General features: G+C 40.5%; 8 protein-coding genes, 1 long non-coding RNA gene and 2 pseudogenes across 10 annotated transcripts; 3 read left to right on the forward strand and 8 right to left on the reverse strand.

The window, feature by feature from the left end:
* Positions 1-1,852: 1,852 nt before the first annotated feature.
* LOC133729706 (internal alternative NAD(P)H-ubiquinone oxidoreductase A2, mitochondrial-like) lies at positions 1,853-6,100 on the reverse strand. Of its 2 annotated transcripts, none has more exons than XM_062157268.1 (9): positions 5,831-6,100; positions 4,478-5,156; positions 3,745-3,958; positions 3,470-3,630; positions 3,307-3,372; positions 3,061-3,224; positions 2,840-2,954; positions 2,344-2,520; positions 1,853-2,244 (listed from the first exon to the last, which is right to left on the reverse strand). In XM_062157268.1, exons 2-9 carry the CDS (start codon positions 5,072-5,074, stop codon positions 2,089-2,091), a joined length of 1,650 nt encoding a protein of 549 aa, XP_062013252.1. In that variant the 5' UTR covers positions 5,075-5,156; positions 5,831-6,100; the 3' UTR covers positions 1,853-2,088. The 2 variants fall into 2 exon arrangements, with proteins under 2 accessions (XP_062013252.1, XP_062013251.1); XM_062157267.1 differs by having other exon boundaries at positions 5,913-6,099.
* Positions 6,101-9,409: 3,309 nt separating this feature from the next.
* Positions 9,410-11,764, reverse strand: LOC133729708 (endonuclease 1). The gene is made up of 9 exons (XM_062157269.1): positions 11,617-11,764; positions 11,229-11,409; positions 11,036-11,143; positions 10,835-10,890; positions 10,643-10,726; positions 10,376-10,471; positions 10,196-10,260; positions 9,974-10,047; positions 9,410-9,860 (listed from the first exon to the last, which is right to left on the reverse strand). Exons 1-9 carry the CDS (start codon positions 11,755-11,757, stop codon positions 9,703-9,705), a joined length of 963 nt encoding a protein of 320 aa, XP_062013253.1. The 5' UTR covers positions 11,758-11,764; the 3' UTR covers positions 9,410-9,702.
* Positions 11,759-15,122, reverse strand: LOC133729709 (endonuclease 4-like). Its single transcript, XM_062157270.1, has 9 exons — positions 14,890-15,122; positions 14,319-14,493; positions 13,980-14,087; positions 13,830-13,885; positions 13,575-13,658; positions 13,257-13,349; positions 13,066-13,136; positions 12,534-12,607; positions 11,759-12,252 (listed from the first exon to the last, which is right to left on the reverse strand). Exons 1-9 carry the CDS (start codon positions 15,001-15,003, stop codon positions 12,134-12,136), a joined length of 894 nt encoding a protein of 297 aa, XP_062013254.1. The 5' UTR covers positions 15,004-15,122; the 3' UTR covers positions 11,759-12,133.
* Positions 15,123-15,902: 780 nt separating this feature from the next.
* Positions 15,903-17,222, forward strand: LOC133731390 (uncharacterized; annotated as a pseudogene).
* Positions 17,223-18,119: 897 nt separating this feature from the next.
* On the forward strand, positions 18,120-20,537 carry LOC133729710 (uncharacterized). The gene is made up of 6 exons (XM_062157271.1): positions 18,120-18,437; positions 18,609-18,788; positions 19,137-19,218; positions 19,345-19,452; positions 19,568-19,726; positions 20,207-20,537. Exons 1-6 carry the CDS (start codon positions 18,186-18,188, stop codon positions 20,401-20,403), a joined length of 978 nt encoding a protein of 325 aa, XP_062013255.1. The 5' UTR covers positions 18,120-18,185; the 3' UTR covers positions 20,404-20,537.
* A 136-nt stretch (positions 20,538-20,673) lies between these two features.
* Positions 20,674-25,451, reverse strand: LOC133731391 (snRNA-activating protein complex subunit-like; annotated as a pseudogene).
* On the reverse strand, positions 22,305-24,981 carry LOC133729711 (uncharacterized). Its single transcript, XM_062157273.1, has 3 exons — positions 24,875-24,981; positions 22,856-23,027; positions 22,305-22,696 (listed from the first exon to the last, which is right to left on the reverse strand). Exons 2-3 carry the CDS (start codon positions 23,024-23,026, stop codon positions 22,628-22,630), a joined length of 240 nt encoding a protein of 79 aa, XP_062013257.1. The 5' UTR covers position 23,027; positions 24,875-24,981; the 3' UTR covers positions 22,305-22,627.
* Positions 25,452-25,537: 86 nt separating the features above from the next.
* Positions 25,538-27,712, forward strand: LOC133729713 (uncharacterized). The gene is made up of 6 exons (XM_062157275.1): positions 25,538-25,968; positions 26,254-26,433; positions 26,572-26,653; positions 26,728-26,835; positions 26,952-27,110; positions 27,315-27,712. Exons 1-6 carry the CDS (start codon positions 25,717-25,719, stop codon positions 27,509-27,511), a joined length of 978 nt encoding a protein of 325 aa, XP_062013259.1. The 5' UTR covers positions 25,538-25,716; the 3' UTR covers positions 27,512-27,712.
* A 64-nt stretch (positions 27,713-27,776) lies between these two features.
* LOC133729712 (beta-galactosidase 8-like) lies at positions 27,777-32,855 on the reverse strand. Its single transcript, XM_062157274.1, has 19 exons — positions 32,578-32,855; positions 32,348-32,443; positions 32,124-32,236; positions 31,932-31,998; positions 31,723-31,815; positions 31,478-31,621; positions 31,218-31,306; positions 30,990-31,095; positions 30,807-30,894; positions 30,611-30,729; positions 30,302-30,466; positions 29,940-30,121; positions 29,750-29,856; positions 29,491-29,600; positions 29,209-29,316; positions 28,967-29,077; positions 28,675-28,892; positions 28,231-28,561; positions 27,777-28,114 (listed from the first exon to the last, which is right to left on the reverse strand). Exons 1-19 carry the CDS (start codon positions 32,752-32,754, stop codon positions 28,004-28,006), a joined length of 2,535 nt encoding a protein of 844 aa, XP_062013258.1. The 5' UTR covers positions 32,755-32,855; the 3' UTR covers positions 27,777-28,003.
* Positions 32,856-41,873: 9,018 nt separating this feature from the next.
* LOC133733422 (uncharacterized) lies at positions 41,874-43,291 on the reverse strand. The gene is made up of 5 exons (XR_009857711.1): positions 43,144-43,291; positions 42,556-42,628; positions 42,419-42,465; positions 42,210-42,288; positions 41,874-42,017 (listed from the first exon to the last, which is right to left on the reverse strand). It is a non-coding gene; the product is annotated as an uncharacterized LOC133733422 (long non-coding RNA).
* Positions 43,292-46,255: 2,964 nt separating this feature from the next.
* On the reverse strand, positions 46,256-47,465 carry LOC133731392 (putative disease resistance protein At1g63350). The gene is made up of 3 exons (XM_062158772.1): positions 47,328-47,465; positions 46,719-47,106; positions 46,256-46,602 (listed from the first exon to the last, which is right to left on the reverse strand). The coding sequence occupies exons 1-3, from the start codon at positions 47,463-47,465 to the stop codon at positions 46,256-46,258; spliced, it is 873 nt and encodes a 290-aa protein (XP_062014756.1).
* Between the last annotated feature and the right edge of the window lie 21,279 nt (positions 47,466-68,744).

A 68,744-nucleotide genomic window follows, 5' to 3' on the forward strand; every position in this document is an offset into this window, starting at 1 on the left:
TGCAATCTTACACTTTCCTATGCAACTTATGGAAGCTGCAAATATCATGCTTCTATAAGCTGGGCTTTTAAAAGTTGATTGACTTTGGTCATTTTATACACTCCCATCACTTGTATTAAAGTTTACCAAACACTTAAACACTACTTTTTGTACTCATAGCATTTTTAAAAACATATTTTGTCAAACACTCAGCCACTTAATTTGTAAGTCGATTATTTTCTCAACACAGCTAAAGTTGATTGTTTAAAAAGTACAGTTACCAAACTAGGCCTTAGTCTATGGTTTGTAGATAGAATACCACTGCATCACTATATTTGGGAGTTGGTCTCTAGTCCCTATCATATCAACTTGGGCATAAAGAAAGAAGGAGATAAAGAAGGTTTGGTAGAATGGACTGGGTCCCCTAATATTCTGGTCCATGTGGACAAGGGCCCGGATCCTTTGGCTCTTCGAAAAAAGATGAGCTAGTGCTCATTGAGCTAGTAAAATAGACTAATCTTTGTGATTTATCAGAACCAATTGACCACGTGCTTAATTTTTTAAACTAATCCCACTAAGAATTTTCATGATTCAGAGTAGTTGCGGTTCTTGTTTGATGTAGAGGCATCAACCAAGAAGCTTTCTCTTAAGACCCAAACTCCACCTTACCTCAAAGACTTTGTGTCCAAGTACTTCATTTGGTATTGCTGCATTTGCTGCTATTGAAGTGCAACACAATTACCTTGCTGATTATTGCTGAATAAGTGCATTTAGTTTTTATTGCCCTTTTAATTCAATGTAATCTGTGCTTTAATTCCTTTCTTTCCTTAAGGTTCGTAGGATTAAGAGGCTATTTAAGCCTAACTTTGTAACCCTTTCAGCATCTTATTTTTGAGAAATATATATTCAGAAAATGTAGCAACTTTTGCTGCCAAAGTGAGTTATTGAGTTGTTTGATTTCTGGTGTTTTGTTGCTAGTGAATATAGACCTGTGTCCGGATTGGTTTCCCACCATTGTCGAGAGGAGAGTGACTTTTCAAGGTCAAGTCGCCGTGAACATAAGCTTTTCCGGTTGTGAATACAAGGTGAAAGTTTTGGCTTTTTATAAAAGAAAACACGACAAGAAACGCGGTGGTGTTCACATTGAACATGACCAACTCGGGAAAGTCAAGATTGTCTTTGTCAAAAAAAATTGCAGTCAAATTCTACAAGCAACGTTGACGTTAGAAAAATGAAAGCACACTGATGAGGTGGCCTACAGGGTCTTTGAGCACTATATAAAGCACAAGCAAGTAGACCCAGAATCACAAACTCAAAACACAGCTTCAAAGTTTCAAGCTTCTCTTCTTATATATCTTTCTCAGTTTCAGTGACCCTTTTGGATTTTACAGCAAACCCAGAAGCAAAAACTAGATGGAAGGTGCAAGGAGTGCTATGATCAACGGTGGGAACTTGAATCAGAGGATTACTGCTCGTCTGATCCCAAAGAGGGGTCAGGTGAAGATGGCCATAGTGGGGTTTCTGCTTCACTCTGTTTCTTCTATGTTCTCTCACCGCTGTGGTGGTGCTGATGTTCATCATTTCTCTTATTAGCTGATTGGTCTGTGTTGGATTTTTTTTTTTTTTTTTGTGAGAGATTTAGATGAGTGGTTGGAAAGCTTGAGCTTTTGTTTTGTGCATCAAAGGTTGTACAAATTTTTGTCGCTCACAGATTAGTGAATTGTATTTGGTTTATCTTGGTTTTGATCTGGTATTTCGATCATGAATCTCGATTGTCTTCATGTAACTTCCAAAATCAAAGAGTAAACTTTTGGACTGAAATTCATGGGGGTTTTACTCTTTAGTGTCTGAATGAATGGAATCAACTCAAGGCTTATAGAAACTGAGATGCAGCAATTCAGTATAGTTGAGTGCTTCATTTGTTGCACAAGAAGCATTTAACTGGCAGTGTCTAACAAAATCGCACCCAATTACACATAGGGAGAACAAAGTTGAAGAAAAGCGAAAAGCCTAAATCTAACTCAAGGACTTGGCCTTCTAACATGTATAAAAAGTATAAGCTATAGTAGATTAGTAGGGAAAGTTACTATGATTCTGTTGCTTCAAAGTTCAACCTATTCTTGAGTTATCTCTGCCAAACACCAGCGTGGTAGCCCAGTTGACAGCAACATAGAACCTGTTCCTCCAACTTACAACTCGGGTAAGATAAGCAGAGCGCCAGATGAACCAGCTAACAAATCCAGCATGCGTTATGCCCTTTGCATCCTGCAACAAAATTATACTCACAAGTTTAGTCAATGCCTAGTTTTTGCTTTTGAAGCACATTCATCATCATCCAGAGTAAAAGTTTTGATGAAAACTAACCTTGGATTGGCGCAGATCAACAAGTGCCTTGTAACCTCCAACGGATGCCATACTTCCGAGGTGTTGGTAGACGAAAGGCTCCCCCAGATAGATATTTTTTGCACTCATGGCCTTACCTGCCTCCTTCCCAATCCTGTTAAACAACGCCACCAGAAATTTTCCTTCCCTTTCTGCCACCTATTTCAGGCAATGTGAAATGAATTGTTATTAGATGAGTTCGAAAATCTAGGACTAATATACAGTCTTGAACTTGATGAGCACTTTGCTGAAGAAATGCCATAGCAATGACAATGTTACCATGCAATTAGATTTGTTTTTCCATATTGTTAGGGAACAAGGCTAAGTTAGAACTTCTCAGTCAGATATAGAAATCTAAGGTGGTTTTACAATTACCTCCATCTGTTTTATCAGCCTTTAAAAGTAGCAAGATTGATATAACAGACATAACAATCTTGAGAGCAATGTACATTCTGTAGAGCACAAAACCGGTTCTAACCTGAGCTAAAGCTGGAAGCACTGGCTTCCCTGTCTCTTCAAGAAAACCTGCGCAATCTCCAAGTGCAAACACATCTTCCACAGCAGGAACTCTCAACCACCCATCAACACCAATCCTGTATCACTCAATAGCACTCATTTTAGATGCTTAATACATTCAATAGAAGTAAACAGTCCACCAAGAAAAGACGAGATAGCAGAGAGAAATTCTGGTGCATATACCTTCCACCAGGGGACTTGGGAAGATCAAGTGATTTCACAAACTGTGAGGGACCAACGCCTGTAGACCAGACCAATAGGCCATATGGAACATCAGTGCCATTGTTAAGAACTATCTTCTTTGCATGCACCTCTTTCACAACACCTCGCATAAGGCTAACACCACACTGATGCAAAAGTTCAACTTTCAAATTAGTTAGCCGAACTACAAGAATATCCCTCAGAAAACAAAAATCAAAATCTGCTAACCTTGGTCAGGTGATTGGTTGCATACTGCCTTAATCCAACGTCGAAGGATGACAGAATCTCATTAGCCTATTCCAGGAAAATACATGAGAGAAAATCAATTTTCTTGGCAAAAAGTGAAATGTATATATGACTATACGTATAGGAGTGAATAAGAAATAAGTACCTCAATGAGGGTGACTTTGATGTAGTCCTTAACATGAGTATACCTTTCACGGACATCTTTCATAATGAAATCACTCAATTCACCACTGAACTCCACCCCGGTAGGGCCACCTCCGATAACAACACAATGCAAGAGGCGTTTCCTTTCTTCCTCTGATATGCCTGTAAATGAATATGCATAAGATGATTGCGAGAGGAAACCAATGTTTGGCAATATTCTTTTTTCAATCACCCTTCAGAGAGAAGAACAGCCATCCTCTAAGAGATAACACTCACCTGGGTTGTCCGAGAGCATCAAGTTCAAGAGAAGCTTCTTTCTAATCTCTTGGGCATGATTCACTTCTCGGAGGAAAAATGCATTTTCTGTCACACCTTTGATCCCAAATGTCAAGGGCTCGGATCCAGCTGCTATGACAAGCTTGTCATAGGCAACTTTGAATCTGTAAGGTTCATTAGGCAAACCACCGTTGCTTACTGTCTCGCAGTACACCTATATGAGAGAAGAGGATTAAACTTTTTTGCTTGCTGACTGTATTCTTCTTCCTTGTTAATGTTCAGTATGTTAATGATCAATGGGGGAAAATGTTTGATCAATGGGCAAAAAAAGTATACATTTTCCCCATTTGGAAAAAATCAGGTTCTGATTTCAGATCAAGCTATAACTTATGAACATCCATTCTCGTGTCAAGTTAAGTCTAGTATGCATTACTTCACAAACAATCATAACTTTGAGAGATTTTTAATATCAGAACTATATGTTGTATTTCAACTTCTTTTTGAGACCCAATAATTGAAGAACACTGTCAACACATATAAAAGCCATAAAACAAGCATATTGACATCATTTTTCATTGTGTTACGGAATTGCATGCAAAGGAGGAACATGCTGTATGAATGCATCTAGTGAGAAACCTATATGTATTAGATGCTATATATGTCACCGACCTTATACACCTTAAACCAAATTAAGTAAATGAACAGGAGAACTGGTTAAAGAGACTTTGAGTACCTCATGTTTGTTTGTGTCAATGCCAAAGCAGGAAGCCAGATAGAAGTATGAGTTGGGATTTGTTGCCAGTGCAGATTGTATACGACTGACAGGTTCAACAACTGAACGGAATTCCAAGGTACCAACACAAGTTGAAGCAAGCAAAGGAGTGAAGACCATGTGATTCCTTGGTGATATGCAAACAACATCATAAATCTTTGTGTCTAATCCCTTAAGGAATCGACAGGCAGCCCAGCCAGTACCAAGAACAACCACTCGTGGCTTTTCACCTGGCTTAGTTGCCTCTAGACCCGGATACTTGGGATCATTACACTCCAAATCAGACTCCTCAACAATCCTTTCTGCAGATGGAAATTGATAACTTGGGGTTGTCCTTATTCCCCTGCTCCAAAAGCTACTGTGATTCACCTTTGGACTGCTGGAAAGGTACGAAAAATTGCTATTTCTGGTGTCACGTTCAAGTGAAGGTAAGGAACAATATTTGCGCGTGGATGCTCCCTCAGAGAACATATCCTTTTCACTTTTGTGACCACCAAAGGCACCTCCTGACCTTCTGCAGCTACTCCTAGCAGTCCTAGCAATCCTTTCTAAAGCCATTTCGAAAGTATGAGTCCCTCAATTAAGACTAATAAGTACCCTTTAAACCCTCTAAACGGAATCAAATGATCACTTGCTCAACCTGTGGAATTGAATCACAGATGAAAAAGTGTGAGCTGTGCAAATTGCAAACAGCTATAGAAGTAACATTTGAAGGCACACATATTTATAAGTAGCTGTATATACCACTCCAAAAAATGTGGAGAGGTAATGACAGCAGGCAGGACAAATAAAGATCTACTCCAAATTAAACAAAGTAAATTTATTAAGTCGGACAACGATCGATTCCAAGACTACATGACAGCAAAACAAAAACCAACATTGCTTTGGTCATCAGTTGATGGCAGAAACAAAGAGAAAGCTCTTGTAAATTTAGCGGCTAATAAAAAGCTAAAAAGACAGTAGCTTTTTACTTGTACATTGCTAAAACACATAATAATCGACAAACCCAACTCATCAGTCTTTCTACTATGGTGATTAATATGTCAAATTTAGAATCTCAGCCATCACATTCTCTAATGTAAACAAAAGCTCTCTGTTTTATATGAAAAATCAACATGAAAGGCAGAAAAATGTTAAACCCAGAACAACAAAACAAGAACTTTCAAGCTTAAAAACCAATCTCCAGTACAAAACACCCAGATCTTATACACACCAAATACAAAGATACAGAAAATGCATACAAACTGGGGAAACAGAAACACTAAAGATAAGAAGAGCCTAAGAAGATTGAACAGAAACACAGAGAATACAAACCATTGATAAGCATTGAAACATGAACAGAGAAAACCAATAAAAATGTCATCTTTATGAAGCAGAAGGGTTTAAGACGATTTACTGTGGTTCTTGTTTAGACAGAGCTGCGTGATCTCCAAGATCATGGGAGTTGAAAAGGAGCCGACTTGGAGCGCAAGCAAGTTGGTTTGTTGAGATTTGAGAAGTGCTTTTGATTAAGTAGTGGTCAAAAAAAGCTGGTGATATTAAAAAAATGGAAGAGAAACTACAAATGGTTTTGGTTGTGTTAGTGTGGGAAGGAAGCAGAAGCATATGCCTTGGTTGGTATTTTGGCCAATCAGAGCTGTCTGAAAAGAAAATACAGAGCAAGTTTGGCGATTGCAGAACGTGAAGCGGTGTCGTTTTGCGTGGTTGAATCAGTAAAAGAGGTTCTTGAAATGGCTCCAGCTGTGTGTATAGACTAAATAGGATGTGTTTGGTTGCCTAAAACCTAAAGGCGACCTAAAACCCTCCTAAAACCCTAGTCAGTGGTGAAGAGACAAAGACTGGATATTTAGTAGGCGGCTGTCATATCATTTCAATGTGATTTAATTTTGATTATTAATTATTTTCTTGTGGACTGATTGAGTTTGGAAAATTTACCTAACAGACATGGGCCTAATTGTCTGATCCAGGTCAAAGTCACATCCAAATGACTTCATCAGGTCCGTTGGTTTGTTTTACTTGACTTGTCAAATTACATATGAGAAACTCAAACAGGCTTTTGCTTTTGCATTGCTTGTTTGATCGGGTAAGGCAATTCATTCTCTTGTTATTTTAAGGATTACGTGAGACGAACGCGCCGTATTTGAAAACTACACCGTACAAATATTTACATCTCATATGATATGAATTTTTCTTACAAAAACGTGCACAAAAGTTACATATCGTGCTTTGATACTCATAATTGTTTGCATAGCTAGGCTTTCAATTTGTTGGCTATGTTATGTAGCTTTTGGATTGCTAATTAGCCAATAAGAGCTACGTCATTACATGGTTACTAATTGCCACGTACAAAGTGATTTTTGTATGAAAATTACTGTTATTGATGGTAAACAATATCACAGTGTAGCCAGAACCTTCTAGAACAACAGGCCAATTAGCATTCAAGTGATTATATTAGCATATATAATCTGGAGAAACAGGCCAATTAGTCTATTTCGCATGTATGGAGTTAATTTGCAGCAGTTGAATTTTTTGTTAGTTTTCACTTTTATATAAGAGACTTTTGAATTTTAAATGGGGTAAGTGAGAATAAAAATTTATTGGTGGTGTAAGTGGGAATACCTTGACCCAATTTTGTGCATTGGGTCAAGAACCCTTATAAAAACAACTCCAACAACATTAATTTTTTCTTAATTTGTACGACTAAGCAAAATTAATAAAGTAACTTCGAAGGGCAAAATTACATATGATCGAAAATTCAAAAGTCTCTTATATAAAAGTGAAAACTAACAAAAAATTCAACTGCTGCAAATTAACTCCATATATGCGAAATAGACTAATTGGCCTGTTTCTCCAGATTATATATGCTAATATAATTACTTGAATCACTTGAATGCTCATCATTTCTTTCAGCTGTTGGGTACTCGCCATCAGTCAACATGCAAAGGGTGGGTGGCCGGATCAAAGTAGAAGATTCAGGCAGCTCATCATGGGGCCGGAGACTCAGCCCACCCCGATCATCTCCTCCAACAGATATGAGTTTTATGACTTTAATTGCTGATAATAGCATGAAACATATGATAGTTTCCTTCAAAACCAGATAACAATCATATTCAAGCCGTTTCCTTCATAAATCCCATAAGAAACACTGCCAAAAATTCAGTCATAAGTTCTAGCAAAAACTCATCGCAAAGCTCCATCCACCTAATCCAACTCGGAGCGTGCATCTCTGTTTCTGATCCTGCATAATACCATCCAACCGATGCATGCACAGAGTTGAACTCGCCGCAATTAGTTAGGACGTAAAACTCTACCAAAAATATAAAGTAAATATCTTTCCACTATCCCAACTAACTAGAGCTTCTGTCTGCACAGCATCCCAACTGAGAGCATCTCCGTTTATATATTACTTTCACTTTAATCAAGCACAGCAGAATCCAAATTAACGATCGATGCTTAAATAGATAAACCCCTTATATTCATTATGGACGAAGTGCAATCCTAAACACGTAAACAATGTCATCGTATGTGATATCTGGGGGTAAGTTAGCATGTTCATACTTCATCGACGCCTCTGGTGGCTGCTGCTGTTATCCTTGTGAAGGAAATTTCGAATTGTTTTGATTTTTTTAAAATAGAGGTCATTAGTTCTAAGTTTATCTGTTTGAAAACTATTATTAAATTGAGGTAAAAATCTCTTCCGTTATTGATGTACAACTTCAATGGAAATTTTACACCTACATGTTTAGGGGACGTCTTCCAAAAATCACCAACTCCCTGGAGTTCTCTGTATACCATATATTATAAGCTAACAATCACTAACTCCCTAGAGTTCACTATATTTGTGTCCAATCTTTAATACTTTTGGCGGCAAATCGGACAACTGGTGAAGGCTAGGTCGCAAACCACTTGTGGAGGCATGCATGGTGAAAAGTGTGGCGGCATTTATCTAGCATTGCACACTTGTCTTTTCTCTCGTACTTTTCCAAGCAAATAGCACACTCGCTGCTGAAAAATCCCGATCCCTTTTCCATTGGATATTTGAAAGTTGTGTAACCTTCGGTCCTATTGGCACTGGCATTGCCTTGCAGTAGACCGACGATGGCTTTTAAACACGCAAGTACATGGTAGTATAACCACATGACACAAATGAGTTCATACAAGGCGACTTTGTTATCAAGGGAAGATTGATGTTAGTCAATTGAAAGTCTGGAGTTCTATAATATCTAGCAACGCTAACGACACGAAGGGGAGGCAGATTTTCGCGCTACGTACTTATAATTTCTCTGGGTCTATGTCTGGAGGCAGCCATGATCATCCTATGTCCGAAATGAGCTAGGAGTCCGAAGACTGTGACAGAGCAGTAACGCTAACGACACGATCGAAGGGGAGGCAGATTTTCGGGCTACGTACTTATAATTTCTCTCGGTCTATGTCTGGAGGCAACCATGATCATCCTATGTCCGAAATGAGCTAGGAGTCCGAAGACTGTGACAGAGCAGTACGTATCAGTGGCACATAATAACAGTAGCTCCCAAGTTGATAATATTTGCATATTAGATCAACCGCTGAAGCCATGACCAGTTATGGTAGGTACTATTAGTCGGTGGCGGATTTAGAACCTGAAACTTGCATGCAACTGAAACAATAATACAAATAGATACTTAAAATCTGCGAGAATAGACTAATGCTTATTGCGTGCAAACAACTTCAGAAGAAGAGGGCAAAGATTGCAAAGAACTGAAAAATATACGGCTTGAAATTGGAACATAATCCGACCATCGAAGAGAATATAGTTTCAATTGCGTCATGGATGGATGTAGATTTATATACACACGTCACAATAGAATCCATGAAGAATGACAAGAACAAGGAATGGGCCTCCAAGTTGGGCTGGGCTCAAACCAATCCCTCTGCCGCCATGCATTTTCATCATTTCATGGGATACATTAGGAAATGGGAATAAAATGATATCTAAATTCTCTAAAATACAATTACCATTCTAGATTTAGACAAGAGGAGGAAGAATAAATAACAATTAGGAAGGAATTAGAACTATAAGCTAGTGTTCAAGCAGCTTTGAACGATCTCTCTAGCTTGCTATATACATTCCATCTCTAACTTCATGCTTGAACAATGGAACTAGTTTGATCAGCAGCTCCTTGTCTAGTTGTAGACTGTTTGTAAATCTAAGTGGGTGAATGTGATGCTCTTTTGTTTTTGTGATGATCAGCAGGTTGTGCTTCAGATTCAGAGGAGAAGGCACGATTGAGGATAGCAGCCAACCGGACTCCACCTTGGGCAATCCTCTTCTCCACAATAGGTAGCCGAGGGAGGAAGTAATCCTCTACAATAATTCACACCATTACAACAAAACCATAAGTTCTCATTCAATCATATTATGCAGAATTAACAAAGAATTGATTACAAACTGTGTGCATATACAAATGCAGTATATACCTGTTAGAGTAGCACCGGACTCAACGCCCTTGTAACCCCATTTGCAAGCTATGTTTATACTTTCTGTAGCATACCTACATTGACATTAACAAGGTATTAGCATTGAGCATGTAAATATCGATGAAAAGTACTAACCAACAATAATAGAATATGAAAATGCGGATACAACACTATAAATGATCACAAAAATCTGAAATGATTGGATACATAGAGAGAGCTTACTTGTTTATACAAGAACTGATATCATCACAATGTCCCCATGATGTAACATCATCAGACCAGACTCCCTGTTTACGAAGAAATCAACAATATAACTAATGCCTCTACTCTTTTAAGAACTAGCACAATTTGTTAAACTAGTAATTAATTGATAACTATATATTGTTATCATCCGGCACTTACATCTGTGATGTTTCCCTGTATGTCTTGCAGGAGGAGTTCCATGTCCTTGTCATAATAATCATGCAGAGCTTGAAGTAAAATCTCTCGATCCCATACCTGCATGCAATTTGAATTCTTATCATCATTTCTAATTTATTTTAATCAATAAGAAAATATTAGTAAGAGCTAGCTAAAATGATGATCTACTATCTGATTTTTTTTTGGTCTGAAAACTACTATCTGATTGTTCCTCTCATAATTAAGCTGCGACAACAAGTGCATGCTTACATGGTGGAGATTGGATTTGTGCCTGTACCACCGCAAGTCTATTGTGTTTCCTCCTCTATCTGTCGTGAATCCAATATGCATTGGCTGCGAAAAATAAGAAGATGGTCGTGATGAACATTACAACTTAAATTAAAGAAATCCTTCTCTGTACTCCAAACAGCTACAAATCCATTCACGTATGTGTATATATACCTGATGGAGATCACCCATAAAGTGTGACAAGAAAAGCAAGGCCTCGGTCATATTATCTGCAAACAAAAAGTCAATGACAAAGAGACCATGTTAATTGAGTGATGTTGTGGTACAATACAAGAAAGCTAGCTATTGACAAAACTTCAAGCAATATCATCAATATATAAAAATGATATTAATTTGGTCCATTAGCTTCCTTACATCGACGGTCAGATGTTCCTTCTGTGTAGTGTGAAAGCTGCGATGTGAAATTCTGGACTGCACCAGCAACACACATGTCCTTGGAACCATGTTCATCATGGCAATCTCCTGTTAATGCATATACCAAATGAATTTAATTACTGCATTAACTTTGTGATAATTCTCGATAATAAGCAATTCTAATTAGGCTTACTTGAGTATTCAAAGTTGCAAGCATTATCAGGTGTGTCAATGAAGTGAAGAGGGCTAGTCCACCGGTATCTGTACCAGTGCCTGATCTGGTCAGGCCACACACACAGAGCCGACAGATCGCCATTGACATCATGAGGTAGTAAATTTTTAACAGCTTCTGCAGCTTCAGGCTCTAGGAGTGCCTGCATGCAGTTGTCGTTTATCAATAATTAGTCAGTATATTCTCCAACCTAATGGGTTTCAAGTTTGTGTTCTGTTTTGGTTACGCAATATGATGCTCTATAGGGACTATTTTACGCGTTTTTACCAACTAGTTGGGCAATAGGTTTGAAATTCTTTGTTCCATACAAGACAAGACCAAATTCGGAGAAGAATGGAATTGACATTACCTGTGCAATCCGGCAAGTCATAGTGTGACCCTCTTTGCTCCATCCCTGAGCTCTCGGGACTAAAATGCAAACAAATGCAAGCAACAAAACAAATTCACGAAAATAATTGGCAAATCTTCCAAAGCCTCTGTAACTACCCATCTGGAAGAAATTTCTCTGGTTAATTGACCAAATGTTATGTTCCTCACAAGGACACCATACAGATTATTTATAGGCCTTTGGCAGGACTTAGTTACGTAAATTTACAAGTCACCAAAGGTTGTCAATGAGTACAAGTTTGATATTCCCACTATTATAAGTGTACCCCAAAAGTTGACCTTTAACAGAAGCAAGGTGGGTTTATGGGGTATATTCTGGCATAAAGGGATCATCACCAACATATGAGGAATATATTAAGCAGACGACTCGCGTATGAGGAACTTCAAGGTCTTCAATCTTAATAGCTTATAAGCAATAAATGCTGGGCCCAATTATGTTCTTCTGGAGATGCATCACCATCCCTATCCTTTCTTTATCTTCATGCTTCAGCAATTTTTGGTTCAGAAGAGAAGATATGGTTGAGGGTAGCAGCCAAGCGAACCCCACTTTGAGCTAGCCGCTTCTCCACGACAGGTAGCCGAGAAAGAAAGTAATCATCTGTAAACATAATCACATGATTAGAAACGAAAACACTGTAATTAGAATATACAGAGCATCAAAAGAAAATGCTGTGTGTCCATGTGATGTGATCATGTAAATATGTCTAGAATATGCAGTGTTAGGTTGTTGCTGATGCAAAAGTCAACCAGAGCAAACCAGTAGAGAAGCTAGAGTTCAACATTATTGAGATTTTTCCATTTTAAGAAAGTGATTATTGAGTTAGGGTTCGATATCATCTTATTCTATAATTCGGTTAGAAAGAAGAAAAAGGAAAATACCATTCAGAGTGCTTCCTGGAGTGGCATTCCTGTAAGCAAATTTGCATGCTAAACGAATGCTTTCAGAAGCATACCTGCAAGACCAAAAGCAAGTTAAATATTTTCATACTAGATTTAACATGTTAATTTCTTTTCTACCAGGCAATAATGTAACTAATAGAATGCATTGATGTCTAAGAGCCGCATTAGTATTCACTCTTTCAGCCATGATAAGACATTCGAATCATTGGCGCCAAATTGAATATGCATGTTTTCAGGACCAATCAATTGCTAGAATCTATTTGAATCCTCCAGACTCATCACAACTTTCAACAGCTTTGAACTATCAACTTGGTGCTCAGGAGACTAAAATCAAGTAAAAATATACGATGCCATCTACTTCACAGTTCACACATATGTAAACTAGAACTTGGGAAGTAAAAAGACCAAGTATCAGGTATATAAGCATATCAAGCACCTCATGCTATTAGGCATCATGTTACACACAAAGCGGTACTGAGCAATAAATGAACTAAAAGGAACATGTACATACTCATTTGGGCATACAATTGTCCGATTATTTGCACAAATCTGCAATGATGACATATCATTGAACCAAGCATCCTATGGATAGTAAAAATTAAAAAACGTAAGTATTACGTTGCTGCACAGGTATATAAACCTCTTGTCAGGGCAAAAGATCAAGTAAACAAACAAAACAACAATAAGAGATGAACTTCACACCGTAATATTCCTCTGAATGGCTTCTATCATGAGTTCAAGATCCTCACTGTACATTGTCTTTACAGCAGATTCAATGATCATATTATCCCACACCTGGAACAAAAACATTCTTTTAGAGAACCTAACTTCATTCTGCTTATAAATAACATAAACAGTATGTAAGCCAAACCTATAATATCTGGTCGTTGCTTTGCACAATCATTCACATAAAAAATAAAACCACAAAGAAAGACTAGGGAACTAAAGTGAGAGTATAGGGAAAGAGCATAAGCGTGTATTGAAGTCCCTATACTGGCAATTAGGGAAAGTATGACTTACATGGTGAAGATTTGTCTTCCTGCGATACCAACGGACTATTATTGTGTTCCCCCCTAGATCTCCAGTGAAACCAACATGAAGGGGCTGTCAACACCATACATGACGTTCAGGAAAAATGAAAATCACTTCCTCTCTTCTAAAATAAGCCAAAATTTATAAGCTTCCAAACACACAGATAGTATGTGATTGACTCATTGCACGGTTTGCTTTTCTTATAGGTGTTTACGTTTTGAGGAACAAGTATGAAGAGCAAACCTGATGGACATCCCCAATAAAGTGAGACAAGAAAAGAAGTGCCTCTGTTAAGTTGTCTGTGATAAAATACAAAAAGATGAAGGATTTTGATATTCAGGAATATTAATATTTCGGAATGGCAAAGTGAATCCAATAAATATGTGCGCGTACATTTTGATTTTGAGATGGAATCCTGATAAGTCGAGAGTTGCATCGTATAGTTGTATATTGCTGCAGTTACACATCTCCCTTTATGTCCAGCAGAGTCATGGCAGTCTCCTATTAGAGATATCAACATGAATCAAAGTAAGAGCGAGAAGCTAGGCAAAATAGAGCCTGCATTAACACATGCACCAAATTCAAGTTGCAGGCAGAAGTCACTGAAATAATAACACATGCATATATAGCACAACAGAGAATCTCAGTCATCTAATTAGAGAAACATTCAGAAAATGAAACATATGATTCATCAAATAGCATTACTGAACCATCTGAAAACTAGCTACTCACTGCTGTAATTGTAGTTACACAGAAAATCGGGTGTGTCAACATAGTGTAAAGCACTACTCCAATGATAATGAAAGCGAATCTCATCAGGCCAGGAGCAAACTGCAGCAAGTTCACCTCCAGCAGATTCCGGTAGCAATTCTTTCACTGCAGCTAAAGCATCTTCACTCAGAAATCCCTGGAGAAAACAATGGTATCTCATCAGCATTGAAGATTCCAAACCCACCTCACCACCATCTTCAAATTAACAATGTAGGCGCAAACATGTCTACAAAACCTCCTTTACTTCATCAATTGACCTTTCAAACACATTTTGCTCCAACTATATGGTATTGACAACTCTACTACCCAAATTTAATACCCATCATGTTAAACCACTCTTCCATCAACCACATCAAATTTTACTGGCCATTCCTTCTTGCAGCCAAATTGTATACAAATACCAAAGCAAGATCACATCATTCTACTAATACATTTTCAAAGCAGTATCATACAAAACCAAGAGCACCCAATATCTAAAAAACAAATAAATAAATAAAGATGAGTTCTTTAGTACTGTAAAAAACTCACTGACCTCTGCTATCTTGCAAACTGCATAATGGCCTTCTTTGCCCCAACCCAGAATTCCTGGCACCAATAGAAGAAGCCCTACCGCACTTCCATTCCACCACAGCCCAAACAAACCCATATATCTTAAAAATGGTAGCTTTTCGGGTTTGGATTGAACCAAAGTCTCCTGCTTTCTTCTATTTCTTTCTCTCTCTCTTTTTTTATTTTTTTGCCCAGAATGTTTACGGAAGAGGAAGAACAAAATCCAGTTCTATTTGATACAGACACGACATGTCGTTTACTCCCCGTTTGGTTAAAATTACAAGAAGTCAAGTCAGTCCCCACAAATTTGGGTTAAAGATAAAATTTTCCGGCGCACTGAGAAAAGCATATCTGATTCCAACCCACTTCTTTTTTTTTTTTTGAGAATAATTCCAACCCACATTTAATTTCTGCATTATTGTATATATATAACTAAAATTTACTTAAATTCTTGTACTTAATAATTGAGCAAGAAAAAAAAAATAGAGGTCAAACTGTCAAAGACCCTATCACAAGTTCACAACCCCTACAAACTTGATCAAACATAAAAGTTGAGCGTACATAGGTATTGTAATATTTACCAAGTTTTTTAACAAGCAAAAACATTTATTAAAAAATTTGTTTCCGATGAAATGTTATTAAAAGATCTTGATTCTTGAAGCAAATAACATATAAAGATTCTAAAGAGATGAAAAAGAAAAACAGAAGTGTCGAAAGAAAATCAATAGAGCTTTAAATAGTTTTGATGTCACGCATGAGCTTGAATGCTTGATCAAGTTCACATTTTATAATCTCAACCAACTGAATTAGTACTAAACCACTATGAACGTATGAAAAGAAAGAGACGAGAATTACACACACACATATGCATAATATATAAATCTGTCTGTGTGTCAGTGTGTGCGTTGGGGGGAGAAGCCAGTATACATTCAAAGTTTCAAACGGAAACCTCAAATCAACCACTTCAGTCTGATTTAATTGAAGAAGCTGAGATCAATGAAGGCCATAGTGGTTACCTCACCAGGCGGACCGGAGGTCCTCCAAGTACAGGAAGTGGAAGACCGGGTTCCACCGAGTTACTGGGCCCGGAATGTTCTGGAACCATCGAGGCCGTCGGGGAACAAGTGTCACGCTGGAAAGCCGGCGATCGTTTTGGAATGTGAATGTTCTTTGTTCTTATGCTGCGTTTGATTACTGAAGTGGTGAAATGAGGTTTTAGTTTGATTATTTTAGCGTTACTTTCATCAGAGTTTGAATTGCTAGATCAATGGTTTGAAATTAGAGTACAGAGTACAAAGGTTTGGTTAAATGAACCCAATTTTCCCATCAAACACTAATTCTACTGGAAAATATAATTTGATCTTGTTTTTTATATTCCGTTTTGTGATTGAAGTGTATATGGATCATGAATGCTGAATGCATATACTTTTAGAACTGTAACAATTTGTGTAATGCAGGTGTGTGCTCTTCTTACGGGAGGAGGCTATGCCGAGAAGGTGACTATTCCGGTTGGACAAATTCTTCCACTCCCACCCGGTATTTCTTTGAAGGATGCAGCTAGTCTCCCAGAGGTGGCATGCACTGTTTGGTCGACTGTTTTCATGACGAGTCGACTGTTTTCATGAGGGAAATATTTTTGGTAACAACATAGTCTGATACTGTGGTATTAATTGTTCTGATGAAATGCGTGCCGTAATGGTTTGAGTTTCAAAAACCTCCAGTGGTTTGAGTTTCAAGACGTAGGATTTTGTGGCACGAAACGAATAAAAGAAGAAACTGGTGGCAAAGGTTTGCTCTGTTGTGTAAACACCCCAGTGATGTCGTACATACTGATATATACTCGTTGGCAGGTGTTGATGTCATGCATCTTGGATATCCTTGGGGCAGCCTATTTTCAGCGAAACCTTGACGCTTTAAACTTTGATGGGAGGCTTTTCGTGATTGGGACCATGGATGGTTTAGTTACAGAATTGGATCTTCGTGTTGTGCTTGCGAAGCGCCTCACCATCCAAGGTACTAGAATTTGTTTCCCCTTTTCTTTGCAAGAGGTTATGACCTTTTCACCTTTTGTTTAACATGCAACATCTCTATCCTTTCGTGTTTGTGCATGCAGCGGCTGGCTTGCGATCTAGAAGTCGAGAAAACAAAGCATTCATAGTGAGTACGTGAGACAGAGAAAAATGTATGGTCTGCAATTGCGGCCGGTAAGGTGAAAACAGTGTGATCTACAAGCATTTTCCCTTCTCTCAAGCAGCAGAGGCGCATCAGCTCATGGAGAGTAGCCAACATGTTGGAAAAATACTCCTCCTTCGGTGATTCCATTATTCTCAATATTCATTTGAACAACATACTCATTTTTTTTGACTTTGTCAAGGGGAACCCAAAGGCTTCCTAGGCCCAAGATAAACCCCTTCGGCGCATGTAAAATGCTCCAACTGTGCATTGCAGCACAGTGCCTGACCACTTTGACAGCTTCGGGGTTCGAACCTAGGTTGGGGAGCACACCCAACTAGGCAAGAACCACTAGGCCACTTGCACAACATACTCATGAATCCGGGTGTATATTTTGAGAATAAAGCAAAGCTAGGTTCATGCATGTTTGTATGTGGTTGTATCATGCTCTGCCTCAGATTAATTAATGTAAAACTGTTTCATCTCAGTATATACTAATAATTTACTATACTCTTATGTACCATATCGTCATACAGTAAAATTGAGGCGTCTCTTTCACTAGCTAATAACCCAAAATGCTTAGACGTTATTCATTATTTCCATACCTTGCCAATTTCTTGGTCCTTCTCATTGGTACCACTCGACCATAATGTGATAGTTGTGATACAGTAGCAATGTTATGTTCATCTGCCATCAACAACAATACATTAATGGATTGGATTGGATGTTAACCCCATAAGGGTTTAGGGTTTAGTGTAAGTTCAACTTCACTAATAGTATCGCAAAAGTTCATAATCTGAACCATTTTCATTGGCATAAGAAATTAAAAGACATAAAATCAAAACTTTCGTACTCACCCGGAAACTGTTTTCAGATTTATGGATAATTTTGCCTTGGTATAAAAGACGTCACGCATGAGCTCAAGTGCTAAACTCAAGATGGTGATGTTGGAAAGGGATGGCATCCTAATTCCACGACACGTCGTTTTATCACCGCCGCAGTGAGTCAGTGACATATACATATATATATATATATATATCCCTCCCGCTAGGAAGAAGACAAGGTAGTCAGACCACTCAGACACAGTCGACGAAGCTCAGAACAATAATGAAGGCGGTAGTGATAACAACCCCCGGCGGACCGGAGGTCCTCCGAGTACAAGAAGTAGAAGACCCAGAAATCAAAGACGACGAGGTTCTTATCAAAGTCGAGGCCACCGCGCTGAACCGAGCCGACACTTTTCAGAGGAAGGGACTCTACCCACCACCTCCGGGGTCCAGTCAGTACCTCGGCCTCGAATGTTCTGGAACCATCGAGGCCGTCGGGAAACACGTGTCGAGATGGAAAGTGGGCGATCAGGTAATCTGAAAAAAAAATTGATCTTATGCTTTGTGTGTTTTGTTTCTCAGAGGAATTGGTCATTTTTGGATGTAAAGTTTGGAGGGAGAAAAATGTAATGATATTTGCTAACAAGGGATTGGAATTAGTAGTAGTCAATGACCCTATTGTTACATTTGACGGATTATGTAGGTGTGTGCTTTACTTAGTGGAGGAGGGTATGCTGAGAAGGTGGCTGTTCCGGCGGGACAGGTTCTTCCGGTTCCACCTGGGATTTCTTTGAAGGATGCTGCGAGCTTTCCGGAGGTGGCGTGCACTGTCTGGTCCACCATTTTTATGATGAGCCGGCTATCTTCGGGCGAAACACTTTTGGTAATTTGCTTACATATTGTAATCTCGTGTATTAGTGTTACATTGGAAATGTTGTTGTTTAAGTTACAAACATCGATCTCTGGTTGCTTTTTGTTTCTATATTGAATCACTCGCAGTATTTGGTTTTCTCAGATTGTCGCTTGATACATTTTTGTGATGATGTATCATGTATGGAATGTGCTACTAGAAGTAAAAATTTCTATCATGTTGATGATATCTTTATGTTGGTATCTATGGCATTGTTTTGCTTATATTGCCTTGAACAAAGCCTTAGATCTAGGCATAGAATAATTGAACAAGTGAATTGCTTTAGCTTTGTGTATCTCCATAACAGAGGTGGAATTCCAGGTTCATGGGGGTTCCAGCGGAATCGGTACATTTGCTATTCAGATCGCTAAATACCGGGGAGTAAGGGTATTTGTCACAGCAGGTAAGCCATACTTTTGCACATGTGGCACAGAATCAGTTTTCAGTTTATAAGCCATACTTTTTCACATCTGGCACAGAATCAAGTTTCAGTTTTTCACATTTAAGGTTATTGATGTTGGATCATCAGGTAGTGAGGAAAAGTTGGCAGCTTGTAAGGAGCTTGGGGCTGACGTGGGTATCAATTACAAGACGGAGGACTTTGTTACACGGGTAAAGGAAGAGACGGGCGGCAAAGGTCTGTTCTATTTATTAACACCTGATTAATATTACGCAAGAGCATTACATGGCTTTTTGTGTTCTTTCAGTTACTGTTGAGTATGAATAACATATTGGTATATGCTCATTGGTAGGTGTTGATGTCATCTTGGATAGCATTGGGCAAGCCTATTTTAAACGTAACCTTGACAGCTTAGCTTTTGATGGGAGGCTTTTTGTCATTGGGACCCTGAGTGGTGCTGTCTCAGAAATAGATCTTCGTGTGGTGCTTTCAAAGCGCCTCACCATCCAAGGTACTAGAATTTTTACTTGGTTTTAGTACCACAGGCTTTTTGCCTTGTATATTGCATTTCAGAAATTTCTCATATACCGATGATAGAGTATCTATGATAGTTTATGATGAAATCTGAGTTTCATTTGAGAGGAAAATACTTGTGGATACCCATGTTTGAAAATGATTTGTGATTTTTAAGCATCCTTGTGGCTATCAATATCAAGCATTTCCAGAAGTTCACTTATCCCTAGTATTGTGACCTTTTATGGAGTTGATGATTCTTAATTAGCATTTAGCACAATGTGTTTTCCCCAACTTCGGTTCCTTTGTTCAGTACATTACTACGTTTCAGTATTACATGTCATCTTGCATATCTGCTTCCACAACAGTGATCAAATCTTGAGTTCAGTATTAAAACCTTTGTGATGACCCTCCTCTTTTGCAAAGAGCTGCTGCACTTTGTTTAGATATCTCTAAAAAATTGTTGTTGTGCGTGCAGCGGCTGGTTTGCGATACAGAAGTCCAGAAAACAAAGCGGTAATTGTTAGAGAGGTGGAGGAGAATGTGTGGCCTGCAATTGTGGCTGGCAAGGTGAAAACTGTTGTCTACAAGCGTTTCCCATTATCTGAAGCCGCTGAGGCTCACCAGCTAATGGAAACTAGCCAGCATATTGGAAAGATACTACTTTTTCCGTGATGCTTCAGACCTCATGCACCCAGGTTCTATGTTCTGGGAATAAAGCAAAGGTTAATGTGACTCTGGTTTAGCTATATTTATGCTGTACTCTTATTTTCTGATACATGAAGCTTAATCTATCATACGGTTTGTAATTTCGTGCTTCATGCTCCCCCTCAGAATTCTTGTGAAACTGATTCATCTCAGTAAATAACGATACTGTGTAATGGTTAGCTCGCAACCTGTGCAAACCCAACAGGCCAACACCATGGCAACCAACATAATCACTAAACCAATAGCTGTAAGGCCGGCAATCAACATAATTGGCTTTTCCTCACCTGTCCAATTAATTTACAATATGAAAACAAACATAAGAAAGGGATAGAATATTGCTAACTACAGTTTTGCAAGCATTGTTATCATTTATCTAGTTCTGTGCGTGCAAGGCGAATATAAGTATCGACTCCCCCCTTGGAAAATTCCTGTATATCAATAAGGTCTTTGGACCAGACCAAACACCCAATGTTATTAACAAGTGCATAAGCCAGGCATGAACAATTATTTAGGCACTGTATCTTGCAGCAATTGAACTAGTCTTCAAGATTCAAAGAGCTAATGCACTGATGATAATCTGGTCTTTCCCCAGTATGATCTTCCAAAATCCATCATCATTATCGTCTTCTTTTCCTTGCAATGGTACTGACTTCTTATTATCAAAGAGCTAGTGTGTTTCGCTGTTCTTTCCCTTTTGTGTCATTGTAGGATCTTGTTCTCATTTGATGTAACATCGTCAGCCACAACCCCAGTTCAATTGAATCATGCAGCAAAATTATGAGCTTATTAACAATATAACCTCTTTGTGAAGTAGTTGCAATACCTCATGTAAGAATAATCAAATCCCTAGTCATTGAAGGAGAATAGGCTTGTAATCAAATTATTCAATAAAAAAATGGACTTGGTTCAGCTAATTTCATATTCAGATGAGTGCAAGCTTCAGATACATATGCAATATATACAATCATGCTTTTCTCTGCAGATATTGAACTGTACTATGCAGATATTCGATTTCTACAGAATTGCACAGCACATTCATGAGCTTAATGATGGCCAATTTTCATATTCACATTGCTGTGACTTGCAGAGACAACCAAATCAAGGAATAAAAGGTGAAGTAATATAAGTACATGAAGAGGAAGGTACTATGGTGGCATTCTACAAAGACATCGACACATCAACGCGGTTGATCGTGCTGATAATCACACACTTTGAAGTCCTGATAATGCAGAGAACCATTACCCTCCACAGTAATAGCACTGCTTACAGAAGTAGCAAGGGTTCTCCAGAGCATATTTGTCATCTACAGTCACCTTTGTGGCTCTATGTATCCTACAAACATTACACTTTCGTACATGTAGCTTCAGTTGGAATAACAGTATGGGATAAACTGCACTGTCCTGCACATCCTCCTGATGAAGCAATCGCATGTCTCTAATTACAATGGTGTGCCTGCAGTCTCCCTGGTGACAATCTAGATATATCCAGCACCAAGTCGAAATTTCAAGTCCATAGACTTTGTCTTGTGCATGTCAATAACTCTATAATGAGGCAATTGCAGGTGAGCCTTTTATACCGTCAACAACTGCTAGTTTTTTCTGCTTTTGCATGTTAGCTCCACCTAAAATGGATTCCCACTAGATGTCTCTGCCTGTCTTTTATTGTTTCTATTTTTTGGTCAAATCTATCTCTATATCTTAGATGAAAAGAAAACACCAAGCACAGCAAGAACCCTAACCAACATATGTTAAATTGGCTCAGCATTCTCAGCCGCACATCGATCTGCATGAAACACAACCAACATATTGCAATGCGCTTGTGTGTTTGTCAGAATTTGCTGCACCTGAGAATGTTGACCCAATTCAGCATATATTGGTAACACCTTTATAAATTATAATTTCAGTATCTCTAAACTTTTCTTAAAGATATTATGTTTCTTTAGAGGAGTAATTGTTCAAGACTGGTTTACATATTATTACAAAATTCGTTGAAATATCATTCAACTACAAGAGAATAGTTGAAAATAATATATCCATAATTTCTCACAGCTTAGGCTACAATCAAAATGGAGAATTACATGTGAACATTCTAAGGTGCAACAATAGAACAGCTTCCCTAACTTACCATCTGCCACCCAATGACTCCAAAGAATCAGACCTTAGTTTTAAGTTTGCTCTCTACAAGACACGAACTACTTCCTTCCCCTGCTCAGCCTCTGCCAGTGGTAATTAATGCTTCCCATTGACTTGTTTTTCTTGCTCTGTAATAAAGGCCAGATATTTTAGAGACAGTCTTTGAAGAAAGTTTGCTAATTGAAGAAAGGGACAGATTTTAAGCCTAACAGAAAATGATGAGAAAGAAAAGGGGAAAAGAAACTGTGAACATGCAGAACCCACAACAAAGGAAATCTAAAATGTACCTGAGAATCCATGCAAGTACTCAAAAGGTCCTTCTGCCTTACACATTTCTCATCACAGTTGCTGTTAAGAGCCAAGCAACTGAGAAATGTCACCATTTCCTTCATGCAAGGTTTGTGAAAAGCACCAAATTTCTTTGGATTAATGTATATCGAACCTGCTTTGCGACCCATTCTGTGATTAACACAAATAAGTGAGAAAGCAAGAAACTGTCAGGCTCGCCCAATTATAGAAACAAGGATCAGACATACAATCTAAAGGCAAATAAAATTACAATAAAAAGGAATCACTGGACATCCTTTTATAGTTATGAACCATCCTCAGTATAATACTACATACTTCACTTTTGGATAATGAAGCATACAAACAAATTATTCAAATAATGATCAGTGCATTTCCATCCATGACCACTACCATTACCTTTTTCTTTAAGCTAGCATGACTAGTTTCTCATAAGTGGAAGGCATTTATGCACGAATGTAATTTCTGACAGAGTAGAAAACCTGAAAATGTGAGTTTACACACCTACATGGATATAAATATTTCAGCGAAAAGTGTAAAATGTTGTAATCCATTGCAGTTCAACGCTTCAAAACCCCAATTTGTCCCAAGATTAGCATATAGTCTCCTCATATCATCTAAAGAAAGACTTATCGTAAACAAGGCGAGTAATCCATTCCGGATCCCTGATTCTGCTATGTTTTAACTCAATAAGTAAAGAGCAAATAATGTTTGTTTAGAAAGTAATTTTAGCATCATATACTGATCTATACTTCTGCTAAAATCATCACTCATTACAAAGAATGTATAGAAAATGGAATAAATCTCAACAACCAAAATCCAAAACCATAGTACAATGTGAATGCCCATCAAATTTGCCAATCCACCTCACTGATAAAGGTATAAAAGAGGGAATTTGAGAACTAGAAACTAACTAATACCAAATCCCAAGGCACGGACTAAAAGAATTTGGAATCTCAGTTGTCTTGCACAAAAACGATTTTGTCAGAAAAGGACTTAATCTTCCAGATTTATTAACCCCTAAGAAACTCTCATTATCACATTCACAGCTATAAAGTTACCACAACTCTTTAATAAAAAAAAAATATAATTTAATTACCAACATAAAGTCATATATCCAAACAATCGAGTAACTAACAAAAATGAAAACTCTATAATTTTGACCAGATAAAAACACTGGCAGATCTCATATAACTAGTAGTAAAGCGTTGAACTGCAATGGATTACAACATTTTACACTTTTCGCTGAAAATATTTATATCCATGTAGGTGTGTAAACATGATGCAACCGTTTTTTCAAAACATGTGTGATAGAAAAGAAAAACAAACCCAAGAACCTATCTATTCAAAAACATCAAAACATGTGTGATAGAAAAGAAAAACAAACAAATATTCACACAAAGAGTAGAAAAACATCTGAGAGCTTCCTCCCCAAATCAAGACTCAATAACCCCTTGATAAGTTTTTGTTAAATTAGAACTTGAGCTACTTGCAACAACAACAACAATGAAAAAAAGGCAGCTAATGACACGCAGAAAATAGTGGTACCTTTAGTATATACTAATGCATATATTCTCTTTTGTAATTGACTATATCCAGTTTATGCATTAGTATACTAATGCATATAGTGGTATGAGTATGCTTTAAAAATAGAATCAAGAGGCATTGTATTTAGGGATAGCTAAAGCAAGAGAGACTGAAAGGGCTGGATGATCATACAAAAGCCATTTAATCCAAAAACCAAACATAATCAAATCCAATAGCTTCTTTGAAGTAAAGTAATCACTATGCACAGAAAAAGAATACAGATTCAGAAATATAATCAAGCACCTTTGAAGAAGCCGTACAACCACATTTACAGTAAACTCAATAAGATGCAATGGGTATGGAAAAGCATGATTGGATTGGGCAAAAGGAAATTTGAGTAAATAATTTCATGGGTAGATCGATGATTGCAATGACGAAGATTAAAAGGGAAGACCAAATGATCGAATGATTACCTTTCACGGGTAGATCGATGATTGCATAGAGCCTGTGATGCTGAGGAAGATCGAATAGATGTTTCTACCACCTCCGATCTTCACTCTTCGCTCTCACACTCTCTGTCGGTCTCTTCTTATTCATATATCAATGGCAGGACCGTAACTGAAGGGAAAAAATGAGGGTAAAACCGTCATTACACTTTCGCAACAGTATAGGACGCTTCGCTTAGTATATAGGCTCATTTCGCAAAGTAAAATTTTTGAAGAGCATTATCTCTTGAGGTTGTAAGCCAATCAAGTATAGGCTCATTTCCTCATTATCCTAGCCTGATGGATCTTTTTCGCATCGCATGGTCTGTTGATCAGCACTATATATCGATCTTATCCCTCAATTCAGTTAAGCTTTGTCTCCCTAGCGCCGAGAATTCTTGTGTCTTCACTCACCTCGACTGTAAGAACAACTTCTGGATGGTGCACAGGTATGTAGTCCTGAATGCCACTAGTTGAATTTACATCAATTAACTAGTGGGATTTTCGACGTTCTAAACGAACAAAATCTTCAACACACGGACCAAAGACAACTAGAGGTCGACATGTTGAAGTTGAAGTGTTGAACTGTTTGAAAGTCTGAAAATGAAATTCGTAATAACAACCCTCTCATTAAGAAAATGCTAAATGAAAAACGAGGGTCTAAATTAAGAGAAATAGAAAAATCCGAAATATGATCTTAATAATAATGGGACTCATGATCTCAGAAGATTCGTTTAATCATGATTTTGTCATTCCACACTACGCCTCGCTTGTTTTCACTACAAAGCCCGCCGGAACTCGGACACAGACACAGTTGAATCTGCAAGTCAATGAAGGCCGTAGTGATAACAGTCCTAGGTGGACCCGAGGTCCTCCAACTACAACAAGTCGAAGACCCAGAACTCAAAGACGGCGAGGTCCTCATCAAAGTCGAGGCGGCGGCGCTGAACAAGCTCGACGCGTTTCAGAGGCAAGGAGTGTTCGCACCACCTCCGGGTGCTAGTCCCTACCCTGGTCTCGAATGTTCCGGAACCATCGAGGCCGTCGGAGAACACGTGTCACGCTGGAAAGTCGGCGATCAGGTAACATGGGTTGTCATTAGAAGATTGGATGTAATCATTAGCCAAAGGTTTTGCTGATGAGTAGCTTAAGTTGATTACATGAGCTCAAAACCATTGATCATGGTTTTGGATTTTGTTTTCATCAGATTTGGAATTTGCTTCATTGATTCGTTGTCATTCGAGTACTAGGGTCTAGTAGTTAAATCAGTTGCAATCTAAGTTTCCATAAAGTTGTTATATTGTAAAATGACCCTTTGTTATGTTCAATCAGGGAAATCAGATTTGACCTTTTTTCGGATAATGTAGGTGTGTGCTCTACTTAGTGGAGGAGGGTATGCCGAGAAGGTGGCTGTTCCGGCAGGACAGGTTCTTCCGGTTCCACCTGGTATTTCTTTGAAGGATGCTGCAAGCTTTCCTGAAGTGGCGTGCACTGTTTGGTCCACTATTTTTATGATTAGCCGGCTATCTTCCTGTGAAATACTTTTGGTAACTTCCTTATGGAAATGTGGTATATAATCATCACATTGCAAATGCTGTTGTTTGAGTTCCAAGCATCTGTGGTTGCTTTTTCTCTGTCTCTGATGTATAGCTTTGTGTAACCTCTTAACATTGTCGAAATTTTAGATTCATGGGGGCTCTAGCGGAATTGGTACATTTGCGATTCAGATGGCTAAATACTGGGGAGCTAGGGTGTTTGTCACAGCAGGTAAGTCATACTATTTCATATATGGCACAAAACTTGTTTTCACGTATTTATGTATATTAATCTTGGATCATCAGGTAATGAAGAAAAGTTAGCAGCTTGTAAGGATCTTGGTGCTGATGTATGTATCAATTACAAGACAGAGGACTTTGTTGCACGCGTAAAGGAAGAAACAGGTGGCAAAGGTTTGTTCTATATTAACACCCCATTAGTATTAGTCGAAAAGGATTACTATACCTTTATGAGTTCTTTTCAGTTGCTGTTGTACATGAAAAGCAATTTGGTATGTGTCCATTGGCAGGTGTTGATGTCATCTTGGATAGCCTCGGGCAAGCCTATTTTCAGCGAAACCTTGACAGCTTAAATTTTGATGGGAGGCTTTTTCTCATTGGGACAATGAGTGGCTCTGTCACAGAATTGGATCTCCGTGTGGTGCTTTCAAAGCGCCTTACCATCCAAGGTACTACAATTTTCACTTCATATACTTCTAGTACCACATGCTTTTTGCTCCATAGGTTATTTTGCTGTGCATTTTCTGATATCTAGATAATTGAGTAACTACGATAGTTTATCCTGCTAATTTAGTGATGCCTTCCACCGCTCTTTTGCAAAGAGTTGCTGCACTTTGTTTAGGATCTGTATCATATTGTTGTCGTGTATGCAGCGGCTGGTTTGCGAGTCAGAAGTCCAGAAAACAAAGCAGTAATAATTAGGGAGGTGGAGGACCATGTGTGGCCTGCAATTGTGGCTGGCAAGGTGAAACCTGTGATCTACAAGCATTTCCCTTTGTCTGAAGCTGCAGAGGCTCACCAGTTATTGGAAAGTAGCCAGCATATTGGAAAGATTCTACTTTTTCCGTGATGATATGATTGTTAGGGTGTATTTAAGCAAACAACATGCTTAGACCTCATGAATAAAAGGTTATTGTGCATTTATTGTTTCACTATGTACTGCTGTGCTCTTACATTCTGGGATTAGTCTATCATTCAGTTGTAATTTGGTGCTTCATGCCCTCCCATGGATTTTTGTAACTTTGATTCATCTTAGTAACCGGTGATAATGTATACTGAACTGATATCTATGATTATCAAAGTGAAGATGTGACTGATGCACTGATAATATGGAGTTTTGATTGAAATCATTAAGATGCACTCACTTGCCCAGTATAAGAACAATGTCAATTACATTGTCACGAGTAAGGTGCCAAATGAAAATCGTAGGGACTTATCAGTATCAGATCACAAAAACGAATCATATGGGACATCGGTATCAGATCCCAAATTTGAAACACCAAAATCCCATTGCACCTAGGAAGGATCCTTTCAACTGACTTTGGTGTAAGGCGACGGGCACTCAATTGCTGCAAAGAGCTTGAACAGCGAAACTCTTTAATACACCTGGACAAGGATCACCTAAGGTTTCTGTGGAGATGGTAATCGAACATCCTTCTTTGCCAAGGCAAGCCTGCAAGTTTATTGAAACAAAGCTTTAAGCATGCTTATTCGAGCTTTCTCCAACAATTACCAAAAAATGCACAAATTCCACATTATAATATAGAAAGAAGAAAAGATTCCTCTTACCTGCTCAACGATTGTTAAGACATCAGCATTGCAAGTTCCTAGAGTGAAAGTGGCGCCACAGCTTCCGATAGGAGTTCCATAGCTAGCAAAGTTAATTGAAGTAATGTGCCATCCATGTTCACAGGTCAGTTGAACTTCAGGATTTTGGGACATGAATTCAGAGTTTGGTTTCCAAGAACTGGCAGGCGGAGGATCAGTGTCTGATACATATGCACATATCTCTTGGCCAGTTCGTGTCCTCACAGAAATTTTTGAAGGGTCACCCCCAAGCTCTTCATGGAGAACTAGAAGGTTCTCTCCATCTTGCACCCAAGTACGAGGAATATGGTACCTAAAATCATAATATCCTCATTCTCATTAGCTAAAGTCCATGTGCAAGAGACACATAGTACATTTTTGATATAGAAATGACCTGAAACAACCAAACCAATTATCCAATCTTACAGAGTTTGAGCTGGTTGACCACAGTTCTTTAGACATTTATTTGCATCATAGGCTCCCCTGTAGTCGCAAACACCGCTACTGTTGCAACCAGTAGATGGTGAGAGATACGTGGACCAATATCTCCCTATGCTCTGCCCATTAATCCAGGCCTGCCCCTTTCCCATGCTAGCAAGATCTAATGCCAAAGGACCCTTCCCTTCAGGAGCAAGGAATGAAACCTGAGAATGAGGAAAGAACATCAACCCAAGCATGTGAAAGAAAGAACATCGAACCATGCATGCCAATTGTTTACCTTGTACCATATCAAAGTCTGATTAACTGGTGGAGTAGCCCCTGTAGTCCACAGTGAACTATTTGCGAGACTTATGTTATCCAATCCAAGGTATTCCCCTTCCACTCCTACCTGAAAATAAGGAAATATTAAGTATATAATGTGATATCATACCTGTAGCATAAATAGAATATATATATTTTCAGCGGAAGGATTTTGAAACTCAATATTTCTCATGTAGAAGCTATTAGCTACACTTTAACCTGGTAGGTCCATTCTTCATCAGAAAGATCAACTTTTCCAGCCTCTAAGTCAGCAATAACAACAAAGAAAATTCCTGCTCCTGCTACATCGAACCACGGTCCATAGTTCTGGACAATTACACACAGAGAAGAGTTAGTAAACCTAATACAGAAATTTTCTGAATGCTATATCAAGAAGCGATGAGTATGTTAAAGAGGATGGTAGTTTACTAACTATGGGTTAGGAAAGTCCACAAGATCATTTTGCATCCATGAATGTTGACATCAAATAGTAGTACGTACCTGTACACCAATCATCATACTCAACATATCAATGGTATTGTTTCCAGGGTTCAGGGCAACCTTCTCATTAAGGATGAAGCTAGCATCTTCATGGTTACCATATCCAAATCCTGTAAGATAGTGATATTGAAGGTTCTTATGGATAGAAAGAAGCACAAAAGGAACAGTATATTATTTGAAACTTCTATAGATACATCAGGACTAAAGTTTTGGTGGCAAGTCTTTTACTCCACTACAATTTGATGGGAAGAGTGCCTACCTATAGGCTTTTTGTTTACGAAAACTAGAGCGGCATGTCCCAGGCTCTCAATATTTAAAAACAGTTCTTTCCCTTGACCAGGTGCAATGTTTTCATTCACATTGATACTGCCAGTATGGTGAAGCACATCAAATGAGTTGTCAGATCAGTACTAGAATACAAGTAGCCGAGGATTTGTTATGTATCATACCTTATTGAGTACCATAAAAAATCACTAGTATCTTTCGTGGTACTTATCTGCTCCAGTAAGCCTGGGCTACTGAATGAACTGTTACTCCAAATACCAACTCTTTCTTTGTACCATCCCCATGAAGATGGTTTCAGTGTTGTGCTGGCAAAAAGAGGATCTCCAAGAGTTTTTTGTGAGACAACCTTCAAGGATGATAATTGTTTGTGAGAACAAGTTTCATAAAGATGGCCAATAAAGGCGTGTAATCGTTAATGAGACCTTCAATTATGATCACATAATGGACTGTCTCTCTTCAGTAGATCTAATATGTATTGAATGTGCCAGATGAAATACTGCATTGCAGTAGGAATTACAGGATGTACCTTGGCGGTGTTGAATATAACATTCTTACAATCTGGAAGGATGCTCACAGACCAAGCTGGAAGGAAATAAACTTGTCCGTTGAATGTGACATTTGCATCTGATCTACTTCCATAATTGGCAAGAAAGGCTGCACACTCATTGGAATGTTTATAATAGATATGCGCCTGACACAGAAAGAAAAACAAAAGTCAGAATGGAGTAAGACACATAAGATCAAGGGAAAAGACTGGTTAAAACTGAACTAAAAAGACACTGCATTTAAGACCAGATAGATTATTGAAGTTTCTCGATTAAAATATGTTCAGCACCTCTAAATTTACTCCAAGTTGCACTTGAGTGGGATCAGAGCTGATCAGATACTCTTCACAGTGCTTTATTGCCTTGTGCAAATCACGCAGGTGGCCCCATTTTGGCTGTCTAAGAAAACCTGCATAATAAGATGGAATGCAATTCCTATTAACAAAAGGACTAGTAGCATTTCAAACCAAGTGCTGGATAGTTTACCATATTCATCTATAGGAGCATCATAATCATAGCTTGTTGCAACCAAAGGGCCTCCAGCTGTTCTCCCGAAGTTGGTCCCACCAAAATACTGCAAGGAAATAAGAGAAATTATATGATGATGACCATGATAATCTGTCCACCAATCATGCTGGAACTACAGAAACAGAATCCTGCATAGCTTACCATATAATAGTTTTGAAATGTACCACCTTTTTCAAAAAACCGTGCAACAGCGAAAGCAAGATCCTCAACAGGTCTATAAGGAATTGGATTGCCGAATCCAAGGAACCTGTAAATAAGATATGATCTTCAATATTTTGTGTTTCTAAAATGAACAAAAAAGCTGGTTTTTGTTCATATAAATTGTATATAGGCATATAGCTACGCACACTAAATCAGCTAGATTGTTACCATCCGCTGTAATTCTCTGTCCACATCTTCGGTTTATTTGGAGAATTCGGGGCAAACATATCACAATAAAATCCATTGCATGTGTTTATCTGCAGTTAGTTTATGAAAATAATGAAACCTTTGTACAGAAACCAGAAAAGAAAAAAAGTGGTCTAGACGAGATAATTTGGTAAGTTAAAGTTCATGCAATCTTTTAAGAAAAGCAAACTAATCTCCTGAGTAGCAATACCGTTTCATGGAAAATTAAGTAAAACACTCACGATTGGATCAGGTGCATCATCTTGCACACACATCACCCAAGGTACACTTGTATTAAGACTAACAGCAGTTTCTGCAGCCCATTTGACATATAATTCTCCACCAACTCCATATGACCCTTCGACATTTCCATATTCATTTTCAACCTATTAGACGACATATAAGTAATGAGCATGTAAGAATTTAAAGTTCAAAGCACGATGTGTCATTTCTGAAACTTGTAGCTAACCTATGAAAGAAAAAGCACCTGAGCAAGAATGATAGGCCCCCCTTGTGATGCAAAGAGATGCTCCTCCTTCATCATTTCAACAATTTTTGCAAGAAAGTGCTTCATTTCATTCTGCATTTGACAAATAGAGAAGTTCCCTAGTTCATAAGACATCAATATAAACCGACTTGAGACTTGTGCATTTGTTGTGAGAAACTATGTCCACTGACGAGAATACATGTACTAACCTTAAAAGGTGCATTTGTAGTACGGAATTGAATTCCGGGAATGAAGTGTAACCAAATAGGAAATCCCCTACCATAAGACAATGATACCAAAAGAATCAGTAAAATTTTACAACAATAATGGAATATAGAAAACTACGAAACTGATGCCATTGTCAATACATCACACCAAGGTAACACGAAACAGAAACAAACCCGTAGTTCCATTCAGCACAAGCATAAGGGCCAATCCTCAAATGAACTAGAAGGCCAGCTTCTTGCACTGTCTTCACAAATCTCACCAAATCAAACCTGCCTTCAAAGTAGTACTACAACACCAAAAGAAATCATCCGCATTAATATGAAAGTTTCTAACTTTAATACCAGGCGCTGAAGTTTCTTTGTAAACTACCAACAGCAAATGCTAAAGTCATGTATACCTGGCCTTTTACAGGCTCATGATAGTTCCAGAAAACATAACTCTCTATCACGTCAAGTCCTCCTTCCTTGGCCTTATTAATAATCTCCGGCCACACCTGCATTGTACCCCCAAAACAAGCTCAATCCCTCGATCAGTACCATTATGATTGATCCTCTAATAGCCTTTCAAAGTTTCTCAAACAAAACAAATCAGAATCCTTTAATACAGATTTCAGAATTCGGAATTCACCTCAGGGGTGGTTCTAGGATAATGGATAGAACCAGACTGCAAAACCCGCCGCTTCCCATCAATAACCAGTGCTCTATGGTCATATGTCACAGTGGCAGAATTTACTGGTTCAATGAAATAACCCTCAAAAACTATGATCACAAACAGAACCAATGCCACCCAACTTTTGCTACCCATTATTCAGTTTCACCAAAACAACAAAACCCAGAATGCAAAACACACCACATAAATTTAACCATACAAAACTCTCCGATAAATTCCAAAACCCATAGTGCAGTTTGAGCCTCACATCAAGATGAAAAGAGCATAACATTGGTGCAACTATTATATAGAGACAAACTACACATGAAAGCTATACTGGGTTTTGTTTGCTTGTATTGAAAATGCACAATGTGCTAGGTGTTAAAGTATGGTACCTGAATGTTTATCCAGACGAGTTTTACAAAGCTAGTTTTGGAGGGAAGCTGATGGCACTGGGTTTAAGAAAAACAAAAAAAAAAACAAAGGTTTTGATGCCAACAGATAAGAATAGTACAGAGAACAGCCAGATGAGTCTGTAAAGCTCATGGAAGTACATTCTAAAGAGGATTGTGAGTTGGGCCAAAAACTGTGGATTTTTGTAAGTTGGGTTGAAACCAAACTAGTTGGAAAAGCCATTGGGCTTCGTCTAGGCCCAAATTTTCTTTTCTGCGCCCATAGTTTCAAAAGTTTCCTCGGGTAAGTAGGAATAACCGCCGTACTGCTAAAGCAATGCGGGTGGTTTAGTTTGATTAAAAAGGTAATTGGTTTAGGCAAAGAGACGCAAATTCTACGACGCTTGATGCTATATGTTTCATGAGATTATCTTAGTCATTATTCTCATCCTAATGCCCTGATTTTCAACTGGTTACTTACTATTTAATTGATAATTTATATTATTATATACAAAATTTTTCTTAACGGAAAACTTAATCCTCAATGAAAATTTATAGCCCTGCCGTTTTAATCTTGGGGTTAGAGGTGGTTGACTCGGTTCGAGGGGTAGTTCCGACGAAAACATGATTCAAGTCATTTCCAAATTCCAACCCAATTTTTCTATTAAACTAAAAAATAATGATATCGTAAACCCCTTTCAAAAAAAAAAAAATAATAATAATAAATAATGATATCGCACATACATTAATGCTAATGCCGAAAATCTTTTCAAATAAAAATTCCTTATTTAGCATTCATAAAATGTGAAATACGATGACTTGAATGTGACCCATTAGTATACATTGTCCACTTGTCATCCTTTACAATTGAACAATCCTTGCCGACTTTTGAATCCGATTTGCCAATTATGTTTTTCTTCCGCTGGAATGGTCATGAATTCACGTTCTCCCTTAGCCCTAACAATACAGCTCTCCTATTTGTGGATGTATATATCCAATTTACGTGACAAATAGTCAAGAAAGTATTGCATTTTATTATGTCCCATTTTCTTGATCATACAAGAAGACATAGACTTAAACGATTTGAAGTCGTCAACTCTTCTCTGTACTACTGATGGCTTAATTTCCAGGGATGTCTCACATCATGGGAAAAGAAGATCGAGACTTGTTGGATAAGAAAAATCATAGGAAGAAATTAGTTTAAAATGAACCCTAGCTAGTTGCCCTCCCCTATATATATTAGCTGCATTTGAGTGCTTTAAATCTATTGCCAAACCATGTACCATATCGATATCTTACCATTTTGGCCGACCACCATTTTTTCTGAGGAATATATTGAAGAGCTAGCTCAAGCTGAGGTTGGTTTGCTTTATAAAGATTTTATCTGTACGTTTTTATTATATACTGATTAGTTTGATAATCTTATTCTACATATTGCAAAACTGTTGTTTCTCCTGGCCTTTATTTGTCAAGAAAATCAGTAGACCTTTTATGGAAGTTCATAATTTTAGCTATTGAGAACGCTCATAACTCTGAGCTTCTGGCTAAGATTGTATTTTCAAATCATCAAGATGGTTTCAAGCTCTTAGCTATAAAATCTGCAAGATGGTTAAAGTTGATAATCATTGGATCGGCGCTCTTATGTGAATTTTGTATACTATATATTCCTTAATTTATTTATAGGGTTCTCACTGTTCTCCAAAATACAGGAGACAAAGAAACCTGATCGATATTTGAAGGAGTGTGACTCGAAAAGATGGAGTAGCAGGTGATATTTTAATTTCTAGTTGCTTATTGATTTTTTTTTTTTTTTTTTTTTTTTTTTGCAATTTATGCAATACCTTTTTAATTTGTTTTTCTAGTACAGCAATTATTGTGATGATATGATTACGGACTAATCTTATTAGTTTCTTGATGGTGATCTGATTATTTATATATATATTTTTTATCTGGGGTCTGGAGACAATATTCTCTTTATTTGTAGTTCTGATGATCCAACTCTATATATGCAGGGTCGAAATATCTATCGATAAGCCCTGCTTTGACTACCTCCATCAGTACCTATTTTCTTATGCCTGATTTGAGTTCCTACAGAAAGTACTATATCTACACTTGAGATAATAGTAACAATACAGGATCAAACTCGAGTTATATATAATGTACTGAATTGCTTGTAACAGTGCACAGAAAGGTTTATATTTGTTCTGGTTGATGTAGACTCTTTGCTTTCCCAAAGTGACTTGTACGAATAATATGTACTCCATGATGAATTTGTTTAAAATTAATGGATAATGTGGCTTAAAGTATCCATGTATGATTGGATGCTTAGTTACTTCAGTTTGCTTGCATTTATCATAGAGTGGTGGCATGGCAAAAAGAGGGAAGCTTGTTAGAGTTGAGAACAACTTTGATGCCAGATTTGCTTTGATGGATTGGTTTGTTTTGGTTTTTAAGGTCCAAACTAAACCAAACTGAACCGTTATGTTATGAACTTATGATAAGTCTGGTCTCTGGCTTTATACTTCTCCAGTCCTACAATAAAAAATTGACCTCTAAAATAACAAAGTAAATGCATTTGGGAGAAGTTGGTAAACCTTTAAGTTCTAGAACCAGAGAGCTATTAGGAGATGACCCTCAAGTTTTAGTCTTATGTACTATCTCACTTTTGCTTTATTGCAAATGGTAGCAAGTTTCAGTCTTTCTAACCATGATCAGGGCTCAAGAAGAAAAGAAAACTCAGCTTGGTTTGGTTTCATACAACGTTTAGGGGAAATGGGTACTGTTCTTTGGATACCAAGTTTAATGGGATTGTTTTATTTATGCTTATTATGCCATATGAACAATGCTGAGCTAAAATATTTGGAACATTTTTGTTGCAGATGAGGTGCTTGTTAAAAGTCCCATGAGAACCAAAACAAACCTCTCCTTGCAGGTTCTTCCAAAGTTCCAGTTACAAGGTTTATCAACTTTCTAACTTTGAAAAGTATTTTACATTCTTTCCTTATAGTTTTTACCATACATGAAGCTTGAAGCTTGAGTAGCTAGAGCTAGAGGTGATTGAACTCAACTGTTTCTTTGTTAGTTGGTTGAGTAGTTAATGGTATGTTACTGTTTCTGACTTTGTTCTGTGAAATGTGAACTGCTGTAATTGCTTTAATGGTGTTTCTTTATGGTTAAGTTGGCTAACCCTCTTGGGCTGTTTACCCCACTCTAGCTTTAATCAACATGTGTCTTAGCTAATCCTGACCAAACTAACCCTCTTTATGTTAAACTGGTGTTATGAAGTGGGGTTGAGTGGTTTATCATCTATATAATATCCTGGGCATTTATTGCTGCAAGATTTTATTGTCTCTGTATCAATTTATCATTATAGTAACAAGTTGGCCGGGAATTATACTATTAACAATGACCCTGTATTTTTCATTTTCTATTGAAGAGCTGTCAGTTTAAAGTGTGAAAGGAGATTTAGAAACAGATCACCATTACGCTGGAATAATATTATTAACAATGACCCTGCAATCTTGGGTCAATCCTCATCCTCATGCTTATTTATTCACTCACATACAGTTCCAGTTTATGAATCGCTGAAAGTGAAATACTCTGTTGTTTGCAAGAAAAAGCTCAGGTTGGTTTGTTTTCGTAATGCTTGTATTCATGAATTTGGTTTAGTCATTTCAAGATGCACTGATATGTATATTTGGCACACTTTGGTTGCAGATGAGGTGCTTGTTGAAATACCAAAGCCGAAGGGCATAGTATTACTTTAAAGCAAAAGGTATTTCTTTACTCATCATATTGGTTTTTTCTATGTTAATGATGGATTTTAATAACTAATCTAACTAAAAAGGGCTGTTTTTTTGTTTTTCCTACCCTTTTTGGCTATAGAGTGGCTACCAAAAAAAGAAAGTTATCCATGAGTCAAACTCAGGACTCATCAGTCTTGCATAATCTTTTGCTTATATCATTTTCTCATGCACCATACCAACAATAATGAACTGAAATATTTGAAAACTTTTGAGTGCAGACTATACGCTTGTGGAAGCAGCATGACAATGAAAGAGACTCTCTTTACCAGTACAATTCTCCTTTGAAGGTTTTTCTTTCCCACTTTGAGTTTCCTTAATGAAAAAGATAAAAGTAAGACAAACAAGCCTGCTCCCATATCTCTGCTCCATGCTAAACTTTAGCCAGAAGATTGCGGTCCAAATGGATTTTATTGGCTTCATCAGATCCAATTCAATGAGAGCCTTAAGTTGACACCAGTTCGATACTGCAATCAACATAGGGCCTTAGCCTTGACAAACCTCTATTGTTAGATTCATAGATCCATAAAACTTTCCTTTACAGTAAGACTTCTGTTTAGGCCGCTATTGAGTCTAAATCACCATTATGTTTTCTTTAGTTACGATCATTGTTCATTTTCCCTGCGTGTTCTTCTTTTTGTCAAACAATCAGATTATTGTCAACAAAGTTGCTGCATTTCATTATTATGACCGGGGGAGTTGAACTATTTATTAATAAGAAGCATGAGTACTGCAAGATATTTGAGCTCCAGATCTTTATTCCCCAGAAACAGATTAATGTTGGTGAAAGAGTCAACCAATATCAATTACAATCATCTTAATTAGTCCCTCAGAAGCATTGTTTGTCATCACCAGATTGTAGATTATTTGTATCATCACCAAATATCAGCAACACTGAGTTCATTTCAAAGAGTTGTTGAGTGTTTGTGGGAGGTTCTCAAGTGAACTTTGTAGTTATTTTCTTCCACCCCTTTTTTTATTTCGTTTCTTTATTTATTTAATTTTTTTTTTCCATGTTTAGGGGCCATATAAAGCTGGAAAATGAGCTAAATGGGAAAGAGCGAGTAAAAAGGTAGCGGATCAATGGCAGGTATGATACTCTTTTAGCTGGCTTTTTATTAGTCTCTCCACTGAATACTACTTTCCATAGTTTCAAGTTCATCTCAACTATATATATATATATATATATATAAGTTTCTTCTGGACAGAAAAACAAAACCAGAAAACTTTATAGTCTTCTACAGAGGCAGTAATACTTGAAATTCAAATTGAAGGCAGAGAAACAAAGAGGATAATTACTGTGCTCCATATATGAATTTTAAGTACTACAGAAACAATATAGACTTTTAGATCAGGTGACTGGATCACATATCCTTACACTTATCTTTATCTGCAATTCAACATCACATATGATCATGTTTTGTTATATCATTTGGTGACTAAAATTTGGGAAAAGGTCTGGTAACTAGTATTGTTGTGCCATAGAAATCTACTCAGTTCGGCAAATCCACAGATTGCCTATATCTATTTGTTCACCATGACTGGTTTTTATATTTTAAGAATTAATCAAGAGTACCACAGGTCATAATTGATACTGTTCTTCTTCTCAAAATCTGTCTCTCATTCTCTCACTCATTACGCTTTTGAAAAAGAAAATTGCAATTGTCCCCTTTGAATCTTTTCCTGAATTTCATAGATGTCTCCTTGTCTATTTCATTTTTGTCATCCGTATGTTTCTAAAATTTCAGCCACCATCCAAATCAAACTGCCATATTTCTAACAGACAATTTGTTCTCATTTCATTTAAAGTTATAAACAAGACCTATGCATTGAAAAAAGGTTATATTATATGCTGTAATTTTTTACCACTATCAACCATTCCAATTTGATAACAATATCTGATTGCTTTATCAATTTCAGATTGTACTGAGTACTGGGGCTTAATTTACAACCAGTACGCTAACCACATGTTGACTCATCTTGACATTTTACCTTGCAGAAACGGTTGCAGTTGTTTCCAGCGTCTTCGGCTGTCTAACTGTAGTTGTAACTCTGGTATCACCCTGTTTACGTGATCCCCTATCAGACGAATACAACATTTTCAGGAAAAGAAAAGAAAACCTTGCTACTTTACAAAGTGAAATTCAAAACTTGAAACAGCAAATTAGTGAAGTGGTACGACAATCCAAGGAGAAGGTGGTGAGCAAGTCTTTAAAAGTATCCGAGTGGTTGAAAAGGGCAGACAAGTTTATCAATGATGTTGCTGACTCAAATTTTGAAGGCAGACTACTTGAGAATTGCTGTGGTCTACCCTACTGAAGGTCACAGTATAATGCTGGAAAAGAAATAGCAGAAAGAATTACACAGTTGACTGCACTTGAGAAGGAAGGTGAAAAATACATTAATGTGGCAGAGTCCAATGTGGTTGGCCAACTGGTCGGCACCACAAAATCAGTGGGAGAGGCAGCAAGAACAGTGGAAGAGATAAAGAAGTATGTAACAGAAAAGGTAACAGAAAATGGAGTCGGGACGATACGTGTTTATGGAGTGGCTGGATGCGGCAAGACAAAAGTTGTAGCTGAAGTGAATGACCTTGTATTAAATGACTGCAAAAACTGTGCCTCAGAAGATGTCAATAACAGAAAAGAAAACGAGCTTTTTGATAAAGTTATTTCTGTCACTGTAGAGAATAATCTGGGATCAACTGAAGCATCCATTGAAAATCTGCAGAAGAAAATTGCCGAGAAGTTACAAGTGGATCTTAATAACTCACCCAGGAGTAGAGCAGACACATTGGGGAGTGCACTGAAGAAGTTGAAATTTCTATCCACTTAAGTTGACGAGCATTTATAGTAATGGAGAAATGGAGGGTAATTCTCAGCAAACCATCTGGAACTTTCCTGAACTAAAAATGCGCATCATAACTTCTCTGCCACCCAAGCCAAGGTTAGTATGCCACAAAACCACAGACATACAATAAAGCCTTGTTGCTATTGATTCAATATACATGTTCAAATTCTTCTACTTCTCCTTCTGTGAATTTACATGTTCAAGACTTATAAATACTAACCAGTGTAAAGTGTCAACCTAAACTCTTTAGCCTACAGACGATATGAACAACCCACTTGACAGTTGTTTTAGTGCTTATCAAATGATGTTCAATAGAATTTATACTTTTGCAGATTTCAAGTTAAGAAGTTTGGTTGGATTTATGATTTACCTTGCATGAATTTTACTAACTATGAAGTCTGTATTTTTCAGGAATACACCATTGAGCGGCGCGAACCAGTTGCAAAGGAATCGCAGCTTTGGTCCGTCCTTTCTTCCGCAAATAATTTTCACACCAATTCTTATGCGGATCTTTTTCCTCCTTTTTAACTCTTCTTAGGGCTGAAGCATTTGGCTTTCACTGCGCGTACACTTTCTGTTTGCATTTGAAGTTTGAACTCAGAAAGCAAGCTTTTGTTTTATTTTTATTTTTGCAAACATATGTAGTGATGTTTAGCACTGTTCTATAATATATGATTTATGCAGACCTTAAATTCTTCCTGATTATATTTGTTAATTAGGATTTTCTTTTGGTGTTTGCAGAGTCTATACTAGAGGCTCAGACTGAAAAAAGAAAGTCTATACTGGAGGAAGCACCAGTCGCATGTTGTATGCCTACGCACTCTTGTCCGAATTTTTGGTCATTTCTTTTTCTGGATTCATTATCTCACCAGATAGAACTAGGATTTTCACATGTTTTTATGGAGCGAAATCTACATGTTACTGCTATCTTAATGTCATCCAGTAATTCTACACCTCACTACAAAAAAATAGGATTAACTATTGCCATTTGTTGTTGTGATTACAGGTATATTATCAAGAACAGTAGGAAGAAACGATATGCTTTCTTATTCAGTTTCAAAAAGCAGATCAATTTATCAGTGGCTTTGATCCAGAGCTTCAAGCAGTCAGAATAAGCAAGAATTGCTGCGGTCTACCACACTAATAGGTCACGGTATAAAGAAGGAAAAGATATAGCAGCAAGAATTAAACAGGTGAATGTACTGAAAAGTGAAATCACAAAGCTCATCAATTTTGAAGAATCCAAAAAAGTTGGACATATGATAAGCGGCAGCACAAAGCTACTCGGTGAGGCAGCAAGAAGTATGGTTAAAGAGATTAGGAAGTCTGTAACAGGAGAGGAGGTCGGCACTATACGTGTCTATGGAATGGCTGGTTCTGGCAAAGACAGCAGTTGTGTCAGAAGTTAATGACCTCATACCGAATGACTACAGAAGTTGTGCCCCAAAAGGTACCAATAACGGCAGTAGATACACTGAAGACCATTTTGACAAAGTTATTTGGGTTACTGTAGAGAATCAAGGACCAACTCAATCATCTATTGACAACTTGAAGAGAAATTACAAATTGATCTGAATAAAGCCACTGGGAGTAGAGCAGGCACATTGGATAGTGCATTGAAGGAGTTGAGATTTTTGATCATTCTGGATGATATGCGGAAGAAGCTGTCTCTTGAGCTAATTGGGATTCCAGTGCCAACGAGGGAAAATGGCTGCAAGGCTATAATAGCATCCAGATCACTTCCAGTGTTCAGTGACATCAAAGTTGATAAGAAGGTTGAGATTACACAGTGCTGTACATTACACAATCACCTCTGTACTGTTCAACAAATATTTCAAAAACACTGAATCCAAAGATTAGCCTCCTACACAGATTTCATTCATTGACGAGCAATATACAAGGGGTCATTGTATATGAGATGAATCATAGATACCAGCAAGGGGTCACTGTATATGAGATGAATCATAGATACCAGCAATATGCTTCAAAAACAAACTGTCCTACAGTTTCACATCCAAGTAAAGTCACATACCCTTCCATTGCAACTGATGGCAGCTCTTGGATCTGTTTAGATTGCTTCTGTGCGAGTTGAGTAAGTGCTGCTATCGGCTTCTTAATGCTAAAGGATTGTGAATACGAGTTTCAATGTTGTTCAATTCAGTTTGGACAGCTTGCATTTGCTCATCCTTTTAACAAGATGAACCTAAAAAAGGTCACACAGACCCAATAATCAGCCAACAGTTAAGAATTTCGGAAATAAAACACCAAAAGAAAGATTCATTCAATTAGCATGCAGAAGGATACAACCAGTTCATCTGACTTCACAACTTTTACACCATATTTTAAATTAGATTGTTGTTTCAATCCAACCAGGCTGCATGAATTCATAAATACAATGATAAGTGGGTCAAATATGAATTATAGCAATTAATCAATCTAAAACAATTAATATTCCACAAATGGAACCGATTCATTCAGTGATCTCATAAGTCAAGATTCTCTACAGCCACACTCATGCACCTTTTCTTAATTGCTGAAGTATTCTGATAGTTGGAAAACAGTATACCATTGGTGATCTTCATGCAGGCAGATAGCAATTGTTTTACACTTCACCTGATCAACTGTGTCAGTGGCCGATAGCCCAACTATTTAAGAAAGAACAAAAAATTTATATGTGAAAATAAACTCAGATAAGAAAAGGAGCTCAACAGAGAAGCATAAGAAACTCAACAAAGCGAAAAAGCCACACAAAAGGATAAGAGAGGGCGACCATACCCTTATTACCGTAGCATTCTTGCAGGCTTCATTGATCAACTACAACCCTAACAAGACACTAGAGGTGTAAATCTCAAAACAGGTATGGTAAAATTTCATCTACTTTAAGCAACAATGAAGAAAATGAGCTTGCAAACCTTGGTGGGTTCATTCTCCTGCAAATTTTCTCATATTCATCATCCATATCATGTGAAAAGTTCATGATAACCCCTGAAGACACCCAAAACAATGTAAAAATCAAATTAGACAAAAAGATGGGAGAATGTTCCTCAATCTTTCAATTAATTAGTTAAAACTAGACTAAAAAACCCACACTTTCTCAACCTCCAAATTGATTCTCAGAACAAAGAAGAGAAAATCACAAATCATGAAACCAGAAATCAAAGAAAACAGCACCTACCCATTTCAATTAGAATAAAAAATATACTCAACGATAAAAAGCAATTGAAATACTGTTTGACCAAAACAAACATGGATCCAAATAGTATCCGAATCCAACAAAAATTGGACAGAAAGCAAATTTGAAAACGAAGACAACTTTACATTGACAACTAGTTTACAGAAAATCAATCCTAATAAGTAAATAGGTCTCAGTTACTTGATTCCTCAAGGCCCAGAAGACAAGGAGCAGTTCATCAAGATTTTGACAATTATCGCCTGATTCAATCAGAAACCCAACCGGACTGGACAAATTGACCTCTAAATTTAAATAGATTGAAAATTACCAACTAAATCCAGATCCGTGGCGAACATTAGAACTATAGGCAGCTCGACCCAATCAATTTCGAAGCCTTTCCCCTTCTTCACACCAAATTTCTCACCCAATCGTAAAGTTTTTTCGACTGATACGGAGAGAGTTCTTGTTTGCCCAAGAGATTCGTACGGTGATCTTTGCACGTATTTAAAATCTCTCTTAAATGAATTTTTAGTATAAAATTAGTTGTTTATAATAAAAACTGTACTTTATGGCCTCACTTGTCTCGCATCTGTGCCCAAATTTTCTTGGTTCTTTTTGTCGACGGTTGGGTTTGTCCGTCTCGGCCTTTTGGGCCTTGTTGTTTGTGGTTTCATTTTGGGAGGCCTTTGGACCTCTTTGTAATTGTTCTTGTTTGAATGAAAGTTCTGTTTATTGACAAAAAAGACGGAAAAAAAAAGGTTTTCTTTAGGGACACTTGCTCTTGTAATTGGGCCACATACATATATCTGTTCTTCATTTTAAGGCACTGATCAGCATCTGTCCCCATATTATTTGTAAACGAAGGCCTAGCTATCTAGAAACAACATTATATATGTTGCAGACAAATAAAATATTCATATTCAAACCAGAATCTAGCAACAAGAAGAAATACGAGTTATTACAGTAATATTACACCATGACCTGGTGCCGGTGCCCAAAGCAAATGATACAAGTAGATCGATCTTACATACAAATATCTTACGTACAGACTAAGCATACAGTGGTGGTCGATCCATAACCTTCTTATTCAGTGCTAATGGGTCCCACTGACACGGAGATGGAGATACGGAGATGTAAACGGGTGGAGGAGAACGGAATTGGAGCGGTGATCCCTTGGACTAACATGGAGGAGGGGGTGAAGGATACGGTGGTCGTAGAGATCTCAAGTGGTGTAATGGCGGCGACCACAACCACAAGGACTATCACTAAAGCAAACTGTTTCGGGCCCATAATACTCTTGATACCCTAATTTTGATTTGAGAGTGAGAGAAAAAGAAAATTGAGGGATTTGGGTTATCAGAGGAATTTAGAACAGGGGAGGCGGAGATTTGGGATTTGGGGTTTATAAGAGGGAAAGAGGCGCCCACAAAGGAATGAGAATTTGCAATTTCGGTTGTGGTTTTTATAAGAGGGAGAGAGGGCTCACAAAGGTTAAGAGTAGAGAGAGAGGTAGGTCTGGTTTTTTTGTCAAAACTATGATATTTGTCAAAGATTGACAGAAAGAAAAGAATCAACATGTTGGAGGGGACTCTTAATGGGATTGGCCGCACAAAACTATGATGTTCATTATCAATGGGAAGTGCAAGGATCCAAAAAAAAAATCTGGGGCAATCATAACCATGTGAGCACATAACACATAGTGAAGATCTTCATTCCTTTGTGAGCACATAACACAAGGTTCATAATTGTTTTTCAAGCACATAACACATAGCACATAACACATGGTTAGGACTTAGTGGTGCTATGTGTTATGTGCTCACAAAGGAATGAAGATCTTCACTATGTGTTATGTGCTCACATGGTTATGAGATCACTGAATGAATCGGTTCCATTTGTGGAATATTAATTGTCTCAGATTGATTGATTGCTACAATTCATATTTGACCCACTTATCATTATATTTATGAATTTATGCAGCCTGGTTGGATTGAAACAACAATCTAATTTAAAATATGGTGTAAAAGTTGTGAAGTCAGACGAACAGGTTGTGTCCTTTTGCATGCTAATTGAATGAATCTTTCTTTTGGTGTTTTATTTCCGAAATTCTCAACTGTTGGCTGATTATTGAATGGGTGTTTCTGGCCTTTTTTAGGTTCATCTTGTTAAACGGATGAGCAAATGCAAGCTGTCCAAACTGAATTGAACAGCATTGAAACTCGTATTCACAATCCTTTAGCATTAAGAAGCCGATAGCAGCACTTACTCAACTGGCACAGAAGCAATCTCAACAGATCCAAGAGCTGCAATCAGTTCCAACTTCCAATGGAAGGGTATGTGTCTTTACTTGGACACTAGGATGCGAAACTGTAGGACAGTTTGTTTTTGCAGCATATTGCTGGTATCTATGATTCATCTCATATACAATGACCCCTTGTATATTGCTCGTCAATGAATGAAATCTGTGTAGGAAACTAATCTTTGGATTCAGTGTTTTTGAAAATATTTGTTGAATAGAGAGGTGATTGTGTAATGTACAGCACTGTAGGTATGAGAATGTCAGACATATTGGCATAGAAGTTGCTTCTGTCCCCATTGAAATAATATGTATTTATATTTATGTAAAAGGGTCAAATGGTTATAGAAGGACCCACTAGTACATGTAGTCTGTATAATTGAACGGTGAAAATAATAATAACTTGGGGTCCTTCTGTATAATTGAACTGTGCAAAGTATAATCTGCATCATTCCATCTGTATATGGATGAGTTTAGAATACTTGGGGTCCTCATGAGTATATGGGGACAGGCCATTTAGCAATAGGCACTCATTCTCAAAAAAAAAAAAAAAAATAGCAGTAGGCACAAATACCATATTTGTCTCTATAGCTCAATGGAGACAGATATTTGCCCCTCTAGGCATCAAAGGTGACAGCTGTTATGTGTAGCCAATCCCCTAGGAATTTTTCATTCTGATGCCCAGCTTTGGTGAAAAGCTGAGGACTTGCTTTGGTAGTCTGGACTGCCATATGCTTAACCAATCTGCGCATCTTTATGCATTCCCTGCCACCTTGACTAACTGTTTCCAGAAGGCCCTACGAGCTCATCGAGTATGTCTCTTGCTTGTACCATATCTTCTATCCGTCCATCTCTCTTGTTTCTATCCAATAAACCCTCCCAAAACCAATACTCCACTAGCTCTTTTTTACCAATGTGATGACCACATGGGTACAAGGCACAATACAGGAGACATTGCGGAGCGTCTTTCTTCAATATTTCATAGCTGTACTTCAGACGAGCGAATGCCTTTTCATTCATGCTTTCCAAGTGAGAACTCTGTAACTTCAAAAGGGCTGCATTCCGTGCAGCATCGACACTCTCAGCAGCATCACTCTTTAATTCTTTCATGATCCGAGCCAGAAAGCCAATAGCCAAGGGCAAACTATCAGTCATCTACCATTTTCTCTGCCATAGTTTGAGTATCATCCCTCAAGTCTGAGAATCTAATGCTAGCTTCCCTCTCAAATAATTCTCGTGCCGCTGTATCTGATAGAGGTTTGATCTCAACCTTCTTATCAATTTTGATGTCACTGAACACTGGAAGTGATCTAGATACTATTATAACCTTGCAGCCATTTTCCCTCGTTGGTAGAATCCCAATCAGCTCAAGAGACAGCTTCTTCCGCATATCGTCCAGAATGATCAAAAATCTTAACTCCTTCAATGCACTTTCAAATGTATCTGCGCGCTCTACTCCCAGTGGCTTTATGCACAAATCAATATGTAATTTCTCTGCAATTTTATTCTGCAAGTTGTCAATAGATGATTGAGTTGATCCTCGATGCTCTACAGTAACCCATATAATTTTGTCAAAATGGTTTCAGTGTATCTACTGCCGTTATTTGTACCTTCTGGGGCACAACTTCTGTAGTCATTCACTATGAGGTCATTAACTTCCGACACAACTGCTGTCTTGCCGAAACCAGCCATTCCATAAACACGTATAGTCCCGACTTCCTTTCCTGTTACATACTCCTTAATCTCTTTAACCATACTTCTTGCTGCCTCGCCGAGTAGTTTTGTGCCGCTGCCTATCATGTGTTCAACAACAATGGATTCTCCAACATTGATAAGTTTTTTGATTTCACTTTTCAGTACATTCACCTGTTTAATTCTTGCTGCAACATATTTTCCTGCTTTATACCGTGACCTATAGTATGGTAGGCCACAGCAATTCTTGCTTATTCTGACTGCTTCAAGCTCCGGTTCAAAGCCATTGATAAGTTCATCTGCTTTCTGCAACCAGTCACATTTTCTTAAAGACTTTCTTACCACCTTCTCCTTCAACTGTTGTTCTAATTCACCCCTCAGTTGTTCCAGATTTAAATTAAAAGAAAAGTTTTACTTTTTTAAGGCAATCAACTCAATGAAGATATCACACTGCGAATTTACATATTATCAGTTTGTAATGAGAGCCGAGAGCGAGTCTTCTCGAAACCCTAGTGCCGCCAGATTACCACCGCTTCTATGGGGGTCTCAGTCGCATCCACATCCTCGTTCGCCTCAGCAACGTTAGCGTCGGTTGCATGGACATGCAACATGAGCATCATTAGCCGTACTTCAATTGGCGTAGAAATGTGCACTGTTAGCCTCATTTATCATATACACTGTTGGCCTCACTTGCACGGACATGCAAAAATGCATTAATTTTGTTTGCTTTTAGAGGATGCATTTATGCTGATCAACAATTTTTGACGAAATTTTAACTTCCACCTATTTTAACACAATGCAACAAGTGAACGGATCCTACTTAAGGTCATCAGTCTTTGGAAGAGAGTTGATATACACATCTAAGTCGGTTAACAAGTTCTCTGTTTGTGCCACAAATCTGAAATTGTAAGCAAACTGAGAATACAAGCATACATAGTTCCCAATCATCCGATCATGAAACAGCATCATCAAAAGTTCAAAGCAATTGGAGGCATAGTCCAATCGCAAGTGCATATTATTCATTATGCAGCAGTACTTAAGCAAGTGCATATTATTCATACAAATTATTTTGAGAAAGCAACAAACTTTAAACGGAATCAAACAAGTACAGGGTCATCTGGTCGAGCGAGGACTCTGTAAGTACAAGATTTTGTACATGTTATTTGTTGGCATTCCCATACAAAGCTAGTGAAGTATATCATGACAATTCATCACTGAAGAAGCTGGAAAATGGCCTAATACTGATCTCAAATACATTACAGGTAAATGCATCTCATGAGTCAGCATATGCATTGGGATTGCAATCTGTGTTGCAATCCTTGAGTCAGTCCTAGGTTTTAGGAAGTTTGTTTTTTGAAAGTATCTTTCTATTCTTAAATTTTATTATGCAAAGATATTTTTCACCAGTTAAAATCGTCCCATTGAAGACCTAATTGATTTAGGTATGTTTATTTTAATTGGCAATCTTTTGTTAAAAAGATTTTTCCTAATAGGAATCAATTAGGGTTAGACGCATTGATTGTACACGATTCTTTCTCCATATAATTCTGAAAATATGGTCTAGGTTTAGAGAGCTTTTAATTTGCATATCATATCAATTTGCATGTGATTGATGCATATATTGTGGGTCTAAACTCTCCAATTCAAATAGTGTTTAAGGAAAGGAGTTTAGGAAATCTTATCTGCATTTAGAATTGTTTTGAATACATATCAGATAAAAGATTGTGATTGCATATTGTTTTGAAAAACCTTTCCATGTTTATCTCAATCGGTGTTTAATGTGATTGGATTGAGGGGGAGTCTTTATCTTCTATAAAAGGTTTTGAAACTGCATTATGAGAGTGACAGTTTTCTGATTGAGAATTTTAATTGTGCTGCATAGTCTGCACTAACTATTTTACAAAACTCTCATTGTTTGTTTGATTGATTGATCATACTGCTTGTTCACTGCATTCATCACTTGCATATGTGATTGAGATCAGTGAGGCTTCAAGGCAAGATTGAATCTAAAGGCGTGTCCATATTTCTTCATTTATACAGATTGCTTCATAGTTGTTTAGAATAGGTCTTTTACAGTTGTGAGCAAGTTAGCATTGTTGCTAGTCAATGTGGTTGTGTTGAATACCACTACTTGTGATCTGTAACGATTTGATTCATATTGGATTTGATTCTCGTGTTGGCTACGTTAAAAGTCACGCAGTGAAGTTTCCTCAGTGGAGAGGTTTACACTGCGTCAGCAATTCTTGTGTTCTTTTATTTGTTGTTGCTTGTTTGAATAACTGTCATTACTCAAACTCTATCAATTTTGTTCCATCCGGTAATTACAGACTCTCTGCATCAAGCAGAGGTTATTAACAAGTACTGTGTGTCTAGTTCAGCATTATTACAATGCTGGGCTAGATTATTTTGGGAAAAGCAAGAACTTTAAACGGAATCAAATAAGTACAGGGTCATCTGGTCGAGCGAGGACTCTCTGCATAAACCGCTTATTAACAAGTACTGTGTGTTTAGTTCTGCATTATTACAATGCTGGGCTAGCAGCTACTGGTGCGCTAGATAACATGCTCATCCTGATCCTGCATATATCCAACAAATTATGACATCATAAAGAAAATACGAAAGAGCTAGCACATGTTGACTCTAGAACCGAAAAGAAAAAGAAATGAGTTGATTGCATGCATGCCTGCAGCATTTTGCGTCGAGGAGGAACTGATGGGCTCAGCAACTTGTGCAGCAGAGCAGCACCATAATAGGTGACACTGGAAAATAAATTCCTGAGTGGGTTGCCAGAGTCCTCAGTATCCAGGTTAAACTGTGGGGCCGGATAATCAAAACGGAACTCATTCCCCCTCTGTATAATGCTCCGAACATCACGACCGCGAGGAGAAAGTTGAGGAGAGTATACAATTTTATCTGAAATAAAAGAGGGAAGTGAAGGGATAACCTAATGAACAATCAGTTAAAAACAAAGATAGTATGGGTACCAACCATATGAGCAATTGTTAGATAACTAGCGAGAAAAGAAATGACTCTTGAATGGACACACATGACATCAAATGTAACCGGCTCATGACCTGATTTCCCTTTTTTTTTTTTTTTTTTTTTTTCCGAAAGGTCATTTGTTACTTTAACAGAACATTTTGTTGGTGGAATACTTTAACAAAGTACGCATTATTAGGTTGAATAATGGTTACACAACATTAGCAATCTGCACGCACTCAATGAACCTTTACGCTTGAGATGTATCTGTAACAAACCTAGCTAGTGATCGAAATGCCATTGATCCCTAGGAAGAATCTAAAATCCCATGTTATTTTCTTTTTGTTCCAACTGGGCTTAAAGGGTATATTTAAACTGAATAAGAAAGCATACCATATATTTCTTCCGACTGTTCTTGATAATATACCTGGAATCACACAACAAATGGCAATAGTTAATCCATTTTTTTTGTAGTGAGGTGTAGAATTACTGGATAACATTAAGCTAGCAGAACATGCTGATTTGGCTCCATAAAAACATGTGAAATTCCTAGTTCTATCTGGTGAGATCAAACCTGTAATGAATCCAGAAAAAGAGAAGACCAAAAATATTCAGACAAGAGTGCCAAAGCATATCACATGCGATTGGTGCTTCCTCCAGTATAGACTCTCTTTTTTTAGTCTGAGCCTCTAGTACAGACTCTGCAAACACCAAAACAAAATCCTAATTAATAAATATAATCAGGGAGAATTTAAAGTCGGCAAAAATCATATATTATAGAGCAGTGCTAGACATCACTACATAAGTAGTGCATATGTTTGTAAAAATAAAAATAAAACAAAAGCTTTTCTTCTGAGTTCAAACTTCAATGGCAAACAGAAAGAGTGCACGCAGTGAAAGCCAAATGGTTCAGCCTTAGGAAAAGTTAAAAAGGAGGAAAAAGATTGGTGTGGAAATTGTTTGTGGAAGAAAGGACAGACCAAAGCTGCGATTCCTTTGCAACTGGTTCGCGCCACTCAATGGCGTATTCCTGAAAAATGCAAACTTCATAGTTAGTAAAATTTCCAATTCATGTGAGGTAAATCATAAAACCAACCAAACTTCTTAACTTAAAATCTGCGAAAGGATAAATTCTATCGTACATCATTTGATAAGCACTAAAACAACTGTTAACGGGTTGTTCATATCGTATGTAGGCTAAAGAGGCAAGCTAGGTTGACACTTACAGTGGTTAGTAGTTACAAGTCTTGAAAATGTAAATTCAAAGCAGGAGAAGTAGAAGAATTTGAACATGTATAATGAATCAATAGCACCAAGGCCTAATTTATTGTATGTTTGTGGCATACTAACCTTGGCTTGGGTGGCAGAGAAGTTATGATGTGCATTTTCAGTTCAGGAAAGTTCCAGATGGTTTGCTGAGAGTTACCCTCCATTTGTACATTACTATAAATGCTCTTCAATTTAAGTGGATCAACAAACAAACGGTCCTGTAATCTTGGATGAATAGCAGGAGGATCATATGACTCCTTTCCCACTTCAGTTGATAACTGGCGCCGTCGGATGGAGATTTCTTGAAGATTTGGCATGAATCTCAGCATCTCACTTCTGAATAAGTAGACCAACTTTTCACAGTCAGAGATATGGATGAACTTTAGGTTCTTTGAATGAAGTGAATCATCAGGATATTCTGACCACTCTATCAGTGCCTCCATCTTCTGACATTTTTCAACTGAAATTGTTTCCAGGTTTGGAAGGTTGTACACCATGTTAATGTTGAATAAATAGACCAAACTTTCGCAGCCAGATATGTTGATGACCTTCAAGCTGTCTAAGCAACAACTTGGCAAGCAACGCAGATCCAAATTTCTCATTACATGCAGCTCCGATGTGTCTTCAGGCAGTGAGACTGGTTTTCCTTTCACAAGGATGTTACTATTGATGAAGGCTATTGTACCTACATGTACATTTGCAAAGCATAATTAGCTATAATGAGCCACGCTCATTGTACCGCCAGAGGTACCAGATACCGCCAAAGGACTGACCTACGGATAGACAGCCAGGCGGGCTTCAGTCTGAGCACAAGATTGCCCCTAGATCAGCACCAACGCGCCGCCACGCGCTGCGCCAAGATGGCGTCAGAGACTACTGAAACTGATAAACTGAAGCACATCAATCCCACATCGAAAACAAAGAGGAGATCAAACCCCTCTTCACCTATAAAAGGTCCTCTCCTCTCTCTTCATTTACTTACGCATTCATTGCTTATTCCACTTTGCTGTCTGTTTGCATCAACTGACTTAGGCATCGGAGAAGTGAAGACCGCCTAGCGCGGTCTCTCTTTGACGTCTTGTCTTTCACTTGGCAGATAGCAGGAACGACCAGATCCAGAGAACGACGGTCCGCCCGCCGGACCCACGTTGAGCAGCGGTTTGGCTACCGCCGAACTTTGAACATCAACATTGGCGCCGTCTGTGGGAACCCTTGAACAAAAGGCCATCCCCTCACTACCATGACTAGCGGTAGCGGGGGAAACGCTGAAGAGCAGGCAGACCAGTCCGCCATCCCCCAACCGCCCAACCCGGCTGTAGGTGTTAGCCGCGCACTATTCAACACCCCAACCAATCCCGGTGGGGAGGCCCATCCAAGCAGCAGCCGACCACCAGGACAGGACCTTGCCGCCATGTATGAACTTGCACTGGCGGACCTTCACAGGGCGAACAGAGAACGTGAAGAGGAACACAGAGAAAAGGCTGAGGCCCAGAAGCAGGTGGCTACGCTGATGTCCCAGTTTGACGACCTGAAGAGGACGCTGGAAAGAACCGCCAACCCAGCACGGAGCGAACTGTCGCGTAGTACCAGACGCAGTCGGCCCGACACTGGCACGTTCATACCTGGGCCGGTTGTCCAAATGTAGGTACCGCTGGACCCACCTGAACTGTCAGGGATGGGACCACCGCCCATCCCCTAATTAATATTGGAACAGGAAGCAGAATCAGCACCGCGCACCAACCGCTCGGGGGCCAGGGCAAGGACTGAAGGCAATCCGCCTGCACCAAGGCGCAGACTTGCCCAGCGGAGTGTCCAGGCAGATTCCGCCGATGGTACGGCAGCCCACATTTTGGAAAGGATACAACAGTTGGAGCAGAGATTAGTCCGGGCGGAGTCGGGCGCCCCAGCGCCAACTCAGGGCCCACTTTTCGTGTCCAGACCAGGGCCCTTCACCGCTGCGATCCTGCAAGCCGTCAGACCGGCATACGCGAAAACTCCAAAAATATCACATTATAGCGGCATGTCCGATCCCTTCGTTCACATGGACACCTTCAAGAAGGTCACCAACAACAAGGGATTTGACGACCCCACCCTTTGCCATTTGTTCAGCGAAACATTGGACGGGGAAGTGATGAACTGGTTCTTCGAGTGTCCGCCGGGCTCCATCGACTCATTCCACGCATTTTCACATGCCTTCCTCTCTCGGTTCATTTTATTGTCTGCCGTACATCACAACACAAGCCAGCTGTTCAGTTTCAGGCAGGGGGTTGATGAATCACTGAAGGCATTCGTCACAAGGTAGCGAGCGGCTGCGTCTCAGTGCCGCGACCTAGACAAATCAATGGCGTCGGCCGCCTTCAAACAAGGTCTCCTCAAAGGGCCGTTCCTATATCACCTCAACTACAACCATCCAAATGCGGCATATGACCATGTCATGAGTGAGGCGGTCATTCACGCTCAGGCGGAATTCATCACATACGGAGAGACCCCACCACCACCTGCCACACCAGCAAAGACAACACAGCCCACATTCAGTCATCAGGAAACCGCCAATAAAGCGCCCGCCGCACCACCAACTGACAAGAAGAGGGACTGGCAACAGGGCCATTACCAGAACAAGCGGCAGAAGCACCAATATCACAAGGGCAACCGCCCAATCCAGGAGGATAACCGCAACAAACAAACGGAGTCTTCTCAGCGGTATGCAGTGTTCACGGTCCTCACGGCCTCGTATGAGGAAATATACAATCAGTGCAAGGATCAGATCCCACCGCCACCCCCAGGAAAATATCCAAAGACAGGAAAACCCAAAAACACCGGCAGATGGTGCAAATACCATGAGGACAGCGGTCACAATACCAACAACTGCAACGCATTAAAAACGGCCATTAAGACCTTGTACCGTGAGGGTAAGATGGAGCAGTTCAAGGTACGACAACCGCCACCGGTGATTGCCAACGTCAAGACTTTGGGCCGCATCAACGTCATCGACGGCGGTGCCCCAATCACTGGCATGTCTCACAGGGCAAGGAAGCGTTACACACGCGCTAATCACCCAAAGGAAGTCTGCAATATCCGCTACGAGCGGTCCGCCAAGCTCCCAAAGGCGGGTTGGGAACCCATTATCTTCTCAGAGGAGGAAGAGCGCGGAGTACATCTGCCCCATGACGACCCATTCTTGGTCGACGCCATTCTTGGCAAATTCTCGGTGGGGAGAATATTGGTGGATAGCGGATCCGCTGTCAACGTCATCTTCAGCGAATGCTACAGCCACCTCAAGCGGAATAACAAGTTACTCCAGGATCATGAGCCGCTGCTCAGCTTCTCCGGCGACGTCACCCAACGGCTGGGTTCTGACTACATGCGACTAACTGTTGACACTAGTCCATGTATGGCGGAGGTACATACTGAATTCATAGTCGTTGATTGCTTCAGTTCGTATAACGCCATCCTCGGACGACCGACACTCAACAAGCTTAAGTGCATCATAGCTGGATACATGCTCCTCATGAAGTTCCCTACTCCCAATGGCACGGGCTGTATGAGGGGAAGTCAACAGCTGGCACGAGAGTGCTATTCAACAACTATAGCGCGGTCGACGCGCCGCCATGAAATCCTGACGGTAGGTAGTCAGGCACCACCGCCAAATATCTTTGAGGACCCTAGGGATGAGGAGGAGAAGTATGTAAGGAAGGAGCCGGTCAACCCTGAAACATCGTTGAAGGTTGTCAGCATCTCAAACGAGTATCCTGAGCGGACCGTCCGCATTGGCGCCCATTTGAACCCAGAAGTGGAGGCGGAACTTACTCAATTCCTACGCGAGAATGCTGCTGTCTTTGCATGGTCGTATGCCGACATGCCGGGTATATCTCCTGAAATCATCACACATAAGCTGACCATCAAGCCATCCTTCTATCCCATCAAGCAGAAGCGGAGGGCCTTTGATGAGGAAAAATACCAGGCGATAGGGGAGGAGGTCGCAAAACTCCAAGGCATTGGATTCATCCGCCAAGTCGTCTATCCCCAGTGGATTTCCAACCTGGTTATGGTGAAGAAGCCTAGCGGGAAGTGGCGGATGTGTGTCGACTTCAAAAATCTCAACAAGGCGTGTCCGAAGGATAGTTTCCCGCTACCTCGAATCGATCAGCTGGTCGATGCAACCGCCGGACACGAACTCCTCAGCATGATGGACGCTTTCTCCTGATATAATCAGATCAAGATGCACCCTGATGACCAGGAATGCACTACCTTCACCACTGACAAAGGCCTCTACTGCTACAATGTCATGCCTTTCGGTCTAAAGAACGCCGGTGCAACTTATCAGCGGTTAATGAACCCCATGTTCGCCGCGCATCTGGGAAAAATCATTGAGGTCTATGTTGACGACATGCTAGTCAAGAGCATAAAGGCCAGCGGACATGTGGCCAACCTCAGGATCATAGTAACCATTCTCATGGCCTATGGCATGCGCCTCAACCCGGAAAAGTGCTTCTTCGCTGTCACCGCCAGCAAGTTTCTGGGCTATATCGTCAGTGAACGAGGCATCGAGGCTAACCCTGACAAGGTCCAGGCCATCCTGGACCTAGCGGAGCCTGAGTATAAGATACACGTCCAATGCCTGCAGGGCAAATTAACCGCCCTTTCTTGATTCATCTCCAGACTCACTGATAGGTGCGCCCCATTTTTCAAACTCCTCAAAACGACTCACAAGAAAGTCATCGACTGGAACCCTAAGTGCCAGGCGGCATTCCAGGGCTTGAAGGATTACCTCGCGGCAGTCCCACTACTCTCTGTCCCTGTACAAGGAGAGACACTGTTCATATACCTAGCGGTATCAACGTCGGCGGTAAGTTGCGCTATCGTCCGACGGGAGGATCAGGATGAACTCCCAGTGTTCTACGCCGGCAGGGGCATGAATGGAGCAGAAACGAGATATCCTGCATTAGAGCAACTTGCTCTCGCACTCATTGTGGCCGCTAGGCGCCTCCGCCAGTATTTTCAGGCCCATACAATACATGTACTGACCAACCAACCGCTGAGGCAGGTAATGCAAAACCCTGAACATTCCGGTCGCCTCAGCAAATGGGCCATCGAGCTCAGTGAGTTCGACATTGAATATAAGCCCAGAACCACCATGAAGGGCCAGGCGGTCGCGGACTTCATTGCTGAACTCACCGAGCGCCAACCAGACCCCGGCACGGGGACAGAGCCCGCCACAGACATGATAACCGCTGAGGTACCAGCTCCCCTACAGTCGGACTGGAACTTACATGTGGACGGCTCCGCCAGTGCCAGCGGCGCCGGAGTCATCTTAACAGGACCCGGGTGACTGAGTATGGAATACGCACTCAAATTCAACTTCAAGGCCTCCAACAACATGGCAGAATACGAGGCACTCATCGCCGGCCTACTCCTCGCCATTGACTCAGGGGCGGAGAGCGTTAACATCTTCAGCGACTCTCAGTTGGTCGTTAACCAGGTCAACGATATCTTCCAAGCCAAGGACCAGCAGTTGGCGGCATACTTAGGGTACGTCAAGGCACTGCTCAGGAAATTCAAATTTCATTCCATCACACAAATCCCCAGGGAAAAGAACGCAAAGGCTGATTCACTAGCAAGATTAGCTACCGCCCAACCACATCAAGGTCCAGCGGACACAAGAGTGGAGTGTCTTGATAAGCCAAGTATCACTAAAACCCTTGCGGAGATCTTTCACATTGCGGTTAGTCCTAACTGGATGGACGAGATTATCGAATACAAGCGCAACGGCACTCTGCCAGAAGACAAGGTCAGGGCGCGACGGCTTCAGCGGAGAGCAACCCGCTACAATATCCAGAACGGCAAACTTTACCGCCTGGGGTTCACCCACCCTAACCTACGCTGTTTGTCCCCAGAGGAGGGACGGGCCGTGCTAGAGGAAATCCACGGCGGCGAGTGTGGAAACCATTCGGGCGCCAGATCCTTGGCCAATTGCACAATGCGACAAGGCTACTTTTGGCCTACACTTGGTGATGACGCCCGGCAGGTATCAAGATCTTGCCACAAATGCCAGCAATACGCCAATCTTCCCCATGCACCGGCAGAGCCACTATCAATAATCATTGGCCCTTGGATTCACTCTACGTGGGGCCTCGATTTGATGGGGAAATTCCCAACCGCCAAGGGACAGTTCAAGTACATCATTGTTGCTATCGACTACAACAGCAAGTGGATCGAGGCAGAGCCACTAACGGCCATAACTACCGCCAAGGTCATTCGCTTCCTCTGGAAAAACATTTATTGTCGCTATGGTGTCCCACATACCATCATCACAGACAACGGCACCCAGTTCAACAACAAGGAACTCATCTCTTTCACCGCCAATCTTGGCACAACGATGAGCTTTGCATCTGTCGCCCACCCCCAAACCAACGGCCAGGTCGAAGCAGCAAACAAGGTCATCAAGAAACTGCTAAAAAAGAAACTCGACACCGCCAAGGGTCTGTGGGCGGAAAAGCTTCCAGAAGTGCTATGGGCTATCAGGACAACTTCATCCTCCGCCACTGGTGAAACCCCTTTTTGTATGATGTTCGGAACTGAGGCTGATAGGAGCATAATTATGCGATAATAATGTTGTTAATTCCCATATTTACTTTGTTAGTTTATCTTATTTTCTGGTTAATTTAGTTGTTTTTATGTTTATTAGGTTTTCCGAAGTAAGGAAAGAAATAAGAGCAAAAGGAAGGAGATATGTGCAATTGATGGAGAATTGTGGACTCTTGATGAATCAAGGAAGTTTAAGGCAATATGAAGGAAAATATATTCAGCAATTAATTCTCTTGGTTGCTCCTATTGGATAGAAGGATGTCAATGAATCCTAAATCAATCAGAACATAACTGAGGGGATTACCGTTGAAGCGAAGGAGGGAGAGTCCCAAAAGGAAAGAAGGAAAGAGTTACAAACTGAATAAAATCTCTCCTTGGATGTTGAAGAACCAGATCATCTCACATACGAAGAAGCATAGACGCACCAGAGCTGAAGGAGAACCAAGACTGCAGAATCACACCATAAACGATCGATCGTTGGAATTCCCGAGATCGATCGCTGATCCGTATTTTCCAATTTTCTGATTTTTGTTGTCTTCTTTCTCCATGAACTCCTTTGTGTTTTTGATTCCCATTATGTGTAACTAAAATTCCAGTAGCTAGGGGGCAGTTGAAGCCCCTAGACATGATCCATAACATGCTTTGACATTCAATTTGTTTTCCAATTAATAAAGTTGAGGTTTTGTTTACCGATTTCTCATTGATGAATTCTATGTTTGTATGCTTTGGAGGCCTACTTAGTATGCATGCTAGGGTTCTAATACTTTGATTGTTTGATGCCTAGATCAATAGTTGGATTCCTCAAATTATCTAGAGAAGTAATTGGTAGTTTTCACTAGCAAGTAAACAAAATTCTAGGTTTAGCAAGGCTCTAAGTTATTTGCGATGCCTAGTGATTGCTCAAACTCTTTTCAAACTTAATGATCTCTGCATGTTTAATCTAATAAACGTACCTTTAGGTTGCATTGCTTGGGAATAGTCTAGGTGTAGAGCACTTCCTGCCTAGCGTACAAAGTAAGAAAGGGTAATAGGTTGTGTTCAAGCGTACCGAGCCAATCTGAGCATCTTCAACTAAGTTAATTGGTAGTAAATTGGACAAAGTGTGTTGTGTGTGATTGTTGGGGGTGGATACTTCCTTCCTAGCTAGTTTCATTATCTTGATATCAACCAATCTCAAATCTGTCTCAGTTTCGTTTCTCCTTCTGTCCTTTGTTTTCACGTATTTTACTTTCATAGTAAACGAAATCCAAAAATTCCCAAATTTTGTGTGCTGGACGCTTTGTGTGTCTAGTACGTCTCTGTAAATTTTCGTATTTTTCTGGGTTGTTTTGGTTAGATTCTTAGTTTGTTTTTCGACTGCTGTTCAGTAGGAACTCCAGTCACGTTTTGTGACTTTTGTTGAAGCTTTTAGTTTAACTTAATCCTCTGCGGGAGACCCTTATTTCCCTATATTACAATCGACATATTTACAGGAGAATAAGGAAAATCAATAGCTTTTAATTTAGCTATCAGAGGCCGTCCTGCCTATTGAAGTAACTCAACCCACCGCTCGGGTCGAAGGCTACCGCCCAGAGACCAACGGCGATGGCATCAGACTAGACATGGACCTCCTAGAGGAAAAACGCCACAAGGCCTGTTTGGACCCAAAATAAGCATTTTGGCCTGACAAGGCGTGTCTTGGAGAAATTGAGCCAATGTCAGTGGCTCAAGCTATATATTGTCGACAAGTTCGAAATATATATTTAGAGGCTAAATAAAGCCTACTATGAAAGCATGGAAGCATGGAAACATGAAAAGTCAACTTTAGCACATTTTCCTACTTCGGCTAGGAGAAACCGAGCTAAACAAGGAAGGAGGGGCGGCAGACTGACCAAATGAACTTGAAATGAGCTGAAACTCTGCAGATCCATTCTAGACAGCCCAAGGATCATTTCTTATGAAGAGTGCCAGAGCTTTTTTTGAGTGGAAGGCCTTCAAACAATCAGTCCAATTTTCTACAGAAGCAAAACTGGAAAACTGGACCTGTAAGAGGTCCAGCAGAATTTCCAGCCCTACCTCATGGAATAAAGCTCTGAAAATTTTTCAGGATGATCTACACTCATAGTGGAACATTTTTTATGAAGAAGTCGAAAGCTCATTCTGAAGTCTTGCGGGAGAAATAATTGAAGGAATAAAGGGGCAGAAACTGACCTAAAACCAGCTCAATATTCACATGTTCATGTTTCCTACCCACATGAAGAAAGCTAGATGCTTTTCTCTTTTTCCTTGGATATATTTTTCTTCTACAATCTCTTTAATAGATCATCACCACTTCCATGTTGCTGCACCTTCATGCTTTGCTTTCATTTCATCTTTTCTCTATCTTTTCCATATTTTACAAGTGAACTTAGATCTACTTTCATTATTTTTCTTCCACTCATCATTTCACTCTTCTTTTTCTTCCCTATATAAACACCTTCTCCTCTCATTAAAACACACACAGACACATTCACAACACAACATCAAAACATCTCTAAGATGATCTAAGTTCTCTCTAGAGCAACCTCTCTAAGAGCAACTCCTCTCCTTCTCTTTCTCTTACCGGTGATCACACTCCTAGTCCTAGTCTTCTCAGAAGCCGACTTTCAGTGCCACCAAACCCTCTGTCAACGTACTTCGGTCCTAGTCTCCTAGAGAGCCGATTGTAGTACCACGACCAAACACCAACACATGACACATTCACATTCACAACACAACATCAAAACATCTCTAAGATGATCTAAGTTCTCTCTAGAGCAACCTCTCTAAGAGTAACTCCTCTCCTTCTCTTTCTCTTACCGGTGATCACACTCCTAGTCCTAGTCTTCTCAGAAGCCGACTTTCAGTGCCACCAAACCCTCTGTCAACGTGCTTCGGTCCTAGTCTCCTCGGGAGCCGACGGTAGTGCCGCGACCACAACGGTTACAGAACCAGCCAAGCAAGGGTAACGCCCTAGCAACCCAGCCAAGCTAAAGTCACGCTTTAGCAAGATCTCAATACTTCCCGGTGATTTCGCTCTGCTCAATCTGCAATATTGAGTATCGACTTGTGAACAAGAAGAAACTTCAGCAAAGTCCTCACCACGAGGCACAAAGAATCCCACGACGAGGTTGGTGCTCTCCTCGTCTACAATCGCTTGATAGAAGTCAGGTCAAGGGACACCCCCGACGACCGCACCCGAACGGTGCTGGCACGCCCGCGCAAGAAAAGAGACTGTTGACCAGCTGCAGCAAAATTGGAGCCAAACATTTTGGCACGCCCAGTGGGACTACACCAGAGTCTTTTTATGTTCACCATCATTGGGATGCCAGAGGAAATTCTGGACCAAAAGAAATTCCTGAAGTCATGGCGACGATAGAAGGCTATGTGCCCATTCCCATTCCAGAGAATGCGAGCATAGAAGAACGGCTTGATATCCTTCAAAAGAATTCTACCGCATACCATGAGAATCTGAGAAAAGCCCTCGCGGAGGACCGTCGACGGCTCGATGAGTTCACGATTCCAGAACCTGCTCGCGAAGAGGTCATTTCTGAGATTAACTTGCCTATAGGTGGCAATCAACGTAAGGGTCTCACTGTTGAATCACAGCCTTACATAGAGGCTGCTTATGGAGAAGATGGTCCACAAGATTGTTCTTCTGACAAGAAAATTGTCTCTGAACAAATATGTGATTTCTCCACTGATCAAGCCAAATACGTGGCCACTGATCAGATGCATGGGGGGCAAGATATGGCCCATGATCATCCCTTTGATCAAAAGAAGCAAGTTCATGATCATTTTAATTGTGACTCTGCTACTGGACGTCATGGGGAAGGTGATCAAAATCAGGACCAACTTAATTATCAATTAAGTTGTGGCCTACAGAAGCCAATCTGTGGCTTTATTAATCAATTCAACTTGAAGTTCTTCATATATTCTTCAAGGCCAAGCGGTGGCTTTGATATATGTGGAGGACACATCTACAACCCACGTTGCATGAATGGCCAGAACAATTATTTTAGTGGCCAAGTTGTCCTTCGCAACTGTAAATTTGAGTATCATCAATACAAGTTAACTCTTGTTTACAATTATCCAGCAAGTGAAGCTCTTGACGTGGAGAATTCAGACCAGCAAGTGGTCGTCTATAATGGCCAATCTGTGGCTAATCCTGAAGACACCATGTTCTATGACATGGTAGTTGGCGACAAAGCCGATCTTGAAACATCTTCATCTCCAAAAGTGCAATTGAAGATCATGCTTCGCCAACCAACAAAGATACTTGGGGGGCAAGATTACTCCTCCTACGAGCCAAATTTTTCCCAAGTTTTTGATGAGAAGTTTTTTTTTTTCTTTTCCTACAAGCTCTCACAGGAGGGATTTTTACCCTACAAATTTTGATACATCAGAGCTTGGAATGAAGCATAGATGGCCTCCCCCGTGTTCTTCTAGAGGTTAGCCAAACATGGTGCTGCTAGCTTCTTTCTTTCTTTGCTTTTAATTTTCTGTTAATTTTTCGTTTCTAGTTTTCTTTTCATTAAAAAAAAAAAAAAAAAAAAAAAAAAACGGCCTAGTTTTCTAATTACCAAAAATGAATTTGGTAAGGGGTTGTGAATCATAACGGAATAGGTGAAGTCTCTTTTGTTAATATTGGCCTAAACTCCTTATTGGTGCCTAGTTCAGGTCCCTTAAGGTTAAGGGCAGCTTTTATTAACACTTGTTGAACTGTCTTCACACTTATGACCTTTCACATCTTAGTAAGTATAGCCTATGTGAAATGGTGTCTAGAAAGGGGACAACGTTCATGACAGGTTCTTGAATCCAGAAGTGCGTGCAAATGAGCCTAAACCACTATGTGGGAGTAGCTCATGCCAAAATGGATTCTGCCTCTCTTGTTCGCCCTCCCCCACCTGGCCATTTCAGTAAGGTTGCCCAAAGGATTTGAAAGAAAATTTGTGTCTAGACGACTATACTTGGGCCGCATGTCTAAACCTTGATTCACAATGTCTTATTAAAATTAAAAAAAAAAAAAAAAAAATACAAAAATACAAAAAGAGTTTCAAATTTGTGCGTCGCGGAGGATACAAAAAATTGTGTTCTTGCCTAATAGTGGCTGGAACTTGCTAATATACTTAAGATGCCATTGGTATTGGTCTGGGCACATATACAAGAGGCATTTAATATGCCTAGTATGGTATTAGCAGTGGAGGAGGTCAAATCAATATTTTTGCCAATAATTGTGGCGAAAGCTGGGTTGCGAATTGTTGGCAGCGAAGTGGTTTTAATTACATGGCCTCGCAAAGGATGGTTCGCGAAGGAAGACTGGCGATTAATATATGTATGCTCACTATGTATAATTAAGAGGGAGAGAGGCTACTGTTCAAGTAATTTTAGTCAAGCCAATACAAGTGGCTTTGGAGCAACGACATTATAAGAGGAGTGCTGATTCAAGACCTCTTCAGTCAAGATGAAGACCCTTTGACTTCGAGGTCTGGGGGGCAATGTTTGGACCCAAAATAAGCATTTTGGCCTGACAAGGCGTGTCTTGGAGAAATTGAGCCAATGTCAGTGGCTCAAGCTATATATTGTCGACAAGTTCGAAATATATATTTAGAGGCTAAATAAAGCCTACTATGAAAGCATGGAAGCATGGAAACATGAAAAGTCAACTTTAGCACATTTTCCTACTTCGGCTAGGAGAAACCGAGCTAAACAAGGAAGGAGGGGCGGCAGACTGACCAAATGAACTTGAAATGAGCTGAAACTCTGCAGATCCATTCTAGACAGCCCAAGGATCATTTCTTATGAAGAGTGCCAGAGCTTTTTTTGAGTGGAAGGCCTTCAAACAATCAGTCCAATTTTCTACAGAAGCAAAACTGGAAAACTGGACCTGTAAGAGGTCCAGCAGCATTTCCAGCCCAACCTCATGGAATAAAGCTCTGAAAATTTTTCAGGATGATCTACACTCATAGTGGAACATTTTTTATGAAGAAGTCGAAAGCTCATTCTGAAGTCTTGTTGGAAAAATAATTGAAGGAATAAAGGGGCAGAAACTGACCTAAAACCAGCTCAATATTCACATGTTCATGTTTCCTACCCACATGAAGAAAGCTAGATGCTTTTCTCTTTTTCCTTGGATATATTTTTCTTCTACAATCTCTTTAATAGATCATCACCACTTCCATGTTGCTGCACCTTCATGCTTTGCTTTCATTTCATCTTTTCTCTATCTTTTCCATATTTTACAAGTGAACTTAGATCTACTTTCATTATTTTTCTTCCACCCATCATTTCACTCTTCTTTTTCTTCCCTATATAAACACCTTCTCCTCTCATTAAAACACACACAGACACATTCACAACACAACATCAAAACATCTCTAAGATGATCTAAGTTCTCTCTAGAGCAACCTCTCTAAGAGCAACTCCTCTCCTTCTCTTTCTCTTACCGGTGATCACACTCCTAGTCCTAGTCTTCTCAGAAGCCGACTTTCAGTGCCACCAAACCCTCTGTCAACGTACTTCGGTCCTAGTCTCCTAGAGAGCCGATTGTAGTACCACGACCAAACACCAACACATGACACATTCACATTCACAACACAACATCAAAACATCTCTAAGATGATCTAAGTTCTCTCTAGAGCAACCTCTCTAAGAGCAACTCCTCTCCTTCTCTTTCTCTTACCGGTGATCACACTCCTAGTCCTAGTCTTCTCAGAAGCCGACTTTCAGTGCCACCAAACCCTCTGTCAACGTGCTTCGGTCCTAGTCTCCTCGGGAGCCGACGGTAGTGCCGCGACCACAACGGTTACAGAACCAGCCAAGCAAGGGTAACGCCCTAGCAACCCAGCCAAGCTAAAGTCACGCTTTAGCAAGATCTCAATACTTCCCGGTGATTTCGCTCTGCTCAATCTGCAATATTGAGTATCGACTTATGAACAAGAAGAAACTTCAGCAAAGTCCTCACCACGAGGCACAAAGAATCCCACGACGAGGTTGGTGCTCTCCTCGTCTACAATCGCTTGATAGAAGTCAGGTCAAGGGACACCCCCGACGACCGCACCCGAACGGTGCTGGCACGCCCGCGCAAGAAAAGAGACTGTTGACCAGCTGCAGCAAAATTGGAGCCAAACAAGGCCCATTTGCAAAACTTGCAAAACAAACAACGGGTATCGCGTTTCTACAACGCCAGGGTCAAGGCCCGGAACCTCCAACTGGGGGACTGGGTAATGAAGCAAGTCATTCCACCTCCAACGAAATTCCGCCCAACTTGGGAAGGTCCATACAAAATAGTAGAAGTCGTTACCCCAGGTACCTTCTACTTAATGAACAAGGATGGCGTCACTACGACCCACCCTTGGAATACCGAACACCTTCGGTATTACTACAACTAATCATGTCGCTACCCAGGAGCATCTTGACTTAGCTAAATTTTTGTTCAATACTTAGCTAAGGGAAGCTACCCAGCGGGTGCATCCCCACTTTTGTAAACACTGATCCGTCAGTTATCAATGAAACGAGGAATTATTCAAACCATTGTTACCAAGTCTGGCACTGAGGGCAACTGGCAACGCCAGTAATCGTCAGCGGACCACGTCCGCTACGTTGTGCACTTGGACCAATCTTAATTCCTTTAATGTTTCATTGTTTACAAAAGAAAATTCTAAGTCAAATCTCTAGCGGTATCAGCATATCATCAAACATCGATATTCAAAATTCGAAATTTTATATATTGGAGGGCTGGGACTCCCCACCCAAAAATATTCGTTACAAACATATTCAGCCTTAGCGGCTATACAAACAAACAAAAATACATCAAAAATAAGCACAAGGACTGAGGGATTTCAGGGGTTGGCCTCAGCGTCGCCACCTTCGGGCTGCGGCGGCTGTGCGCAGCTTCCTTGGTCAGTCCCTCGGGCGGTAGGACTTGGCGTCTCTATAGTCCCATCCGCCCGAGTGTGATCTCCGCTGCCTGAGCGAGCACCTTCAGCTGGGATGTTCTGGACTGGCGGAGCCTTCTTCGCTTGCGGCGCCTTGGGCAGGGACGCCTTTGCCCAGTCAATGGCACCCTTCTCTTTCAGCAGCTCCACGTTGGCCAGGGCGCCGGCCTTCGCCGCTTCATTCATAGCCTTTTTGTACTCCGCCGACTGTTTGAAATTTTCAACAACGGCGGCGGCAGCTCGGCTTCCCTTGTCTCTCAGCCGGGCCACTTCGGTCTCCAGCTTCTTCACAGCCCCTTGCCTGGCGGCAGACTCCCGCTGAAGGATGTCGATCTTCTTGTCCTTGGCAGCCACTCGCTCTTGTAGCAGAGCCATGTCCTGCTCCAGCTTCAGGACGTGGTCGTTTTGTTCCACGTCCCGCTGGATGGCCACCTCCAGCTTGCCGCGAGCATCCGCAGCGTCGCAGTCTGCCTTCATCAGGCGCCTCTCCACGTCCGCCAGCCTGTGTTTGGCGTCCGCCAGCTCCCCCTCCAGCCTCTTAACCTCCTCCCGGAGCTGTAACTCGATCCGGGGTTGCTTCGAGGCGGCCATGAACATCTCGTTCAGCCCAACCGCCATGTGCCTGAAGGCCGAGCTGAAGGGCGACTGCTCGATCGCCGTTGGCCGCGTCATCCCCGCCAGGCCACCGAACCCCAGCCGCTCACACATATGGTAGAGGAACTCCTTCTCGCTGTCTGTCATGAACTCAGTGACGGCAGCAAACGAGTCCAGGTCGCTCGCAGGCGTCTCCCTTCCGGCGGCGGCAGCAGGAGCTTTCAGCGGATCTGGTCTGGCCCGCTTTTCCAGACGACTCCCGATGGTGGCGTCGTCGTCTTCCTCCCCCGCCGAGTCGTTCTGGCGCCGCTTCCGCTGCAGCACCCTTGTGGTTGCAGTAGGCGCAGGCCTCGGCCCCCTTTGCGGTTGTCCCCCGCCAGTGGTGGCAGCCCCCGTCGGCTGCACAACTCTTTCCTTTTGTGGCCCACGCCGTGTGGCGACCACTCTCTCCCCGCCAGCGGCGGCAGCCCCCTTCCTTCCCCCGCCCGCATTTCCGCCCGCCTGCACTACCGGCAGACCGTCGGCACCCAGGTGGGAGTGATGCGGCATGGGCAGCACTAGCGGCACCTCGGCTGGGCTCACCGCCAGAGTCTCTGGATCCACGACCGTCTTTTGGGCGGCCTCCCCTGAGGCATACATGGCCTCCAAAAAGTTTTCGATCTCGGCGCGGTCCATGGCTTTATCGAATGCGTCGCGGCTAGCTCTGTTGCCCGGCGGAGTCTCTGCAAGAACATACACGCACCTGTCAGCTTCAGCCAATTTATCCAAACACATGTTTAGCGGAGATTACTTACCAATATCACGTGTTAGTTGTTGAGCGACCAACAACTCCCAGCCAGTGAGAAGACGGAAGTCCAGCAGGTTGCGATTCCGCCAACAGCCTTGGATGCGCGCTATGCGGCACTCTTCCTCCCACGTTAGATTATAGCGCAGTCCCGCTACAAAACAAGAAAAGAGAGGTCAGTACAACAGATTACAATATCTATACCGTAAAACGCCAGCCAGCTATGGTCAGCAGAGATCGACGGACAACCTCGAATAGGCTGAAATTCCGACTTAATCCTAAACGTCGGCTCTCCATCGTTGGACTCGGCTTGATACTCCCATCCCGCCGTAGCCACACAGAACGTCCCCCGCCAGTACGACATCGAATCCCTCAGATTCTCTATCAGCTTCGGCGCTCCCTGGCGGCGGCTCAGGTTCACTTGTCCTCTGCAGCCCTGGCGCTTAACGTACACCAGTTCGTAGAAGTGTAATACCTCCGCCACAGTTGGCCCCTCGCATCCGGATAGCCGCCACAGCGAGTTCATCGCCAGCATCAACCGCCACATGTTAGGGCAGATCTGCCCAAAAGCGAGGCCGAACTCACAAACCAGGATTTGAAGGTTGGGGACGAGCGGCAGCGTCACTCCTTGGCGGAATATCGCTTCGTGGACAGCGGCAAACCCCGCTGGAAGAATGGAGGCTTTCTCGACCACCGTCGGCTGACGCAGTTTCACCACGCCTGGCAGCCGATATACCCGCTTCATCCGGTTGACGGCGGCGGCAGTCATCCGCCCTCCAGCTTCGTCAACAGGGGTCCCATCCTGAAGGACCCAGGCGGACTCTGTCTCCTCCCCCGACTCATCTCGCCCGTCAGCGGAACCACTGGCGGCGCTGTTACTCTCTAGCTGCTCCTCACGCCTATTCTGCGCGGCGGCTTCCTCCCCCGCCCTAGAGCTCTCTGGACGTGTCCCACGACCCATAGCCATTTCCCAGGGTATGGTTTGTAGCGGCTCGACGTCTAGCGGTTCTGGCAGTGAGGTTCCTGCACGGGCAGACCGACGCAACGAGTCAATAAAAATCCTATCCGCCGCGCTTATCGATACGTCCGACCCGGAGTCCTCACTGCTCGATATCTCTATGACGTTAGCCATCCCAAACCCTAAAACCCAAATCAGTTAGCTCACAGAAAGATCTAACCTACCTCTAAATCAGTTATAGCCAAGAACACCTACCCAGAAATTACCAAAACAAGAACACTTTCTCAACCCAGATTCGACCATCTAGCAAAACCCTAACTATCAACCCCCTGTCAAACACCATAATCCACCCCCAATTCTCACCCCACACTCTCGAGTACATACCACAGTGACGAGTTCACACACCAAAAACCCAGAAATCGACAGAAACGAATGTAACAGAGACAAGAACCAGAGCACTAACCTCAGTCGTTCTACTCTCCGGCGTGGTGGTTCTCCCTCTTCTCCAACGACGATGACCTTCGTCTTTCTGGGCACGTGAACTCTACGAAGGCACAGAGGCTCTCTCTTCTCGCTGGAGTGGGCAGAGCTTGAGGACGATAGGGTTTGAAAATTTGGCGAAGTGTTGGTTATCGCTGGGTTCCCCCCCTTTTATGTCAACATCAGACGATTGTGAGCCGTCCGCTACAAAAACGACATCGCACACCCGCCGTACACGTGTCCCACGCTCGCCCTAACTCTCCGGAGTAACCGAGGCGTCGCCTCGGTTACGAAATCCATCATTACTCGCATTAATGGCGAGAAGACGGCCAGCCTGAGGAGACGCGTCTCCGGACGCTAA

Source organism: Rosa rugosa, chromosome 2 (genome assembly GCF_958449725.1).
Source record: "Rosa rugosa chromosome 2, drRosRugo1.1, whole genome shotgun sequence".
NCBI lineage: Eukaryota > Viridiplantae > Streptophyta > Magnoliopsida > Rosales > Rosaceae > Rosa > Rosa rugosa.

Excerpts from the sequence above, each read along its gene's own strand:
- LOC133729711 (XM_062157273.1), bottom strand. The coding sequence starts at position 23,026 with ATGGGTCGCAAAGCAGGTTCGATATACATTAATCCAAAGAAATTTGGT. Across the intron at positions 22,697-22,855 it reads GTACTTGCATGGATTCTCAG|AGCAAGAAAAACAAGTCAAT; the intron begins GTACATTTTAGA and ends CCTTTATTACAG.
- LOC133729709 (XM_062157270.1), bottom strand. The coding sequence starts at position 15,003 with ATGGGTTTGTTTGGGCTGTGGTGGAATGGAAGTGCGGTAGGGCTTCTT. Across the intron at positions 13,350-13,574 it reads GGAAGACAAATCTTCACCAT|GTGTGGGATAATATGATCAT; the intron begins GTAAGTCATACT and ends TTTTTGTTCCAG. Across the intron at positions 12,253-12,533 it reads TCCAGGAAGCACTCTGAATG|ATGATTACTTTCTTTCTCGG; the intron begins GTATTTTCCTTT and ends TTATGTTTACAG.
- LOC133729712 (XM_062157274.1), bottom strand. The coding sequence starts at position 32,754 with ATGGGTAGCAAAAGTTGGGTGGCATTGGTTCTGTTTGTGATCATAGTT. Across the intron at positions 32,237-32,347 it reads ATGAGCCTGTAAAAGGCCAG|TACTACTTTGAAGGCAGGTT; the intron begins GTATACATGACT and ends TTGGTGTTGTAG. Across the intron at positions 30,467-30,610 it reads AACTTGGAGTAAATTTAGAG|GCGCATATCTATTATAAACA; the intron begins GTGCTGAACATA and ends TTTCTGTGTCAG.
- LOC133731392 (XM_062158772.1), bottom strand. The coding sequence starts at position 47,465 with ATGAGGCTAACAGTGCACATTTCTACGCCAATTGAAGTACGGCTAATG. Across the intron at positions 47,107-47,327 it reads AGACCCCCATAGAAGCGGTG|AAAGCAGATGAACTTATCAA; the intron begins GTAATCTGGCGG and ends GACTGGTTGCAG. Across the intron at positions 46,603-46,718 it reads CAGAAGTTGTGCCCCAGAAG|AGAAATTACATATTGATTTG; the intron begins GTACAAATAACG and ends ATAAAATTGCAG.
- LOC133729708 (XM_062157269.1), bottom strand. The coding sequence starts at position 11,757 with ATGGGTAGTTACAGAGGCTTTGGAAGATTTGCCAATTATTTTCGTGAA. Across the intron at positions 10,727-10,834 it reads TTATGGGTGATCTCCATCAG|CCAATGCATATTGGATTCAC; the intron begins GTATATATACAC and ends TATTTTTCGCAG. Across the intron at positions 10,261-10,375 it reads TACAGGGAAACATCACAGAT|GGAGTCTGGTCTGATGATGT; the intron begins GTAAGTGCCGGA and ends CTTCGTAAACAG.
- LOC133729710 (XM_062157271.1), top strand. The coding sequence starts at position 18,186 with ATGAAGGCGGTAGTGATAACAACCCCCGGCGGACCGGAGGTCCTCCGA. Across the intron at positions 18,438-18,608 it reads GATGGAAAGTGGGCGATCAG|GTGTGTGCTTTACTTAGTGG; the intron begins GTAATCTGAAAA and ends CGGATTATGTAG. Across the intron at positions 19,727-20,206 it reads AAAGCGCCTCACCATCCAAG|CGGCTGGTTTGCGATACAGA; the intron begins GTACTAGAATTT and ends TTGTGCGTGCAG.
- LOC133729713 (XM_062157275.1), top strand. The coding sequence starts at position 25,717 with ATGAAGGCCGTAGTGATAACAGTCCTAGGTGGACCCGAGGTCCTCCAA. Across the intron at positions 26,434-26,571 it reads CTTCCTGTGAAATACTTTTG|ATTCATGGGGGCTCTAGCGG; the intron begins GTAACTTCCTTA and ends TCGAAATTTTAG. Across the intron at positions 26,836-26,951 it reads GGAAGAAACAGGTGGCAAAG|GTGTTGATGTCATCTTGGAT; the intron begins GTTTGTTCTATA and ends GTCCATTGGCAG.
- LOC133729706 (XM_062157268.1), bottom strand. The coding sequence starts at position 5,074 with ATGGCTTTAGAAAGGATTGCTAGGACTGCTAGGAGTAGCTGCAGAAGG. Across the intron at positions 3,225-3,306 it reads CAACCAATCACCTGACCAAG|TGTGGTGTTAGCCTTATGCG; the intron begins GTTAGCAGATTT and ends CTTTTGCATCAG. Across the intron at positions 2,955-3,060 it reads CCCAAGTCCCCTGGTGGAAG|GATTGGTGTTGATGGGTGGT; the intron begins GTATATGCACCA and ends TGAGTGATACAG.